Here is a 72,089-nt window from a genome sequence, read left to right on the forward strand (position 1 = left end):
ATTCAGTTTTATTTAATTATCTGTTTGTTTTGCCCTGATACGCATCAGGTGCAGTTTGCCACTGGCCACGCAGCTGGTACATGTGTTTTCTTGTCCTGCCTGACACACTTCAGGTCATTTCATTTTCTGACTCCAGGTGAACGCTCACTTGCCTCATGTATCAGGTACGGTTCGTTTCCTCGACGCCCTCTGGCTTCCAGCTCCCTGATCCACGGCGGGTTCTACGCTGTCTTCAGCATCTCTCAAGCCTCACCCCATGTTTTCCAGGGTCATCCAAGAGGCCTGTCCGGTTCGGGTTTCGTTTAAATGGTTTCCTCCAGGTATTAATCTTAGGTCCCTGGCCATCCTGATCATTCCAGTTCCGCGGTATTATACGCCAAGTCCAGGTAAGTTTCGCGGTTTTCACTACTTCGTCATTTCGGGATCTTTTCCGGAATCCTGTTTGTCGCCTTTCTTTCAGGTTATCTAGGCCAGGTGGGTCAGCCCTCTTGCCCCTCTTTCTTGGTGGCGGCTTTCTCTGTCACGCTTCAGTGTTTTGTGTTCAGAGGGTTCCGCAGGTTCACTCGAGGGCGTCGGGTTGCTCTACCACCCTCCTCAGATCCTATTTTTATTTTACAGCCACGATGTCCCACGCTTCCAATATCGCAGAGACTCGCTCCATTACAGAATCCCCCGGTTCGGCCCATGGAAGTAATCTTTCTTTCAGACAGTGGACCATCCCAAAACGAATGACTGAATAAAATAGGAGAGGCATTCGCTATCCTGCCTCTGCTCGCAAAGCTGATTTGTACAGGCTTTTAGCTGTTGAGCCTACCTTCGCTGCGGAAGATCAAGTGTCCCTGTCCACAATCCAGCCATCACTGGCCCAGCTTCACTCAACCATCAACAGTCTTTCTAGTTCAGTTTCCGACATCCAGACCAGGCTGCTGGCTGTGGAGACCAGGCCATCAATGCCGGATCTACCTACCTCTCCTGTCCCAGGCCCCTCCACAGTTTGTGCTCCAACCCCAGGTAGGGCTCCCAGCTCCTTTACCATTGCCCCGTCACACTTCATTCAAGACAACATCCGGAAGGATATTTTGGCAGGTAAAGACGTAAACCTGGCTTCTATCCTCATTTCCACTCACGACTCCAATGAAAATAAGACCATCGCATGTGCAGACATGTCAGTGGTTCTCAAGTCCAAAGATGCCCGCTTACACAAAAAACTCTCCATTCCAGAATTTGTGCTGGCCTTCAGCTTATTCCAGGACATTTTATGCTCTGCCCAACCACACCGTAGGGAAGAGCTAGATACCTACCTGTACAGAGTAACTGATTTGGGCCACAAGTATGGAGGACATGCCTTTTACGACTATCACCACTCTTTTTCTGCCAAAGCCGCTGCTGCTCTGTCCCAGTTTCAGCACGTCACGGATTGGTCCACACTAGACATGGAGCTTTTCTGCAGGCATTTCGCGGGTCTTAAAGCGCCCACCTGTGCCACCTGCCAATCTATCTCGCATTCCTCCGACTGGTGTCCCAATTCAGGATCTCTGGTTCAAGGTAGGCCCCCTGCCATTCCTTCCGGGTCCTCAAGTTCAGGCCAGAATATTGACAAGTGGGGTAGGCCCATAGTCTTTCTAGGCAGGAGTTAGGTCTGCAATAATTTCAATTGGTCAGACTGCTATTTTTCAAAATGCAAGGCCTTGCACGTTTGCTCCATTTGTTTCAGGGCTCATCCCCAGTCTCCTTCTCCCTCCTTGAATACCAACACCCACACAGACTGTGGCAACAGGATTCTACCCCGACTATCAGTTTATTATAGATATTGGTACCTACTTGCAATATTTTATTCTATTTTATTTATTTTTTTTATTTATTTTTTCCAATTAAGATTTTTATTGAAATTTTTCGGTACAGCCAAAATAAAGACATATGCAAATGTAAAAAGCGTTTAACAATTTAAACATCATGTCCACAAAACTGTGTTGGGTAAATACCCATTATCACATAGTATGGCTCATGGGAGAATATGAGTTAGACATATCTAAATGGACATGTGAAATCTCAGTAACATATAGACAGACAAGACATTGGACAAGGGAGTAGGGGGAACGGGTACAATTCTACTGAAGCGGTTAGACCTGCGCATCACGAAATGCGGTTGAAGAGCGAAAGATTTCCCAGGGGCCCCAAGTCTGCACATATCGTGTGATGTCTGTGGGCGTAATACTAATGAGATCTTCCAAGCTCTGATACAAGGCAATTTCGTCAAACCACTCCTCAGACGAAGGGGGAGAAGGGGATTTCCAATGCCTGGGAATCACCGCCTTTGCTGCCTGAACCATGTATTTTAGGAGGGATTTCTTATATGCTGGGACATTCAGGACACTATCAAAAAGTAGGAGAGCTTCTGGGGAGTTTTGGATAGGGATACCCGTGACCTCTTTAATAATTTTATGAACGAAATTCCAGAAAGGCCTTAAGCCGCTGCAGTTCCACCACACATGAATCATCGTGCCTTCCTCTGTAAGACATCTCCAACAACGGTCCGATACCATCTATGAAGTAGCGCAGGTACCCTGTACCATCTAGATATAATTTTGTAGCTCGTTTCCTGAGCTTTGGCAGAGACCGTAGATTTGTGTGCTAGAAGGAAGCATCTGTTCCACTGGGCTGGGGTATAATGATCCCCCAAATCCCGCTCCCAGGCTTGACAATATGGAGGAAGGCACGAGGATCGCTGATGTATCAGAAGTTTGTATACTGAGGATATGGGGTGTAAGATCGCTGAGGAGGAGATACACATCCTTTCAAACTCAGTGAGTTTCCTGGCCAGAGTGTGAGTTCTACTTATAGAGGTGTGAAAATGTTGGAGCTGCAGGTATTCAAAGGAATTGCGGGTTAGTGGAGCCTCTAAAATCTGGGGCAGGGGTTTTAGTGCAGGGCCAGAGAGAACTTGATAGAACCTGATCGGTCGGGATCTTGAGCTTTGAAGATATTCTATTTTATTTTGAATGTATTTTATATTGTGAATGGTGTGTAATTGATCTACCCTTATGACCATTCAGGTCCTATCCTAAAAATAAAACATTTTATATACCGTATGACCTAGATGTTGTGAGTGCTCACTCTCCCTCTTGTTTCAAATCACTTTGGGTCCAGGCACCCAATTTTGAGTTAGTAGCACCCATCATAGCCACTAGGTGAGAGCCACCCACCTAGATAGATTATATATATATATATATATATATATATATACATATATACATACATACATACATACACACACACACACACACACACACACACACACACACACACACATACACTCATCCCCAGTCTTCTTGTCCGCAAAGATCAACCAAAAATTCATGACTAGCCGGAGTCAATACCGAGTTACTAGCTGCCCTCCTCCAGCATCATCACGACACCAACTTTGTGCAATTTTTGGTGTCTGGATTTTCGCAGGGTTTCCACACAGGGCTGGTTTCCTCCCCGCTGGCCACACGGGAAGGCTCCAATCTACGTTCCGCTTTGGCAGATTCTGAGTCAGTTGACCCTCTCATCCAGTCCGAAATTACCAAAGGGTTTCTCCTATGCCCATTCACTGTCCCGTCCCCGTCCCCCCCCTTGACATCTGGAGGGTCAACCCCATTGGTTTGGTTAAAAAAAAATTCCAATAAAAAAAAGGCAGATTTTTTTACCTCTCCGCTCCTCATGCTTCCAGCACACCCAGTTTAAATTCTTTAATTCCCTCGGAAGACTTTTCCATGCAGTATTCTTCCTTGGACTAAGCCATTCGGTTGATTCTCCAGCTGGGACCAGGTGCTTGGCTTTCCAAGGCAGATATTGCAGATGCTTTCAAATTACTTCCAGTTTCACCTCAATTATGGAAGTTCTATGGCATCAAATGGAGGGACCTGTATTATTTTTCAGATAGATTGACATTCGGATCCAAAAGCAGCCCTTGGCTGTTTGATCAATTCGCCCAAGCTCTACACTGGGTCTTGGTCAATCATGGCGGGTGTTCCAGGGTCATTCACTACCTGGATGACTTCCTGCTGATCGAAGCCTCAGATCAAGCATCCAATCAGCTCCAGGTACTCCTCGGTTTATTTTCAAAATTGAATGTACCGGTTGCCCCGGCAAAAATTGAAGGCCCATCTTTAACCATAACTTTCCTAGGCATCATCTTGGACACTGGTAAGATGGAAGCCAGACTCCCTGACGATAAGCTCAAAAAAATCCAAGATTCCATCAGGAAATCAGTCACGGCCAGGACCCTCGCCAAAGTCGAACTTCAGTCACTTCTGGGAATGTTAAACTTTGCCTCAAAGATCATGCCTCAGGGCCAAGCTTTCATTTCCAGACTGCTGCAACTTTTCCCTGCTGCCTCGGATCAGGATGCCTTGATCCATCTCGACACCGCAGCGACCGCTGACTTACACATGTGGCACCATTTCCTTTCAAACTGGAATGGCATCTCCCTCTTCATCCCTTCTTGGGACCGCAATTCACCCACGGTCTTTTCTGACGCAGCAGCTTCAAAAGGTTTTGCAGCCATTTTTAACAAACACTGGTTCGCAGGTTCTTGGCCGCTTCAGATTTCTTCAGTTTAGAGTTCCATCAAATCCTCTCCACTTTTAGAAATCTATCCTATTGTCGCAGCAGCACAGGTCTGGGGCGAGCTTTGGAGAAACAAGTCAGTCATCTTTGTCACAGATAATCAGGCAGTGGTAGAAATCCTCAACAAAGGCCGTTCCTCTTCTCCGCAAAACATGCCTTTTGCCCGCAGACCAGTGTGTCTTGCATTGCAGTTCAATTTTCATTTCTCGTACAGATTCATACAGGGTTCAGCAAACACGGATGCTGATGTCCTATCTCGTTTCAACTTTCCTGTTTTCTTTCAGGTAATGCCAGACGCAGATCCATCAGGGGTCCCTCCACCCACCCTCGAGACACTGATAATGGACTAAGCAGGCACATCAGAACAGCAAAGTCACTCCATCCATAATTCCTTGTCCTTCAATACAGCCAGGAATTATAAAACAGGGTGGGAAACCTTTAGGCAATTCTCCCTCAGGCATCCACAAGAGGAATTGGATAGAATCACTTACATCATGGCATTCCTGGCTTTCTGTCACACAGAACTTCGGCTATCTTTTAACACCATCAAGTTGTACTTGGCAGGGGTGCAACATTATTTCACGTTGGATCATCCAGGCAGTCAGTCCATATTTTCTTCTCAAGCCATAAAATCCACTCTGAGGAATTCAAAGGAACAGCAATAAGCCAGAGTCCAGCAGAAAGCCGGTCACCGGGGCAATGTTCAGGGCCTTTTCCACCTCCCTAGACAATGATCCTTTCGGGCCATACAAAAGCATAGTGATCAAAGCAGCCATGTACCTCAGTTTTTATGGGTTTTTGCGGCCCGGGGAATTTACCAGCTCTCCGGGACGCGCAGGCCCCACCAAAGATCAGTTAGCCTGGTATCAGACACATTGCACCCTACTCCTTCACTCCACCAAAACCTCTCAGGTGGGACCGCCAGTAAAAATCTTCTATTTCCAGAACTTCAATGATTGGTGCCCAGTTGCCGTGCTCGAACAGTTATTCCACGCATTAAAAAACTCCACGCCAGGCAGCCCTCCTCTTCCTTTCAATTCCAAGCATCTCACAGCATCACAGTTCGTTCGCCACATCAGGATCCTGGCTTCCGGACTGGGTTTTAATTCAAAGGCCATTTCGGGACATTCGTTTCGCATAGGAGCAGCATCCGCAGCGTCAAGTCATGGGGTACTAGCGCACGTTATTAAAAAAATGGGCAGATGGCAATCATCCTGTTTCACGCACTATGTTCCAAATCCGCAGGTTGAAATTGCCAAAGCCTTTACCAGTTTAGCCCTCTGAATCCAGCAATAAAGTTGTTTCCTACAGGATTTATTTTTGCCCCTTCCTTAGCTCGCACACGGCCATGGCTTCCGGCACACCTCAGCCATTGATAGTTGATAGTTCAGGTTACTTGTTCTACCCTGGTTTTATCCACTCTGATTACAACCGTAGCCAGGGCCACAAGTAGATAAGGCTGAAGTTCAGCCTGCGTTTGTGGGAGGGGCGAAGGCCTATTTTACACCTCCCCGCTCACTCTCGTGGACGCCGCACACTCACCCCTCCCGCCCTTCCCCTCTCTACTAGGGCATGCCCCTTACTTAGCTCGCACACGGCCATGGCTTCCGGCACACCTCAGCCATTGATAGTTGATAGTTCAGGTTACTTGTTCTACCCTGGTTTTATCCCCTCGGATTACAACCGTAGCCAGGACCACAATCTCTTTTGGTAAAGATTTTAGATGATGGCATTTGGCTTTAAATTTACAGCTCTGATCCATAATACAGCTGGTAAAATGCAGCCTAAGGGCTCATGCGCGATATGTGGGCACCGGCCGTGTGCACCCTGCATCACGGATGTTGACCCATTCAAGTGAATCCGGAAGGTCGGTGCGGAACGGAGGCATGAAACTCCACGGAAGGACTACAGAGTGCTTCCGTGGTTTTTCTGTCCATGCCTCCGCACTGCAAAACAATAGAACATGTTCCATCGCGGCAGCTGCACAGATGGTGGCCCATTGTTCAGCTGTTCCGTGCATTGGGGGCTTTAATTTGCGGTCCCCAATGCAAAGAACGGCCGAACAACGGGCATGTGAACATAGGCCTAGATTTACTAAGTATGTAAATGGCGCAAGTTTAGAGCGGCTGTCTAGACCTGCTCTAGAATTATCACAGGGGCTCGGGCTGGATGATAAATGTGATGCAGAGACAGACACATTTCTATGACAACTATTGGTTGTCAATAGATTTTTACGCCAGAATTGTGCCAAAATGTTGGTGCAAAATGGCGGATCTTAGGTCTCGCCTCTTTCCTGACGGATCCAGCCCACTTCTGTTAAGTCCCACCCCTTTTTTTTCAAGCATCACAGAAAAAAGTGTAGAAACTTTAGCTATGCCATTTTGTGCTACTTTTTAGACAGCTTTTTGGTGCAGATAGATTAGTAGATCTGGGCCATACTGTGTGGTCCTAATTTATTTATTTTACACACTTATATAATATAGCGCTGACATGTTACGCACTTATATAGCGCTGACATTTACAAACATCATCATCAATCACAATGGGATGAAACCCACGCAAACACTGTGAGAACATACAAACTCCATGCAGATGTAATCACACCAGAACTTACCAACTGCAGAAATATAATATACAAGTCTACATGTCTTCCAGCCCACACTCAGCAAGTCACCAAGATCAAGAAACAAAGCCAAATAATCATCAAAGCATAAAAGTTTTAATTTAACAAAATATTATACAAGACCATTTTAACCCCTCAATCCCGGAGGTCAACCCCTACTGCACATTTCTGATACACATTACCTGTTCCTTCATTGTTTGGAGCTACAAGTAAACACACTGAGAACAAGCTGCATTCTAAGGGATGGGTTTTTTTCTTCTGATTTTTTACAAGGATCTAAAGAGGTACTCAGCCTACACGTATTAATTTTTTGCAGACGAATAGTGCAGTAGAGATAAGGAAGGCCGCCAAGGTACTTTGCCCCTTCTGTGCACTCCGTTAAGGCTCCATTCACACGTTCGCAAATGGGTCCGCATCCGTTCCGCAATGTTGCGGAACGGGTGCGGACCCATTCATTTTCTATGGGGACGGAATGGATGCGGACAGCACACAGTGTGCTGTCAGCATCCGCATTTGCGGAGCGCGGCCCCGATCTTCAGGTCCGCAAAAGATAGAACATGTCCTATTCTTGTCCGCAGCTTGCGGACAATAGGCATTTCTATAGGGGTGCCGGGCGGGTGTGTTGCGGATCTGCAATTTGCGGGTCCGCAACACACCACAGACATGTGAATGGAGCCTTAGTGGCAATTTAGCCTTTAGCAGAAGACCTGAGTAGAGTTGGTTGTAATGCAGTATAAAACCTCATGCACACGACCGTATGTATTTTGCAGTCCGCAAAAAATACGGATGACGTCCGAGTGCATTACGTATTTTGCGGAACGGAACAGCTGGACCCTAATAGAACAGTCCCATCCTTGTCCGTAATGCGGACAATAATAGGACATGTTCTATTTTTTTGCGGAACAGAAACTGAATACACACCTTAGTTTTTTTTTTTTTTTTGCGGAACCATTGAAATGAATGGTTCGCAAAAAAAAACAAAAAAACAAACGGAAACTGATACGTTCGTGTGCATGGGCCCTAATTCCTAGGAACCAGACTGTCAGATGTAACTGCAAAACAAAGCTGGACTGGCAGATTGTGCCGACAGCAAATTAAGGCTACATTAGCACAACCATATTTTTGGCTGATCCCACGCGGACCCATCCATTTCTATGTCCACATCCGTGCAGCTTTGCCGCAAATTACAGAACATGTCCTATTCTTGTCCGTTTTATGGACAAGAACTGCCATTTTTACAATGGGGCCTGCCAAAAGTGCCGGATACGGTTGTGTGAATGTAGCCTTAGGGCTCATGCACACAAACGTGTGCGCCCCACACCCGTGCTGCAGACCGCAAATAGCGATCTGCAATGCACGGGTACCAGCCATGTGCGGACCCATGATTCGCAAGATTCAGTCTGAAATAGAACATGTTCTATTTTTTTGCGGTGCAGAAGCACAGACCGAAATCCCATGAAGGCGCTCTATAGTGCATAGTGCCTGCACTCCGCACTGCTCTGTATCTTGCGGATTACAGACCCATTCAAGTGAATGCGGGCAGCAATATGGGCACGGGCCGCACACATTGGTGTGCATGAGCCCTAACAGAAAGGCAGCTTAGCAGCACTCGGGCTGTTTCAATCCCCAACGTAAATTGATGAGAAAAACCAAGTGGCAATTGGACTCTTGATTGGCAGAAGGTGCACATTCTGTTCTTATTTGTTTCAAAGCACAAAAGAGCAGTAGGAGGAAATGGCTATGAAGTTATAAATGTAGGCAATTTCAACAGGTATAGTTAGTCAAAACTGGTGCACAGAAAATGTGAAGGAGTTGCCCATAGTATCACATTGAGTCTTTCAATTTCAGAAGTGAGATCTGGAATGGGATTGGTTTCTATGGACGACTGCTCCACTTTATATATCCGCCAGGTTTGATAAATCTCCTCCACTGTATACTGCTGCACTCGTTCAGTCATGGAATATAAAGATTAAATGCAAATCCATAGATATGTTCTATACCTCTGATGTAATGGTGCGTTAAATACCTCTAATATATGCTTTTTTATTTAGATGGGTTGTCCGGGACTACAGATATGGATGACCTATTCTCAGCATAGGTCTTCAATATCAGATCAGTGGGGGTCCTTACACCCACCAATCAGCTGTTTCGGGCAGCCATGGTGCAAGAAACTATACAGTGTACGGACGGAAACAGAAGGCGTTGTACATTTTGTCGTTTCAGCCGCCAGCGTGATGCAGCCCAGATCCAATTCACTTAAAAGGGAAAGGAGTTGCCCGAAACAGCTGATCATGGAGGGCCGGACCCCTACCGAAGTGATATTGAGGACCTATCTGAAGGATAGGCAACCAATATCTGTAGCCTCGACAACCCCTTTAACCATTACAGTAACATATAACATTATCCTGAGTTAGACAATGCCTATATACAATTTAACAGCAGCAGCAGATGAAAAACAAGTCAATTATAACTCAGTGTTAAAATTACTTATGTCCCTCAAAACACAATCACTACAGTATAAGGCCTCATGCACACGACCGTTCCGTTTTTTGCGGTCCGCGGAACGGAACGGGCACCGGCAATATAAATGCCTATTCTTGTCCGCAAAGCGCGGACAAGAATAGGACATGTTATATTTTTTTAGCGGAGCCACGGATGCGGACAGCACACATAGTGCTGTCCGCATCTTTTGCGGCCCCATTGAAGCAAATGGGTCCGCATCCGAGCCGCCAAAACGGCGGCTCGGATGCGGACCCAAACAACGGTCGTGTGCATGAGGCCTTAGGATGAGCCTCTGGGCTGAGAGTTATCACACTTTTACAATCAGAAAATATTAAAATATTCTGAAAAAAAAAACTGTTAAATTTGATTGTCCTATAAACCGTTCCTGCTGAAATTTGCTATACAGTGGGATCAATATAGGAATGGCTATCCCAGGTGAAAATAAAAAGACAGAGCAGCCACAAATTGTATCCCTAACATTAAATACTGTTACAATGGAGCTTGGGACGGCTTTCTTACTGGATGTGCCTAAGTTAACAGAACAAAAACAGAAGATAAAAAAAAATAAAAAGTGAGTCAAAACGATAGCTTACAGTAGACATGTCATGGCAAAGATGCCAAACACTTTTACTTGCTTATTATTAGTGTTGAGCGCGAATATTCGAATAGCGAATATTTATCGTGAATATCGCCACTTCGAGAATTCACGAATATTTAGAATATAGTGATATATATTTGTTTTATCGAATATTCGTCATTTTTTCCCATCTGAATACATGATTCCTCCCTTTTTCTTGCTTGTGGGCCAATGAGAAGTAAGCAATGTCAAGTTCACAACAATACTTAGTGCACCAATCTGTAATCTGTAGTCAGACCTGCTAAAATGTGAAGTTGCACGTAGTGCGAAAAAATATTCTAATCACTGCCAATTAGCGCAATCGCGAATATATTGGAGCACTTGACTCTATCTGCATATAAAGCTATTGGAATGTTCTGCCGTGCCAACCATTTTCCCCAGTCTCAGTAAACTTCTAGCAGCTTGGAAAATGTAGCAAAAGTGACCCACGCCTGTATTTCGCGTTACGAATTCGCATTACGCAATTTTTACATCGCCGTTTTTTCGCATTCAATTAAATAATCTCGAATATATGACGAATATTCTACTGAATATTTGTGAAATATCGCGAATTCGAATATAGCCCCTGCCGCTCATCACTGCTTATTATGTATGTAATCGGTTCTTACCGTTTAAGGGTTCTCTAGAAACCCTCAAGTTGAGGTTTTTGTCCAGCAGAATCCTGGAAGGATGTTATATGGTATATTGTGCTACAAAAGTATTTGAGATTTTTCCTATTAGAGGGGTTCTCCAAGAATTTTTTTAAATGGCCGCCAGCAATCTGTCCTAGAATGTGAGCAACTAGTTGCTACAACTTGCAGAGCTGCCTAGGCTAGGGGGTCCTCACTACACTGCTCTACAATAGATGGTAATGATGTAATCCTGCCTACGATATGTCAGGAAAACTCACCAATATGTAGTGTATCCAATGTGTAGTGAAGCCCCCCACAGGCAGCTCTGAAAGTGGTGGCAACCGGTTCTGCTCACATTCTGGGACAGGATGCTGGCAGACATTTTAAATCATTCCTGGAGAACCCCTTTAATGAGGTTTTCTGTTAAGATCTTAGGCCCCTTGCAGTCAAGCGTGAGCGGAATATATCCGGATGCGTTGCAGATGTGTTCAGTGAAAAATGCGCGATTTCGCAAGCAAGTTTATTCAGTTTTGTATGCGATCGAGTTCAGTTTTTATCGCGCGGGTGCAATGCGATTTAATGCGTTTTGCAAGCGCGTGATAAAAAACTGAATGTATACAACCATCCGTGAAAAACGCATCGCATCCGCACTTGCTTGCGGATGGGATTTTCACGCAGCCCCATTCACTTCTATGGGGCCAGCGTTCCGTAAAAATTGCAGAATACAGAACATGCTGCGATTTTTCACGCAACGCACAAGTAAGGCGTGAAAACCAACGCTCATGTACACAGACCCATTGAAATGAATGGGTCCGGATTCTGTGCGGGCGCAATGAGTTCGCATCACGCATTGCACCCGTGCGGAATACTCGCTCGTGTGAAAGAAGCCTTAAAGAGGTTTCTTCAGGATGAGCGTAAAAACAAGATTTTTGTGAACTCACCTGTAAAATCTCTTTCTCGCTTAGCTCATTGGGGGACACAGGACCGTGGGTATAGCTGCTTGCTGCCACTAGGAGGCGACAAAAGGCTGAAAAGTGATAACTTCTCCCCTGCCGGCTATACCCCCTCCAGCCTGGAGAGAGCATATCAGTTTGTGCCCAAGCAATAGGAGAAGAAGAAAAACCATACGGTAAACAACCAATAACTGACAAATGCCAGTCGGACCGAACCAGAACTGAGGACCATACTGTCCCACCAACCGCCATCATTTGCAGCAAACAGAAATCACTGGGTGGAAGCTGTGTCCCCCAATGAACTAAGCGAGAAAGAGATTTTACAGGTGAGTTCACAAAAATCTTGCTTTCTCGCTCGTATCATTGGGGAACACGGGACCGTGGGACATCCTAAAGCAGTCCACGGGGAGGGAAATAAATCACATGCCCATGGAGAAAACGCCCTTGAGGATGCTTAATCCACTGCCGCCTGCAAGACCTTGCTGCCCGGAGCAGCATCCGCCGATGCCTAGGAAGGCACCCAGTAAAAGTTGGTGAACGTGTGCCCGGAAGACCAAGACACTGCCTTCTACAACTGGAAAGCTGATGCATGGAGGAGATGAGCCCAAGAAGCGCCGACCGCTGGTGGGGTGGGCCATAACTCTGCTGGGCGGTGCCTTACCCCGGGAGCGGAATGCCCAAGCAACTGTCAAACAGATATACCTGGAAAACATCCCTTTAGAGGCTGTCAAGCTTTGACAAGGACCTCCAGGAAAAACCAGGTCAAAGTCCGTACGGCGGTAAGCGCTAGTCATGGACAAGCAAACCTCAGAGGCCAAATCACATGGCTGATTGAGAGCTCGCTCTCTATAATGCGAGGGAGAAAGAAGAGAAACCCATGTCTGTGATGACGTGGAAGGCGGCGACTACCTTCTGCAAAGAAAGAAGATACTGGGCGGAGCACTACCTTATGTTCATGACAAAAGAAAAATGTACGTACAAGGCGGCGCTATCAACTCCGAAAAACGCCGGTTGAATGATCCCGCCACCCGGAATGCCGCCTTGCCAGAAATAAAAAGGAGAAGACGTCCCAGAGGGAGGACCTGTTCCTCACTGAAACGCCACCAAACGACTTACAGGTCGTTTGAAAGAAGCTGGCCCCTAGCCGCAACTGTGGAAGCAGAACCAAAAATCCAGGTCCACAGGATCCTCCTCTGGTCAAGAGAACGCCCCCTAGGAAGCGGTAAATTGGTAGACCAATGCCCCTAGAGCCGTAGAGGCTTTTGGCGAGACTTCTAGCGAGAGACGCTGCTTGAGAAACCACAGAGAAAAAAAATAAAAAATAAAAACGCCTGAGCCAGGCATGCCCAACTGCAGGCCAAAGAACCAATACCTCGGAGAAAGGTAGAAGTAAAGCCGATGTGAGCATCACCGGTAATGGGAAGCCCCATCAGTGACCATATATTGACAATGTGGCAACCCTCCCTGGAAGGGCAGATGAGTAGGACCAAGATGAGAGAAATACTATTGCCGGGTGGAGTGCGATTTCGACGTGGTCACCCTGGCCAGGGGAAAAAAATTGAGATGGGATTCCAGAGCCGTACAACCCATGGCTACTGGTCAGCTAGACAGAAGGGGAAGGTGGTCAGCCATCCAGCTCGAGGAGGGACAGAAAAAGAAAAGGGTGTTCCGTTCCAGGAACGAAATCCCTACCAGCGGTGGCAAGGCGTGACAGACACCCGCTCTGCCCGGCGTGGGGAGACTCGTGGTCCACCCCCTAGAATGAGCAGTGAAAGGAATGACCACCATCGGCTTGAGGTGACGTAGATATTACTCATATCTGAAGAGAGGTAGCACCGATGACGTCACGGCATCAACTATTAGCACCCAAGTCCCGCTTATAATGGCAGTCTAGTGGTAGATGAGTGCCACAGGGACTAAGCTACCCAGTAGAGCAAACCCAAAGGTAGGTGCTGATCAACTATGGCAATTACGCCATCGCAAAGCCCAAGTTGACAACAGAAGGACAACAGTTGTCAGAGCAACGGTCAATTATCGGTAGTGTAAACCAGTAAGAGGCCAGGACTAAAACCCATTCTACAGAATCTAGTGGTAATGCAATACTCCACCTGAGGAGGAGGCCATACAAGGGAAGCCACAAGAGTAATGCTAACGCCATACTCCAGCTGAGGAGGAGGCCACACCGTAGAGGCCACCGATTCCAGTGTTAGAAGAATCCTTGACCTGACGAAGGAGCTGTGCAGTAGGAACCCTAGTATGTAGTGGTGACGCAAATACCCCTTGTACAGTAGGAGCTACAGCATGCTCCGCCAGCATAAAACTGAGGGGTAGGCCTGAGAACATCCAGTAGAAGCCATGGCACCATGCTGTCCCAGTTAAATAAAGCTAACTTTCAACACTCCACCTGAAAAGGGCGCTGAAAAGGAGCAACCGCCGAAGCAGTGCCAGGGTAGCCCTAGCGTGAAAACTTCCCCTGCGGAGGAGAACACGCTGTAGTAGCTAATCCAGAGTGCCAGCATAACACCCTTACCTAGATAAGGAGGAGAGGTGGACAAAGAATACAGAGTCAGTGCAACATTCGGCTCGCTCGTAATCACAATATTCTGTGTAATGGCGTGCGCACTACACGTTGTCGAGGACCAATACCATGACCGACCTGAACAGTGGAGGCCCATGGGGATGGGGGGTCTCTAGGACACAAGTATTGCTGGGTGACCCCCCTGAGAGAACAAAGGTCGACATATTTTCACCCCCAACCAGCGCCGGAAGAAAAGAAGGATACAATATGGAAGTAGCCACAGTATTCAGTGGCAGTATCCATATACCACTAGATGAAGAAGTACAAGGCACCAGCGGGTACCGACTGTTGCCATGGCCCACCTGTGAAGGAAGCCAAGGCATCTAGTATTGTGGCGTAGTTGAATTATAGCATGCAAAGATGCTTAGTGATTCCCCCGTTAACGGATCACTTGTGGAAGGGGGTAATGTCATAGAAAGCATGGAGATGGCAAACAACTGATGGAATAGCGTCCAGTGGTAGTGCAATCCTCCGGTTAAGGAAGGGGGTAGCGCGATAGCCAGAACCATATCCAACGGTAGTGTAATTACACCACCTATGGAAGGGGGTAATGCCTACGGTAAGCACTGCAGTCAGTGGCAGTGCAATCACTCCACCTATAAAAGGGGAGAAACATATACGGCAAGTACTGTATCCCGAGGTAGTGCAAGTACACCACCTATGGAAGGGGGTAATGCATATGACGAGTCCTGTACCCGGTGGGAAGTGCAATTCCTCCACCTATGTAAGGGGATAATGCATACGGTAAACACTGCAACCACTGATAATGCCATAACGCCACCTATGAAAGAGGCTAATGCATACGGACAGTACTATGGCTGGCACTGAGACCAATGCCAGTGCGGTTAGTCCACCTATGGAAGGAGGTAATACATAAGGTAAGTACTGTATCCAGTAGTAGTGCAAATGCCGCCTAAGGAAGGGGGTAATGCATACAACCAGTACTGCTGGCTAGCATGGACGCAATCTTGAAAGATTGAACCGGATTCATGTCAGAGTCTGAATAACTGATCCCCCCCCCCTCCTCGGAACTAACCCCTCCAGAGAAAATGGCGTAGGCCTAAGGAACAAGATAGGAGAACCCTTAAAGTTTTACACATAAAGAACACTCACTGTGTTCGCTCCTAAAAACCGTAGTGGAGAGGGGGGTGGGAGGGCTGATACTCACCCAATCCGGACTACTCACCCCATCTTCATCCTTTTCTCTTCACCCCTCCTCAGATTACCAACAGGGTCACCTCTTCAGCAGTTGGCACCCGAAGTGGCAGGAGACTGGAATGGCGGAGGGTCTCGGCGGATGCAGGTGACCCCTTGGTTGGCGGAAAGCAGGGGAGCCGGGCTGCCCTGGTCCACTTTTGCTTCTTGGGGAGATCGAGCGCCTCTGTTTCCCCTACCTAAAAGGGAAAAAGATAAAACAAGAAAGAAAAAAAAAATAAGAAAAGTAATTTGCCCTGCATAAGCAGGGAGGTCTGCCTCCTACAACACTCAGCTAAAAACTGATATGCTCTCTGCAGGCTGGAGGGGGTATAGCCGGCAGGGGAGGAGTTATCACTTTTCAGCCTAGTGTCGCCTCCTAGTGGCAGCAGCAAGCTATACCCACGGTCCTGTGTCCCCCAATGTTATGAGCGAGAAAGATCTGCTTTTTCTCCAGTTATCTATAGGCGGTTTTGGTATTCCTCAGGATAGGCCATCAATATTAGATTGGAGAGAGGCGACACCCCTCACCACTGCCAATCAGCTGTATCAGAGTAGCTCTGGTGGCAGAAGTCTGTGCTGGAACCACATAGAGCTCCGTCCATTGTGCAGTGGATGGAGTAACCAGCTCTCCCCACTATACGAAGGATGGAGCTGTGTAATGGAGTTCCGGTGCCAAACCTACTCAGGAACAGCTGATCAGTGGTGGTACAGGGTGTCGGACACCCACCAATCTATTATTGATGGACTAATGTGAGGATAAGCTATTAATAGCAAAATCCTGCATTACTTCTTTAACTCAAGCTAAATACAAATAAGCCCCGTGGGCTCCTCTCCAGTGAATAACAGGCAGGAATAGAATACCTTCATTCTCAAGACCAGCCCCCCATCCCAATTGCAGCACTCCATTGATCTAAAACCTTATGTCGGAAAACTCCCTCAAGTGCTTTAATTCTGTTATACCTGTATGGTCATATGACTTCTAATGGAGCAAACAGACCAATGCAATGGTTACATAGCAAAGCAGAACAGAAAGACTATAGGAAAAGAAAAGAAAATTGAGAAATCGGCAGCATGTCTGCCCCTGTATTAACTTCCATGTCGATAAGAAAAAAAGAAAAGAAAAAAAAAAAAACGTGTCAGCTCCTTTGCTTTCATGGGGTTTGATATAATTCACAGCAAATTCGATAACATGGCAAAAGGGTAACCAAAGCAAAACCACTGTAGCGTCCAAGTTCCTCTGTGTAAACCTAGAAGAGCTAGGGATTCTTGCACAGCTGTACGCCCCCACATTCTACAGGGAGTCCATTCCCCCCCATAGACTTACACGTACAGCAATGTCACACTCTCTCCAGAAAGATGTCTACATCAGGTATCTTTGGTATGATGGGAAGATTATGTTTATTTTTATTTAAAATAAAAAAAAAAAATCTGTGACGTGTTAAAAGGTACTCGCAAGGGAAAGCTTCTGTGGTCCCCAATGCAACTGGAGAATAAAAATTAAAGAAGACATTTTCATTTGAATGCTGTGTAAAGCCCTTGACAGCTTGGTTCCCGTCAGTGTATAGCAGTCTGACTTGAAACACTAGACACTTCATAGTTTGAAGAAAGTTGTGCGCCTAATGTCTTTACCCCAGACGACACATTTAGAGTTTGGACTCATCTCTGTACGGGGCGCCTCATTTTTTTCTTTCGCTTTGACTTTGTTTCGCTTTTAGATGCAGTGTCAGGTTTAGATGGTGCGGGAGGAGACTGAGCTCCCTGTGGTGGCGGCGGCTGCTGGGGCGGTGTGAAGATGTTCCCATTGGGCATCTGACCAGGAGAGCCTTGAAATATTCTGTTCAAAAGATTCTGTACATCAGCCATAGAGGGCGGAGTGCTTTCTGATGGAGCTCTAGAGTGAAAGACAGAAAGTTCATAAATGGCAGCTGTATTCCAACATAAAAAAAGAAGGTGAGCGCTGTTTGGTGGATCGAATGATAAGCATCTTAGCAATTAAATTGTGACCATTTTGATTATGAATCTATGGGACTTCTGGAAATATCCAAGCGTTGTATTCAGCCATCTCCGGCAGTCCCATAAAGAATGAATGGAGCAGCAGGACACATGGTCAACCCCCAGCGATCAGATAGTTATCCCCTATCCTGTGGATTGGGGACAACTTTAATACCTGGCACTAGGGATCGACCGATATAGATTTTTTAGGACCGATACCGATAATTTGTGAACTTTCAGGCCGATAGCCGATAATTTATACCGATATTCTGGTAATTTTCCATTTTTGAAAAAAATTCCTACACAAATCTGCTAAAAATTAATATGTTTATTGTTAACGTGTATTTTTTTAAAAAATCTTTCTTTCATTTATACTTATTTTTTTTTTTTTACTAACTTTTAGACCCCTTAGGGACTAGAACCCTTGTCCTATTCACCCTGATAGATCTCTATCAGGGTGAATAGGAGCTCACACTGTCCCTGCTGCTCTGTGCTCTGTGCACACAGCAGCATGGAGCTGAACATGGCAGCCAGGGCTTCAATAGCGTCCTGGCTGCCATGGTAACCGATCGGAGCCCCAGGATTACACTGCTGGGGCTCCGATCAGAGGAGCAGGGGAGAGGGGATCCTGTGGCCACTGCCACCAATGATTAATACTGGGGGGGGGCGCACTGCGCCACCAATGTTTTTAATACAGGAGTGGGGGTGGGGGGGCGCACTGCGCCACCAATGATTAATACTTTGGGGCTTGGGGGGGGCACACTGCGCCACCAATGAAGAGAAATCTCTCATTAATTCATATACAGGAGGCGGGAGCTGGCTGCAGAATCACATAGCCGGCTCCCGACCTCTATGAGCAATAGCTGCGATCCGCGGCACCTGGGGGGTTAACTACCGCAGATCGCAGCTACCGCTCATAGAGGTCGGGAGCCGGCTATGTGATTCTGCAGCCAGCTCCCGCCTCCTGTATATGAATGAATGAGAAATTTCTCTTCATTGGTGGCGCAGCGGCCACAGCCCCGCCCCTTCTCTTGTCTTCCTTCCTCTCACTGGCTGCAGCGGCAGCAGCACAGGGGGGAGGGAGACACTGCTTCCTTCTCCCCTGTGCTGCTGAGGGAACACAGAGCGCTGTCAGCAGCGCGATCTGTGCTCCCCATACGTTATCGGAATATCGGCAAAATAGATGCCGATAACGGTCAAAATACTGAATATCGGCCGATAATATCGGTAAACCGATAATCGGTCGATCCCTACCTGGCACAACCCCTTTAACCCCTTAAGGACTTGGCCATTTTTTGCAAATCTGACCAGTGTCACTTTAAGTGCTGATAACTTTAAAACGCTTTGACTTATCCAGGCAGTTCTGAGATTGTTTTTTCGTCACATATTGTACTTTATGACACTGCTAAAATTGGGTCAAAAAAGTAAATTTTTTTGCATAAAAAAAATACCAAAAATTTGGAAAAATTAGCAAATTTCCAAGTTTCAATTTCTCTACTTCTATAATACATAGTAATACCTCCAAAAATAGTTATTACTTTACATTCCCCATATGTCTACTTCATGTTTGGATCATTTTGGGAATGATATTTTATTTTTTGGGGATGTTACAAGGCTTAGAAGTTTAGAAGCAAATCTTGAAATTTTTCAGAAATTTTCAAAAACCCAATTTTTAGGGACATGTTCAGGTCTGAAGTCACTACAGAAAGAAACCACCCACACAATAGAAACCACCCAAAAATGACCCCATCTAAGAAACTACACCCCTTAAGGTATTCAAAACTGATTTTACAAACGTCGTTAACCCTTTAGGTGTTCCACAAGAATTTATGGAAAATAGAGATACAATTTCAAAATTTCACTTTTTTGCCAGATTTTCCATTTTTATAATTTTTTTCCGGTTACAAAGCAAGGGTTAACAGCCAAACCAAACTCAATGTTTATGGCCCTGATGCTATAGTTTACAGAAACACCCGATATGTGGTCGTAAACCGCTGTACGGGCACACAGCAGGGCGCAGAAGGAAAAGAATGCCATACGGTTTTTGGAAGGCAGGTTTTGCTGGACTGTTTTTTTTGACACCATGTCCCATTTGAAGCCCCCCTGATGCACCCCTAGAGTAGAAACTCCAAAAAAGTGGCCCCATTTTAGAAACTACGGGATAGGGTGGCAGCATTGTTGGTACTAGTTTAGGGTACATATGATTTTTGGTTGCTCTATATTACACTTTTTGTGAGGCAAGATAACAAAAAAAAAAAAAAACTGTGCCAAAACAGCTATTTCTTGTTATTTACAACATTCATCTGACAGGTTAGATCATGTGATATTTTCATAGACCAGGTTGTGACGGATGCGGCGATACCTAATATGTATACTTTTTTTTTATTTATGTAAGTTTTACACAATGATTTCATTTTCGAAGCAAAAAAAAATCATGTTTTAGTGTTTCCATAGTCTGAGAGCCATAATTTTTTTAGTTTTTGGGCGATTACCTTGGGTAGGGTATAATTTTTCCGGGATGAGATGACGGTTTGATTGGCACTATTTTGGGGTGCATATGACTTTTTGATCGCTTGCTATTACACTTTTTGTGATGTAAGGTGACAAAAAAAGGTTTATTTAGCACAGTTTTTATTTTTTACGGTGTTCATCTGAGGGGTTAGGTCATGTGATATGTTTATAGAGCCGTTCGATACGGACTCGGCGATACCTAATATGTATACTTTTTTTTTTCCCCTATTTTTTTTAACTTTATTTGGGGAAAATTACGTTTTGGTTTATTTTTACTTGAAATGTAATTTTTTGGGGGGAAAACCTTAATTTTTTAAACTTTTTTTTCACTTTATTTTTAAACTTTTTTTTTCACTTTATTTTTTAAACTTTTTTTTTCACTTTATTTTTTGTCCCACTTTGGGACTTGAACTTTGGGGGGTGTTTTCCTTTACAATGCATTCCAATATTTCTGTATTGGAATGCATTGACTGTATGAGTAATACTGTGTGTATTACTCATACAGCTTCCGGGGGCCTGTGAGATCCAGGGGGCTGGATCTCACAGGCTCTTCACCGGAAGGCAGCGCGATGCCTTCCTTAGACATTGCGCTGCCTTCCATGCCATCGGGTCCCCCCTACAGCCGCATGGGGACCCGATGGCACCGCCGCCGCAAGTAAAGCCGCAAACCGCAGGTCTGAATTGACCTAAATTGACCCCCCCCCCCCCGGCTTTGTGACAGGATGCCAGCTGAATGATTTCAGCGGGCATCCTGTTCCGATTAACCCCCGCCGCAATCGCGGTTTAAACCCATGAAGTACCGGTACGTCATGGGTCCTTAAGAACTCGGGAAACATGCCGTACCGGTACATCATGCGTCCCTAAGGGGTTAAAGTGAACCTATCTAATGATATATATTGCGCTATATGACAGCAGCATATAATTAGAGGGCTGCCCAAATTTTTATTTAAAGGGGATTTTCTCACTTCAGCATAACCCCTTTAAGGCTACATTCACACTTGCATAGTTAATTCCAGTATTGAGATGCGGCAGACGATCTCTATGACGGAATTAAACAGATCCGTTTTGACTTTGCACATCAGGATGCATCCGTTCCGTTAGGATGCGGTTGGGTGAAATCAAAATGGAAAAAAAAAACGGATCCGTCACTAAATACATTGAAAGTCAATGGGTGATGGATTTGGTTTTTTTAGGCTCCTAAAAGTAGCCCAAGTATATTAAACATTTACTCTGAAATCCCAGAAACCCCCTCATTATAAAAACACTACTAAAACAGGTTATTATGACCTGATTAAATAAATGTCTTTTTTGGTGGTGGAAACTCCCTGTGCACACAGTCAAGCTTTTTACACTGAAGAGAACTATACGCAGTTGATGCCGTTTTGAATGTAGATTATCTAGGGCAAAACTCCCATTTTCCGCTGGCGAATCAGCGGCAGATTCTGCACACAGACTTAAAGGAAATCTGTCACATGGATTATCACTAATAAAGTAAAATTATTGCCATGTAGAGCAAAACACCTCCTCCGCTGATGTACCTTCCATTCGGCAATTCTTATTTTCTATTTTGCCGAAAAAAATTATCTTTGTATGATATGCAAATTAGGCAGTAAGGTACCCAGAGGGGCGTTATTTTTTGTTTCTGAGAAGCCGAAGGCAATTGTGGGCGGCGTTACCTCTCGTCAGTGACGTACCGGGGAAGGGGGGTGCGTCAACAGTGTTGATAGAGGCGTGGAGTCTCAGCCCAGGAAAGGCCTGCTTGGGCTCTGCTGGAGGGCGGGCCTGGCCACTCGAATGGGGCGTTCCTGGGTACCGTTGAAAGAAAATAACGCCCCTCTGGGCACCTTACTGCCTAATTTGCAATTCATACAAAGATTATTTTTTCCCCGCAAAATAGAAAATAAGAATTGCCGAATGGAAGGTACATCAGAGGAGGAGGTGTTTTGTTCTACATGGGAATTGTTTTACCTTATTAGTGATAATCCATGTGACAGATTTCCTTTAAAACCAGCTACTGGATGTTTTAGCTGCTCTCCATAACTCTAAAACCTTATTCATACGTCAGCGTTTTGGTCAGTGATTTCCATCAGTGATTGTGAGCCGAAACAAGGATTGGAGTCTCCACAGACATAAGAGATAAGGGAAAGGTCTGCCCCTGTTCTGTGCTTAGATCCGCACCTGGATTTGGCTCACAATCACTGATGGAAATCACTGACCGAACACGGACTGTGTGAATAAGGCATAAAAAATATATAGATATATGTAGTCCAAACCTTTGTCGTCCTGTGGTTGGAGGATTTCTTGAACCAAATGAAATGTGATATGGAACCCGATGAGTGTCTGGCGAGATTCCCACACGTTGGCATCCCGCCCACTCTAAATGAGGAGAAAAGGAGTGATGTTAACAGCTGTACTGTAATCGGCCTAGGACAGCTATTGCCTTCACCACAGTGGCTGCTTGTGACTTACAGAATGAGAAAAGGGACTGATAAACCAGTTTGACACCAGTTATGCGAAAGTTAATAATCTGAAATATATGTCAATGGCATCACCATTCTCTCCATTTCATTACCCGTTATATCAAACACTTTGCCCTGCATCATCGCAAAATAGGTGATCTTGAGTCCCAGCATACTTGATTCTGCCCAGAAATCTCCCTCTTCTGCAGGATGCATTTTTCCACATTCAGCACAGTAACGGGCATTGGCAGCATCCCGGTCCATTTCAAATCTCCTGCATCAGAAAGATACATGAAGTGGGAATTTAAATAATTTCCAGTCCATCTTAAAAACCCTGATCAGCTCCGTCCTCAAGGACAAAGCGCTTTTACATATAGCACATCTTTATGAGACATTTTCATGTTACGGCAAGGACTTTAAAGGGGTTTTGCCAACCCAGACAATGGGGGCATATCGCTAGGATATGCCCCCATTGTCTGATAGGTGCGGGTCCCACCTCTGGAACCCACACCTACACGGAGAACGAAGCGGGGAAAGTTGTGGAGGGCACACTGCGCATTCGCAGCCGACCTCCATTCATTTCAATGGGGCCGCCGAAAATAGCCAAGCACTGGCTCGGCTATTTCCGTAGGCCCCATAAAAAATGAATGGCAGCGGATGTGCGGTGCGCTCCAATTCACTTGTATAGGAGCAGTGCTTGGTGGTGGCCGGACCACGGGAAAACCGGGGTTCTCCAGCCACAACTCTCTCCGCTCCGTTGTAGGTGCAAGTCTCAGAGGTGGGACCCGAACCTATCAGACAATGGGGGCATATCCTAGCAATATGTCCCCATTGTCTGTGATGGGATTACCCCTTTCACTCTGACACATTAAAAGTGGAAAAACACTCCCAAAAATGTCACTTTTATTGTAGATTTTGAATTTATGTCTGAAGTAAATCTAGTTAGTGCACAGCTCAGGAGACACAAGTGTATTTTTAACCACTTACTGACATAACTAATTCTTAGGACCAGTAATATTTTCTGTGTTCCAGCAGTCATAACTTTTTTTTATTTAATTCCTCAATTTAGTATGGAGATCTTGAATTTTGCGGGATGAGTTGTCGTTTTTTTTTTAGGAACCATTTTCAGGTGTATACAATTTTTAGGGATAAAGATAAAAACAGCAATTTTAAGATGATTTTGTTGGATTTATTTTTACGGTGTTCACTGTGTTCTAAATAACTCGATAACTTTATTCGGTTGGTCACTATGACTATGCAAAATGTATCCTTTTTTAAAATATTTTTTCTTTCCTTCTGCAGGCTGTCAGTTCCCCAACTGCCCTCCTGTCGGCCAGGATGGCTGAAATCACAGCAAGCTGAAGGGGGAGGGCTGCTTTAATGCTCTATTTCTCAGGCTGGGTAGCAGCTAGAGATATGGCCCTGGCCTTGTTTGAAAGCTGACAATGTCAGTTTTATATTTTCCTCTATAAATATTTGAGAAAGGCTTTAGATTTTAGTCTTCTGTTACTCTTTAGGAAGATCCTAACAACTCTGCATTTTTTTTATGTACTTCGTGAACTGAAGAAAACATTCCTTGCAGCTACTTAAAGGCACATTCACACTCACTACACTACTGCTTTTTCAGCATTTTTAAAAATGAGCAAAAAAAATGTGACTCAAATATTTTTTTTTTACAACAGCCACTGTTGGTGGCTTTTATTTTCTAACACTTATAGCATGGGTTTTCTTTTCTGCCATTTTTAAGCCCCATGGGGAAAAAAAATGCAATAATCCTACAAGCCAAATGCGTTTTAAAGAGGACCTTTCACTTGTAAAAACTATGTGAACTAAGTATGCTGCCATGTAGAGCGGCGCCCGGGGATCTCACTGCACTTACTATTATCCCCGGGCGCCGCTCCATTCTCCCGTTATGTCCTCCGGTACCTTTGCTCCTTAAGTTATAGTAGGCGGGTCTTTCCTTGTCCTGTGGGAGTCTCCTTCTCCTAGGCTGGAGTGCTGGCCAATCGCTGCGCACAGCTCACAGCCTGGGAGAAAAAAACCTCCCAGGCTGTGAGCTGTGCGCTGCGATTGGCCAGCGCTGCAGCCTAGGAGAAGGAGATGCCCACAGGACAAGGGAAGACCCGCCTACTATAACTTAAGGAGCAAAGGTACCGGAGGGCATAACGGGAGAACGGAGCGGCACCCGGGGATAATAGTAAGTGCAGTGAGATCCCCGGGCGCCGCTCTACATGGCAGCATACTTAGTTCACATAGTTTTTACAAGTGAAAGGTCCTCTTTAAGTAGCATTTCCTGGAATGTATCTTGACTGCATGGTACCTGTGCTTCCCCTGACACTTGCTGCACATCATACTGTTCATTGCCTCTTTTAGATCGTCTTGCAGCTTGGTAAGAAATTCATTCATTGACTTGGCCAACTCTGTTTCTGACATTCGCTTCCTGGAAAGAAATATAAGAAATAAAGATAAACCCTTTCATAGCCCGGTGTCAGATTTAGGGGAAATCTTTCCATTAGCTGAATTACGTTGGGTTCTTGGAGTACAGCTAAATACAGTAGGTTTTCTTTGCTTACAATATAGGTACATATATACATCAAATTGAATTGTGTAATAAGAATAGATCATCCGTATATACAGTACAGACCAAAGGTTTGGACACACCTTCTCATTCAAATAGTTTTCTTTATTTTCATGACTATGAAGGCATCAAAACTATGAATTAACACATGTTGAATTATATACATAACAAACAAGTGTGAAACAACTGAAAATATGTTATATTCTAGGTTCTTCAAAGTAGCCACCTTTTGCTTTGATTACTGCTTTGCACACTCTTGGCATTCTCTTGATGAGCTTCAAGAGGTAGTCCCCTAAAATAGTTTTCACTTCACAGGTGTGCCCTGTCAGGTTTAATAAGTGGGATTTCTTGCCTTATAAATGGGGTTGGGACCATCAGTGGCGTTGAGGAGAAGTCAGGTGGATACACAGCTGATAGTCCTACTGAATAGTAACATAGTACATAAGGCCGAAAAAAGACATTTGTCCATCCAGTTCGGCCTGTTATCCTGCAAGTTGATCCAGAGGAAGGCAAAAAAACCCTGTGAGGTAGAAGCCAATTTTCCTCACTTTAGGGGAATAAAAAATTCCTTCCCGACTCCAATCAGGCAATCAGAATAACTCCCTGGATCAACGACCCCTCTCTAGTAGCTATAGCCTGTAATATTATTACACTCCAGAAATACATCCAGGCCCCTCTTGAATTCCTTTATTGTACTCCCCATCACCACCTCCTCAGGCAGAGAGTTCCATAGTCTCACTGCTCTTACCGTAGAGAATCCTTTTCTATGTTTGTGTACAAACCTTCTTTCCTCCAAACGCAGAGGATGTCCCCTCGTCACAGTCACGGGGATAAATAGATGATGGGATAGATCTCTGTACTGCCGCCTGATATATTTATACATAGTAATTAGATCTCCCCTCAGTCGTCTTTTTTCTAACGTGAATAACCCTAATTTTGATAATCCTTCAGGGTACCGTAGTTGCCCCATTCCAGTTATTACTTTAGTTGCCCTCCTCTGGACCCTCTCTAGCTCTGCTATGTCTGCCTTGTTCACTGGAGCCCAGAACTGTACACAGTACTCCATGTGTGGTCTGACTAGTGATTTGTAAAGTAGTAGGAATAGACTGTTAGAATTTGTATTATGGCAAGAAAAAAGCAGCTAAGTAAAGAAAAACGAGTGGCCATCATTACTTTAAGAAATGAAGGTCAGTCAGTCAGCCGAAAAATTGGGAAAACTTTGAAAGTAAGGAGAGTAATGAAGGAGAGTAATGGGGTGGGGGGAGTAATGGGGTGCTGCGCCAGATGACCTGGCCTCCACAGTCACCGGACCTGAACCCAATCGAGATGGTTTGGGGCGAGCTGGACCGCAGAGTGAAGGCAAAAGGGCCAACAAGTGCTAAGCATCTCTGGGAACTCCTTCAAGACTGTTGGAAGACCATTTCAGGTGACTACCTCTTAAAGCTCATCAAGAGAATGCCAAGAGTGTGCAAAGCAGTAATCAAAGCAAAAGGTGGCTACTTTGAAGAACCTAGAATATGACATATTTTCAGTTGTTTCACACTTGTTTGTTATGAATATAATTCCACATGTGTTAATTCATAGTTTTGATGCCTTCATAGTCATGAAAATAAAGAAAACTCTTTGAATGAGAAGGTGTGTCCAAACTTTTGGTCTGTACTGTAATATATATACATATATACACACACACACACACACACACACACACACCGTATATATAATATTATAGAGCGAGAGAGAAACTGCAGTTCAAATGTAAAATAACGCACTTGGGGAGAAAGAACCCTCTATCTGACTTATCATTTTGGCAGGACTTCAGAAGAGAAGGAACTAGAAATGGTTGATGGTCTGTGTTGTACTTTAAGAACCGATTGGTTCAGTCCCCTTTTATATTAACTTTTACTATATGAAATGATAGATAGCATACCCAACCCCCATTGTGCTAGGCCAGATTCCTGAGTGGTTATCTCAGAGACATGCATGCTGCACACTGGACTTTGGGAGGAAGGGCTGAAAGGATATAAACTTGCCTGCACACAGACAGGTACCCGGCACTCCATTGAAGAAATCATCCAGGTAGGATGAATTGATATCCTTATCTATAACACCCTGGGGTATCGGCCACGTGCTACAACATGGCAGACTCAGAGTTTCCCAATATTGTATGTGTATGCCACTGATGATTATTACATTTTTACTACTCTGTATGCGATTTGTCTGTTTTACCTTATATTTAAATCACACTTAATAAATATATTCATTCACTTAGCCTGCGTAATCTTATTCCTTCTCAAATTATCGAATTCACCTTAAAAAAAAGAATCTTAAAGGGGTTGTCTCATCATGGACGATGGGGGCATATCGCTAGGATATGCCCCCATTGTCTTATAGGTGTGAGTCCCACCACTGGGACCCACACCTATATCGAGACCGGAGCCCCGCGTGTGAAGGTCGGCAGTTGCACATGCTGCCCTCCATTCACTTTCGATGGGGCCAGCGAAAATAGTCGAGCGCTGGCGCGGCTATTTCCGTCGGCCCCATAGAAATGAATGTGAGCAGGGGTTGCGCATGCGCGGTACACTCCTATTCACTTCTATAGGGGGCCGGCTTGGTGGTGGCCGGACCGGAGGCCTCCGGCCACCACTTTGCGGGGCTCCGTTCTCGATATAGGTGAGGGTCCCCAACGGTGGGACCTGCACCTATAAGACAATGGGGGCCTATCCTAACGATATGCCCCCATTGTCCATGATGAGACAACCCCTTTAAGCATAAAACATACAATGATAGACTTAAAGAACTTAATATGTATAGCTTTGAGGAAACAGGGGAAAGGGGGACATGACTGACACCTTTAAATATGTGAAAGGTATAAATTAGATTTAGGAGGGAAGGGTAGTTCCAGGGATAAAACACGTCTATACTAAGATAAGAAATAATATAAGGGCAAACTAGATGGACCAGGGGGTCTTTTTGTGCCATCAATCTTCTACACTTATATGCACGTGACATCACTGCCCTAGGAAGAGTCTGTGGTGAGGGGGCCAGGAATTCGACCCCCTAGAAATCAAATAATGATGACCTGTGCGAGGATAGGTTATCAATATTTTACTCCTGGAAGCCTCTTTATAAGCAATATTTTGCTTATGTCCCACTCCCCTGATGATGCCGCAGAACCTGCGAAACACGTTGAGGAGGGGAGCACTACACAATACAGCATTAGCATCTTAACAACATTGCTAGTATGTGTATGAATACATTTAGGGCAGGTTTCTAGAAACCAGTCCCTCAATACAGTACTGGATACACATGGACTTCTGATCAAGGTCAAATACAAGTCACACATTGCTTTTTTAAATCCCCACTTACAATACAGATTGTACGGCATACCGATAAAAGTCCGTTTTATTGAGTCTGTTAGCAGGAGGTAGGTCTCTTTTGGTGCTGAAAGCACCCAGCCTCCCACTAACAGACTAATACCGTAATGCAGTGGTAGCACATTATTATAAAGGTCTTGTAAGAGTTTATCACTTACAGTTCATATTCTTTTCTTTTATCCGGGTTACTGACAGTATCCCACGCAGCACGTAAAACCTTAAAAGCTTCTTCTGCACGAGGGTGATCGTTCTTGTCTGGATGAACCTGTCAAGGAAAAAAAAAAAAAAAACACCCATTGATACATGAAAGGAGATTTCATACTAGTGAAGTACACGTACAATTACAATATTTAGACCTTAATTAATACCATAACAAAAACGTCCCAATTTCTACAAGTGCTGTCCATGAGGGCTGTGGTTCAGATCACAAGATAGTTAAAGAATTCACCCTGGGACCACCATGATCACTAAAATGGAGGTCCCAAGCCGTTCCTCCTCCTCACAGAACACACTGGCTAGGAGTCTGAATGAAATTGTGGTCGAGCAACAGCCTGCAGCTCCATTCATTGTCTATGGGTAGACAAACAGTCAGACCTATGGACACTGAATGGAGAGGCTGTGACTACTACTCCATTTAAACTCCTTAGGTTTAGTTTACACTTCACAGATTTGGTCTCGGCGATTTTCATCAATGATTTTTAGCCAAAACCAGGAATGGAGCCCACACAGAGAAAGTGTAATGGCAAAATTTGCACCTGTTCTGTGTTCTTGACCCACTCCTGCTTTTGGCTCCCAATCACTGATCAAATACTGAACTAGTCCTTAATGTGGTTGTACTATGAGGAGGAACAGAACATTTATCCCCTAACCTAAGGATAGGTAACAAATAACTATCCCCAATCCCGGTTCTGACATCCATGAACAAGCTCCAGCATAGTCTCTGCTACTGAAGGGAAGCCGAGCACGCCCCCTGGAAGAAGCCGTCGGGGAGTTGCTGGAGGTCACACTATACAGCGGTCTGTATCATTTCATGTTTCTATGTTTGTTCCACTTCTTATCTTTGAGTTTAGCTGTGTGCCTCATCTATCTTAGGGTACATTCACACGACCGTGGTGTGTTGCGAACCCGCAAATTGCGAATCCGCAACACACCCGCCCGGCACCCCTATAGAAATGCCTGCGGACAAGAATAGGACATGTTCTATCTTTTGCGGAGCTGCGGACCGGAAGATCGGGTCCGCGCTCCGCAAATGCGGATGCGGACAGCACACTGTGTGCTGTCCGCATCCATTGAAAATGAATGGGTCTGCACCCGTTCCGCAAAATTGCGGAACGGATGCCGACCCATTTGCGGTCGTGTGAATGGAGCCTTATATTGTGGTTTATACAGTTGGGTTGGTTATCCACCATGCACTAACATGATATGGCCATTGGGCCTGCCTGCTTTGTAGGTTAGCTAGGGAACGGTTTACCTTAGCTATACATCATCCTGACTTTCAGGATTAGTGCACTGGTGGATATGGGCCCTTCTGATTAGTAGACTTTTACAGGTGTTCTTTGATCAGCACAGATCGCTGTATGTTTTATGTGTGACTTGCCACATGCTGCTATATGGGATCTGTTTTTAACCGTATCTCTGTGATTGTATTATTATACTTATTATTATTATATGGAATTTAATAAATATTATAATTTACATTTTTGTAATGTGGCTTTTTGGGTGTTTTCTGTTCAGATGGCTACACATATGGTTTAGAATCATTGGTGTTTTGAAGGGAAGCAGTAGTCAAAACTCACAGTGGCATCAGTCTCACGACCTCTTCACCAGTGGAAGCTGTGCCCGCAGTTGAAGAAGCGCCCACCTGCCTGCAAATTTCGTGCCTGCGCCACTGCTCCAAAATGCAGAGCAAGGGCCGAGGCTCTGGTTCAGAGCAGCATCTGCGCAGGCACCATCGTAGCTCCAAAGCAGAGGATCTACCCTTGTTCTGCTAATCGGAGCATTGGCACACGCAGAGAATTATCAGGACCGGGCTACATGTCCAGCTCTGTCAATCTAGCGGGAGGTGGGCACTCCTTCACCTAGGGGCCAGCTTCCACATATGAAGATGTCCTGCTGATGAGAAGAATTTAGTCATTAGAATCAATTCACTCATCTCTACAATAAGGCATCATCATTGTTGGGGGCCTGATTTCTAGGACCCCCAACTAGCACCTGAACAAACAGCACTGGCCCCTAATTTATCTCTGCACAGCAGCACTCCTGCCCCCTACTGTACTGGGAACTGAACAGCAACATTTAAAGGAGTTTTTCAGGAGTTCAATATTAATGGCCTATTTTCAGGATAGGACATTCGTATCCGATTGTTGGCGGCCAAACTCGTGGCACCCCCAACAATCAGCTGCTTGAAAAGGCAGCAGCAATCCGGTGAGCACCGTTGTCTCTTCCTAGGCCAGGGACGTCACGTGCTTCGGTTACATGGTCTATGTTTAGCTCAGTCCCATTCAAGCAAATGGACTTGGGTTCCAATACAAAGCACATCCAATATACAATATACCTTGCTGTGAGGAGGGTACAATGCCCACCAGCTGAACAGTGGGGGTGCTGGGTTTCAGACCCCTACCAATCAGATATTAATGATCTATCCTGAGGATAGACCATCAATACTGAACTCCTGAAAATCCCTTTAAGCGAATGAGGCCAAGTTGTCATTTCCTTCACAGCAGGACAGGAGCACCGATGTGCAGAGAAAATCTATAGAATCATTCAAAGGGCTGGAAGGGACCCCGGCCTGGATCTGCATCTCCTAGCAATATGCTAACACTTTTAATGGTGGAAAACCCCTTTAAATATGGTCTGTCTATTTCAGGCATCCTCAAACTGCGTCCCTCCAGCTGTTGCAAAACTACAACTCCCAGCATGTCCGAACAGCCTACAGGTATCAGCCTACAGCAGGGCATTGTGGGAGTTGCAGTTTTACAACAGCTGGAGGGCCGCAGTTTGAGGATGCCTGGTCTATTTACACATTCGTGATCTGACAAGTCATTGCTGAACCATTGTAAACACAGACACCAGTAAGGGACCACAAGATGATCTGTGAGATTTTCGGGTACATCCATGCTGCAGATTTGGGTTCATGGATTTGCGGGTGGTAAATCAGCAGGGCACTACAGTACCAACAAAGTAGATTAAATTTTAGCAAATCTCATCCACACAGCGATGAAAAATCTGCAGCGTAAATTGACCTGTGGTGTGAATTTTACATGCACAGCATGTGAATTTGTACTGCAGATTTCACCCTTTGCAACGTAAAATCCACGGCAAACCCGCAGTGTCCGCATGCCATACTCTAAAGGTGAGTAAGGGCATGTTTGTAATGTCAAAATTGGAGCCAGATTCTTTAAAGGGCATCTGTCAGCAGATTTGTACTTCTGAAACTGGCTGATCTGTTACATGTGCACTTAGCAGCCGAGCGCATATATGTAGGTGCCATGTTCATATGTGTCCACATTGCTGAGAAAAATGATGTTTTACTATATGCAGATGAGCCTCTAAGAGCAATTGGGGCGTTGCCATTACTCCTAGAGGCTCTGCTCTCTCTGCAACTGCCACACCCTCTCCATTTTGATTGATAGGGTTAGGCGTGATTACTTTTTCACAGCCTGGCCCTGTCAATCCAAGTAGAGTGCGCGCGTCAGTTGCAGAGAGAGCGGAGCCCCTTGGAGTAAAGGCAACGCCCTCACTGCTCCTAGAGGCTCATTTGTATATATTAATACTTCATTTTTCTCAGCAATGCGGCACATATGCACATGGGACCAACACAGATGCCTTCAGCTGCCAAGTGCACATGTAACAGATCAGCCAGTTTCATAGATACAAATCTGCTGACTGATGCCCTTTAAAGCTAAAATATCTCTAACAAAAGTTATGACTGTCTTCACACATTAAAGGGATTCTGTCACCTCGTTTTCAGTTATAGAGCTGCGGACATGCACGGCTAGATCGCCGCTAGCATGTCCGCAATATATCGGTCCTATAGGGCTGTGTCCTTTTATTTTGTTTAAAAAATGATTTTAGAGATATGGAAATGAGCCTTGTCAGGAGCCTAAGGGGCTGTACTAACCACCTTCGTGCCCAGCCACGCCCCCCTGTGAAGGAGCCCAGCACCGCCTATGTCCTCCGAATCTCCTCCTTTCGTCACAGTTAGATTGCCGTAATCTCGCAATGAGCGAGCTTATGCGCAGTGCCGGTATAGTGTTCCTTCCCTGTGCTGGCATCAGCCTCAGGGAAGTAACTGTGCATTCACGAGCTCGCGCATCACGAGATTACGGCGATCTAACTGACGAAAGGAGGAGATTCGGAGGACATAGGCGGGCGTGGCTGGGCACCAGGAAGGTTAGTACAACCCCTTGGGCACCTTACAAGGCTCATTTACATATCTCTAAAATCTTTTTCAAACAAAATAAAAAGGACACAGCCCTATAGGACCGGTATATTGCGGACATGCTAGAGGCGATCTAGCCGTGCATGTCCGCAGCTCTATAACCAAAAACGAGGTGACAGAATCCCTTTAAGGAATCTACAGCAAAGGTAAGTACTCACCAATACAGCCAACTGCCGGTAAGCTTTCTTAAGCTCTACATCACTAGCGCCCATGTCCACTCCCAAAACTTGAAATGGATTTAAATCCTCCTCTGGAATATCAACCATAGAAAGCAATCGCTCCACTTCATGCCTAGGCTGGAAGCGGCCTCCTGTACTAGGTGATCCCGCGGAGGCCCATGTAGACTCTTTTTGTGTAGCTAACCTGGAAGGCCATAACTTTCCTGTCCATCTTCTGAGCAGACTGACTAAACGTTTACAGGTCCTGTTTTGTGTTACTAAGGCCCAGATTGTATGCAGGTTAGTAGAAATCCAAGAACTCCAATTGCTATCTTTGTCAACTCTGTCCACCGTTTTCTTAATATACTGCCAGCAAAGTCGAGCCCAGCGCACTGAAACCATAAGCAGCAGGAAGAGCAGAGCACACAACATCTTAAGCACACGGAAAATCCATGCTCCACTATAGCAAACAAGGACCCAAACATCTTTAGTGCGGTGTTTTACCCAGATTCCAAAGGCCAAGAATTGACTTTTTAAATTGCCTACGTCATGGGCAGGTTGCCAAACTCTGATATACAAGAGCATGCCAAGCGACTCCACGCATTCACCAATCAACAGCACCAAATCGATGAGCACGTGAATACAATAGTTTGAAAACTGAAGCAATGGCTGAGGAATGAGGGATCTCAGCTGGTGTCTCCCATCCACATGATTTTTCTTGCGATTGACTTTGTGCTTGCCGCTAAAAGGAGCTTGTCGACCATCCTTTTTAGAATTATCCCTTGAACTGTTCTGGGTTTTTCCTCTACGACCTCTTCTTCCACCTACTCCTTTGCAAGGATCATCCTCTGCTAGTCTCCCAGAATATTCATCTTCGCCTCCTTCCTCATTCAAAGACTGCTGCTGGTAACAAGAAAAATGGTGGCAGTTCTGACTCCAGGTACGGTCACCAATATCGGAGTATGTACCACCAACAGATCCAGTACTATTACTAATACACTCACCACTAGAGGTGGCAACTTGTGGTGATTTTTGACCTTCACATAAGTCTTCACTTATATTGTATCCAGATGCTTCAACAGAGAAAAATTCTTTAGTCCATACCTCTCCAGTCGCTTCACTATGTTGTGGAGCTCCATCAGAACCATGGAAGCAACCAGGCTTAGGCACAACAAACTGATGGTTTCTAAACACCCCTGATACGTTGCCTGGTGAGCCATCACCAGTGTGTTTACCTGCATGTCTTACATTTCCAGAAGCAGAAAGGCCACAGTTGTTTCCTGGTTTGGATAGGTGTGCGCCATCCCTTTCATGCGATTTATTGCAATGAGTGTGTCCTGGGGTGGAAAGTCCATGACTCTCTGATCTTATTTGACTCTCCATCTTTTTATTTATGTCCCATCAATGGGGCACAAAGGATGCTAGGTTACTGCAGTCATTGTTCTCCTTTTATCCTGCCTGACAAACAAGAATCAGAAAGTTATTATCAGAAAGATACTTGACTGGGAAAAAAAAAAAAAAAAAAAAAAAAAAAAAAAAATCACACTGACATCTTCTAAAAGGCATAACTTTTTTATTTTATACTCGACGAAGCTGTATGAGGGCTTTTGGTTTTGCAAGACCAGTTGCTTTACTATCTCCATGAATGGTGAGATGTTGCATACTGAAAGGGAACATGCACACTTGCCTAAGCAAGGCAGGGCTCCAGATGGCGACCAAAATGGTCACAAATGCGACCTAGAATTGCTAAATGGCGACAAGACTTTGTAGTCTTGTCGCCATTTGCGCCTAGACCCTGCGCTGCTCTGCCGCTCTCCCAAACTGACATGGCACGCGCTGCTCTCAGCGCGTGCCATGTTCTCAACAACACAGGGGAGAAGGAGGAAGTCCCTCCCCCTGTACTGCTGCTGCCACCAATGGGCTGATAGCAGGGAGGAGGAGGGGAGGGGCTATGGCCACTGCACCACCAATGAATTAAGTTTATGCTTAATACAAACGCAGGCTGCGGGTGCCGGACATATCCCATACCCGGCACCCAGCCTCTATGTCTGCGTGCTGCGATCCGCCGCTATTAACCCCTCAGGTGCGGCACCTGAGGGGTTAATAGCAGCAGATCGCAGCGCGCAGTCAAACGATATTCAGCCCCCCCCCCAACCCCAGTATTATAAATTAGAATCATTGGTGGTGCAGTGCGCCCCCAAAGTATTGTAATCATTGGTGGTGCAGTGCGCCCCCAACCCCCAAGTATTATCATTGGTGGCAGTTCCGATCAGAGCCCCAGCAGTGTAAGCCTCGGGCTCCGATCGGTTACCATGGCAGCCAGGACGCTATTGAAGCCCTGGCTGCCATAGTCAGCTCCCTGCTGTTGTGTGCACAAAGCACAGGGCAGCAGGGAGAGTGTGAAGTCCTATTCACCCTAATAGAGATATATCAGGGTGAATAGGACAAGGAATGAAAGATCCCAGGTTCTAGCCCCTAAGGGGGTAAATAGGTATTAAATAAACAGTAAAAAATAAAAAAATAAAGTAAAAAAATAAAAAACAAACACCAAAATATTAAGTTTAAATCACTCCCTTGCCCAATTTTACATATAAAATATATAAAACAATAAAAAAAATTACATATCGCCACGCCCGAAAAAGTGCAAACTATTAAAATATCTCCTATGCGGTGAATACAGCGACAGAAAAAAAAAAAAAGTGCAATAGGTTTCTAAATTTTTCAGGTTAGGAGCCAATGGCTCCTTGATATTTTTTTTAGTCTGGAGCCCTGCAAGGTGCTCAGGATAAAGATATACTAGTGGTGTCCCCCCACTGTCCACCACTCTCTGGCTGTGTTTCAGAGATCTTAGTAAGAACACTACACAGCTTACACTGGAGATTTAGTCCACAACGACATAAATGCTAACCAGAAATAGAGCAGAAGCTCTTTAACGTCTGGCCACCCAGCATTCCTTTAGTCCTGATGCTTTTATATTTTTTTTTAAGTATTTTTTTGTTGTTTTACTGACAGCCTTGCAGACGTTTAGATCTATTCAAGACGCCTTTACAAGTTAGCGAGACCAATTTAGAGTCAGTTTGGGTTACGTTGCAGCTTGATAATCATAAGGTAACTCGTGTTGGTGTGATATATAGAGCACCTAGCCAAGTCAAAGAATTAGATGATCTACTAGTTGAGGAAATAGCTAAAATGACATTGAAGGGGGAAGTTATCATTATGGGAGACTTCAATCTTCCAGATGTAAACTGGAAAACCAAAATAGCTACCGGTAGTTCTGCTAGGAGTACAGATATTCTAAATTCCCTACTGGGATTATCTTTATAGCAAGTAGTGTAGGAGCCAAACTGGAAGGAGGCCATTTTAGATTTAGTATTCACAAATGGGAATTTGGTATCTGATATTACTGTAGGGGAATACTTGGGATCTAGTGGTCACCAGTCAGTGTGGTTTACTATAAGTACAGTGACTGAGTCACACCACACAAAAACAAAAGTTTTAGATTTTAGGAAAACTGACTTTTCTAAAATTAGATTAGAGGTATACGAGTCCTTATCAGATTGGAACAGTTTCATTGGAGTCCAGGAGAAATGGGACTACTTAAAAGTGGCACTATTGAAGGCAACAGATAATTGCATTAGGCTTGTCAGTAAAAGCAAAAAAAGGAAGAGACCACTGTGGTTAAAATCATTAAAAACAAAAAGATAGCATTTAGTAATTATAGAAAAACAAAAAACGAGGATGACAGGCAAATTTATAAGATTAGGAGAGAGGCGCCAAGCAAGTTATAAGAGCTTCTAAAGCACAGGCAGAAGAGAAATTAGCTCAGTCGGTGAAAAAAGGCGATAAGACATTCTTCAGATACATAAATGAAAAAAGGAAACTAAAACAAGGAATTACCAAATAAAAAACAAAAAGGAAGGTAGGTATATGGAAGAAGATAAAGAACTAGCTGACTGCCTCAATGAATACTTCTGTTCAGTTTTTACAAAGGAAAATGAAGGAAAAGGACCTCAGTTAGGAAGGAAGACTAATGAATATTTTGATGCATGTGTCTTTACAGAGGAAGAGGTTCTAAGTCAGCGATGCGCTAATGTCAGCACTACATAACAGTATGTTTCTAACATTAGTCCCTGCAGCCGTTTTTGTAAAAAAAGCACTTTTATTATATGCTAATGAGCCTCTAGGTGCTATGTGGGCGTAAAATCAGCACCTAGAGCAGGGGTGCACAACGTTTCCTGGTTGGGGGCCACATTGCCAGACGGAACCAATAACGAGGGCCGAAATTAAAATTTAAAGGTGCATTAACAACTGAAATATTGTACTTATGGCATATTGAATACACATTATATACCATTAATGTCTAGTTACACTTCCAGGACTCCCATCTAATGGGAGTAATACATGAAAAATACATATGAGCAGCCACAAGACATAGGCATACATGTCTGTTACCAGATGGTTAGGGGCCGCACAGAATAGTATCAAGGGCCGCATGTGGCCCCCGGGCCGCAGGTTGTGCACCCCTGACCTAGAGGCTTCGTCCACTCACGCTTTATCCCGCCCAGGTCCAGTGTTCTGCCCACCCAGCTCCTCTTGATTGATGCCACTGTTCCCTGCGTCGTTGGCGAAATCCCGCGCCTGCGCCATTCACTTCTGTCTTCGGCGCAGGCGCAGTGAGTGAATGATGCGATCCTGGTGCCGGATTCCTCACTTCGCTTGCGCCGACTACGTCACAGTGAGGAAGCCGGCATCAGGAGAGCGGCCTTCACTCACTGCGCCGAAGACCGAAGTGAACGGCGCAGGCGCGGGATTTCGCCAACGATGCAGGGAACAGTGGCATCAATCAAGAGGAGCGGGGCGGGCAGAACACTGGACCTGGGCGGCATAAAGCGTGAGTGGACGGAGCCTCTAGGTGCTGATTTTACGCCCACATAGCACCTAGAGGCTCATTAGCATATAATAAAAGTGCTTTTTTTTATATCATTGGTGGCCAGTGTGCGGCCCCCCCCCCTCCCTCTATTGTATTATCATTGGTGGCCAGTGTGCGGCCTCCCCCGGCCCCCCCCTCCCTCTATTGTAATATCATTGGTGGCCAGTGTGCGGCCTCCCCCCCTTTATTGTATTATCATTGCTGGCCAGTGTGCGGCCTCCCCCGGCCCCCCCTCCCTCCCTCTATTGTATTATCATTGCTGGCCAGTGTGCGGCCTCCCCCGGCCCCCCCTCCCTCCCTCTATTGTAATATCATTGGTGGCCAGTGTACGGCCTTCCCCCCTCCCCCCCTCGATCATTGGTGGCAGCGGAGAGTTTCCGATCGGAGTCCCAGTTTAATCGCTGGGGCTCCGATCGGTAACCATGGCAACTAGGACGCTACTGCAGGCCTGGTTGCCATGGTTACTTAGCAATATTACAATATTAGAAGCATCACACTTATCTGCTGCGCTGTCTGTGACCGGCCGGGAGCTCCTCCTACTGGTAAGTGACAGGTCTGTGCGGCGCATTGCTTAATGATCTGTCACTTACCAGTAGGAGGAGCTCCCGGCCGCTCACAGACAGCGCAGCAGGTAAATCGACGATATGCTGTGGGTGTGGCAGGGGGACGCAGAGAGGATAGCTGACTGTATAGAATATCTCAACAATTGCACTGCATCAATAAAATTCACTTTTTCCAGCGATCCAGAGAGAATTGTTTTTCTGGATTTATGCCTGGAAGGTGTCAAAGATACCAGCAGGGTGGTCACATACACCCATAGAAAATCTACAGCTGGTAATACCATTCTCTCTGCCTCCTCCTGCCTTCCACCACACGTCATAAAAAACATCCCTAAGGGAGAAATGATTAGGGCAAAGAGAAATTGCTCCACCCCAGAGCTCTTTGAAAAAGAAGCAAAAAACATTGCAGACAGACTTAAAGTGAGGGGCTACACCCAAACTAATATTGAGAGAGGAATTAATTTTGCCAGATCTAAAGATAGAGAAACCCTTATTTTTCCAAAAAATCATAAAAATAAGAACATAGATAATGAGAATAAAAATTCTGAGCAGGACATTAATGATAAGGGACATGAAAATAAAAATAAAAATAAAAATAAAAACAAGAATAGTAATAAAAATATCATGACTAAGGACACCACTATTAAAAAAGAAGAACCCATCACCTTTATCACTAACTATAGTAGAGACTATTTTAAGGTTTGCAAAATTATACGTAAACATCTCCATATTTTGAACTATAATGAAGAATGGAAAAATGTAGTTTCAACAGGGATTAGATGTGTAGCAAAAAAAGCCCCCACAGTAGGGCAAAAAATCAGCCCCAGTCTATATAGGGAAAATTTCCCCAAAACGACTAGCTGGCCCAAAACAAACGGTAATTACAAATGTGGCAGCAATAAATGTATATGCTGTCGACATATGCTTATTTCAAAAGAGGTCACATCTGTGGCCAATAATAAACAACACGTGCTTAAGCAATATATAAATTGTAAAACAGATCATGTAGTTTATGTTATAACATGCAAAATATGTAACCTTCAATACGTGGGCTGCACCACTAATGAACTTAAGGTGCGTATAAGAAAACACCTGAGTGATGTCCCCCATTTTATGTCCCGTAATGTCTCAGCGGCTACCAGACATTTTGCCACTGTTCACAAAGGCGATGTTTCTGCGTTTTCTGTACAGGGAGTGGAAGTGGTTTCCACACCTGTCAGGGGGGGCGATCGCAAACAGAAGCTTCTAAGTAGGGAAACATATTGGATGTTCATTCTAGATACTTGCATACCAAAAGGTCTGAACAAGAAACATGATTTAACTCTGCAATATATGTAGTGCATCAATATGTTTATATGTTTATATGTGGTCTCTGAGCGGTTAATACTGTGAAGCACTGCGTCCCCACCCACATGCTCCAGGGAGGATCCACTAATCCAGGAGCACCTGGGTCTGGGACACAGTCTCCAATTAACTAAGAAGGAGGAGTTACCCATTTGTGTGGTATATAAAGTTTGTGTTTTTAGTACACCTTTGTATTGTCTTGAAGAAGGGCTCAATACCACAGCCCGAAACGCGTCACAATTTTGTGTCTCTCCATGTGACATCTTTGTTGGATTTTATTACAAGCCGAATAAAGAAAACTTTTTATATGCTGAAGCTGGAATCAACCTTTCTCTTTGTTCTTGGACTTATCAAGTGTGGCTAGGTTCAAGCCACTTTCCTTTTCCGTGCTTCAGGCAGGTGACCAGAGGTGAGAGCTGCTAAAATCCTTTCCCTTATCATAAGCGCAGCAGGTAAGTATGATGCTTCTAATATTGTAATATTGCTACGTAACCATGGCAACCAGGCCTGCAGTAGCGTCCTGGTTGCCATGGTTACCGATCGGAGCCCCAGCGATTAAACTGGGATTCCGATCGGAACTCTCCGCTGTCACCAATGATCGGGGGCGGGGGGGGGAGAGGGGAGGCCGCACACTGGCCACCAATGATATTACAATAGAGGGAGGGAGGGGGGGCCGCACACTGGCCACCAATGATAATACAATAGAGGGAGGGGGGGGGGGAGGCCGCACACTGGCCACCAATGATATTACAATAGAGGGAGGGGGGGCCGCACTGGCCACCAATGAAATTAAAACTGGGGAGGGAGGGGGGTCTGCCCCCTGCTGCCTGGCAGCCCCTGATCTCTTATAGGGGCTATGATATGCACAATTAACCCCTCAGGTGCAGCACCTGAGGGGTTAATTGTGCGGATCACAACCCCCTGTAAGAGATCGGGTGCTGCCAGGCAGCAGGGGGCAGTCATGTACACAGTTCGTAGTATATTCTAACTAGAAGCGTCCCCATCACTATGGGAACGCCTCTGTGTTAGAATATACTGTCGGATATGAGTTTTCACAAAGTAAAAACTCATCTCTGAAAAAGCTTTTATGCAGACGGATCTTCGGATCCGTCTGTATGAAAGTAACCTACGGCCACTGATCACGGCCGCGGATGCCAATCTTGTGTGCATCCGTGTTCTTTCACGGACCCATTGACTTGAATGGGTCCGTGAACCGTTGTCCGTCCAAAAAATAGGACAGGTCCTATTTTTTTGACGGACGGGAAACACGGATCACGGATGCGGCTGCAAAATGGTGCATTTTCCGATTTTTCCACGGACCCATTGAAAGTCAATGGGTCCGCGAAAAAAAACGTCACAACGGCCACGGATGCACACAACGGTCGTGTGCATGAGGCCTAACATGTATAGCTTGGAAGAAAGACGAGACAGAGGGGATATGAAAGAAACTTTTAAATACATAAAAGGGAATCAACAAGGTAAAAGAGGAGAGAATATTTAAAAGAAGAAAAACTGCTACAAGAGGACATAGTTTTAAATTAGAGGGGCAAAGGTTTAAAAGTAATATCAGGAAGTATTAGGGTCCATTCACACGTCCGTTGTTTCTTTCCTGATCTGTTCCGTTTTTTGCGGAACAGATCTGGACCCATTCATTTTGAATGGGTCCTGAAAAAAAACGGACAGCTCAATGTCTGATTTTTTTTCAGGACCCATTGAAAATGAATGGGTCCAGATCTGTTCCGCAAAAAACGGAACAGATCAGAAAAGAAACAACGGACGTGTGAATGGACCCTTACTTTACTGAGAGAGTAGTGGATGCATGGAATAGCCTTCCTGCAGAAGTGGTAGCTGCAAATACAGTGGAGGAGTTTAAGCATGCATGGGATAGGCATAAGGCCATCCTTCATATAAGATAGGGCCAGGGTCTATTCATAGTATTCAGATATATTGGGCAGACTAGATGGGCCAAATGGTTCTTATCTGCCGACACATTCTACGTTTCTATGAAAACACTACATTTATATTAAAAGGGCAACAGATTTAGGCCTCATGCACACGACCGTTGTTGTGCTCCGTTCCGCAAAATGGATTCCGTTGTTCCGTGATCCGTTTCTGTTTCCGTGTGTCTTCCTTTATTTTTGGAGGATCACCAGACATGAAGGAAAGTAAAAAAAAAAAATCTAAGACAGGTTTGCCATGCAAAGGATAGGAAAAAACGGACGTGGACGACAATCTTGTGTGCCTCCGTGTTTTTTAGCGGTCCCATTGACTTGAATGGGTCCGCAAACCGTTTTCCGCAAAAATAATAGGACAGGTTATATTTTTTTGACAGACTGGAACCACGGATGCAGATGACAAACGGTGCATTAGCCGAGTTTTTAACGGACCCATTGAAAGTCAATGGGTCCGCAGAAAATCACGAAAAATGGCACAACGGACACGGAATAAAACAACGGTCGTGTGCATGAGGCCTTAGGCTAATGCTAGTACTTCTATTTGCAGAAAAGTCGCGCAACATTTTTTTAATAATGACAGTCAATTGTGTCGCATTGCAACATGCTGCCACTGTGACACAACAGTTGCAAAAAATCCAAAATTGGATTTTTGTACGACCGTCATGTTGCACGCCGCAGTGGGAACCCATTGACTATCATTATAAAAAAATGTCACGCGACATTTAACAGTGTGTGTATGCCCCTTTTTGCCTAGTGACACTAGCCTTATTCTGCATTGACTTCACTAACTGCACAACTTCCTATACAGACAGAAGGTGTAACCCTAGCTGTGCAGGTCACAATATACTGTCACCATCACACCGACCTAACGCAATCTACAGCAAATAGCACGTGTATTCCACTAATGGTGTTTGCAGAGCATTGTGGGAAATTTCAAATCAACCCCCAGGTTTCTCTCTACTGCAACAGCAACATTTTCCTATACCAGAGCAGTAGTCCACCCACATAGGCCAATGGAGGCTACATGGCAGCCCCTACTGACTTATGAGGCTGGGAATTATGGCTCCAGGACGGAATTTACTCAGATCTCTGCATTTCCCAAAATAGGCAATAAATGGCTACATGTAGAGATATCAGCCACATTTTGTTTTATAATCTGCATAACGATGCACGAATCTAGCTTATAGGTTAAAAAAAAAAAAGGCAGAATAAGCGCAAGCTGTTTTTGTCACGTATAGATCATACGAGTGTATTACTGTACTGCAGCGGCGGCATGAAGCGCACGGCGTCATCGCAACCGATGACGCCGTGCGCTCCTGCTGTCAGCAGGATGCCAGGCCGGAATACCACTGACCGATCACGTCGTGTTCCACGGCCGTGTGCATTCGGCCTTTCTGGGATGTTTTTCACACGGTGTGTCTCACCCCTAGTGTCTCCTTCATGGAGTAATTCCTGTGTATAATGCCAAGAGCTAAAGCAGGCTATGTCTTTGACAAAAAGAGGCCATCTAATGATCAAAGACACCACTAAAAACCTACAAGTGAACGAAGCCTAAGGCCTCATGCACACGACCGTTGTGTGCTTTGCGGTCCGCAAATTGTAGATCCGCAAAATAGGGATGGCGTCTGTGTGCATTTCGCAATTTGCGGAACGGCGTGGACAGCCATTAATATAACTGCCTATTCTTGTCCGCAAAACAGACAAGAGTAGGACAGGTTATATATTTTTTACGGAGCAACGGATGCGGACAGCACACAGAGTGCTGTCCGCATCTTTTGTGGCCCCATTGAAGTGAATGGGTCTGCGTCCAAGCCGCAAATACTGCGGCTCGGATGCGGACCACAACGGTCGTGTGCATGAGGCCTAAAAGAGCAAGGACTGCTTTCCCTCATGATCACAATGGCAGCATAACGCAGAAATACAGATAGGACAACATTCAGTTTGCCATCTTGCCATGTGTCTTTACTTCACAATGCATTGCACACTAGCAGTCACTGATCAGGAATGAAGGAGTTTGCTCCTGATTAGGGATGAGCGAATCGACTTCAGATGAAACATCCGATTCGCATAAAACTTTGTTCTAATACTGTACGGAGCAGGAGCTCAGTACATTATTAGAATGTATTGGCTCAGATGAGCCAAAGTTATTGCTTCGCGAAGTCTCGAAGTACTACGCGCAATAACTTCATAAATTAATTTGTATAATGTAAAAAAACAATTCATGAACCTTTTTACAGTACAAATTAATGAAGTTATTGCGCAAGGTCTCGCAAGACTTCACGAAGCAATAACTTCAGCTCATCTGAGCCAATACATTCTAATACTGTACGGAGCTCCTGCTCCGTACAGTATTAGAACGAGGTTTTACGCGAATCGACTTCGGATGTTTCATCCGAAGTCGATTTGCTAATCCCTATTCCTGATCATTGCCGCCTGTTCAGCTTTAATTAACCATCCCCTCTGTATGGGCATGAATGATCGCTATTGTGATTCTTCGTTTCCATACAGTTCCATGTTTACACCGTGTGATGTGCTGTTGACAAACGATAATCTTAACCCCTTCAACCGCGGGCCGGTTTGCACCTTCCTGCCCAGGCCATTTTTTGCAAATCTGACATGTGTCACTTTATGTGGCGATAACTTTAAAACGCTTTTACTCATACAGGCCATTCTGAGACTGTTTTCTCGTCACATATTGTACTTCATGACAGTGGTAAAAATAAGTTAAAAAAAAACAAAAACATTTTTATTCATAAAAAAATACAAAATTTACCAAAAATGTTAAAAAATTAGCAAATTTCAATTTCTCTACTTTTATAATACCTTCAAAAATAGTAATCACTTTACATTCTCCATATGTCTACCTTATGTTTGGATCATTTTGAAAATGACATTTTATTTTTTGGGGACGTTAGAAGGCTTGGAAGTATGGAAGCAAATCTTAAAAATTTTTGGAAAGTTTCCAAAACCCACTTTTTAACCACTTCCCATCTGGGCCATTTGCCCCCTTCCTGACCAGGCCAAATTTTGCAAAACTGACATATCTCACTTTATGTGGTAATAACTTTGGAACGCCTTTACTTATCCAAGTCATTCAGAGATTGTTTTCTCGTGACACATTGTACTTCATGATAGTCATAAATTTGAGTCAAAATATTTCATTTTTATTTATGAAAAAATCCCAAATTTACCCAAAAATTTGAAAAATTCGCAATTTTCTAAATTTCAATTTCTCTGCTTTTAAAACAGAAAGTGATACCTCATAAAATATTTATTATTTAACATTCCCCATATGTCTACTTTATGTTGGCATCATTTTGGAAATGTCATTTTATTTTTTTTAGGACGTTAGAAGGCTTAGAAGTTTAGAAGCAATTCTTCAAATTTTTAAGAAAATTGCCAAAACCCACTTTTTAAGGACCAGTTCAGGTATGAAGTCACTTTGTGGGGCCTACATAGTGGATACCCCCATAAATGACCCCATTGTAGAAACTACACCCCTCAAGGTATTCAAAACCGATTTTACAAACTTTGTTAACCCTTTAGGCGTTCCACAAGAATTAAAGGAAAATGGAGATCAAATTTTTAAATTTCACTTTTTTGGCAGATTTTCCATTTTAATCAATTTTTTTCTTTAACACATCGATGGTTAACAGCCAAACAAAACTCAATATTTATTACCCAGATTCTGCGGTTTACAGAAACACCCCACATGTGGTCGTAAACTGCTGTATGGGCACACGGCAGGGCGCAGAAGAAAAGGAACTCCACATGGTTTTTAGATGCCATGTCCCATTTGAAGCCCCCTGATGCACCCTTACAGTAGAAACTCCCAAGAAGTGACCCCATTTTGGAAACTAGGGGATAAGGTGCCAGTTTTATTAGTACTATTTTTGGGTACATATGATTTTTTGATCATTCATTATAACACTTTATGGGGCAAGGTGACCAAAAAATTGGTTGTTTTAGCACAGTTTCTATTTATTTATTTTTACAGCGTTCACCTGAGGGGTTCAGTCAAGTGACATTTTTATAGAGCAGATTGTTACGGACGTGGCGATACCTAATATGTATACTTTTTCTCATTTATTAAAGTTTTACACAATAATAGCATTTTTGAAACAAAAAAAATATGTTTTAATGTGTCCATGTTCTGAGAGCTATAGTTTTTTTATTTTTTGAGAGATTTTCTTATGTAGGGGATCATTTTTTGCGGGATGAGGTGACGGTTTTATTGGTACTATTTTGTGGGACATACGCGTTTTTGATCACTTGGTGTTGCACCTTTTGTGATGCAAGGTGACAAAAATTGCTTGTTTTGACACAGTTTTTTTTTTTTTACGGTGTTCACCCAAGGGGTTAGGTCATGTGATATTTTTATAGAGCTGGTTTTTACGGACGCGGCAATACCTAATATGTATACTTTTTTTTATTTGTTTCACTTTAACACAATACATTTTTGAAACCAAAAAAATGATGTTTTAGTGTCTCCATGTTCTAAGAGCTATAGTTTTTTTTATTTTTTGAGAGATTTTCTTATGTAGGGGCTCATTTTTAGCGGGATGAGGTGACGGTTTTATTGGTACTATTTTGTGGGACATATGCATTTTTGATCACTTGGTGTTGCACCTTTTGTGATGCAAGGTGACAAAAATTGCTTGTTTTGACACAGTTTTTTTTTTTTTTTTTTTTTACGGTGTTCACCCGAGGGGTTAGGTCATGTGATATTTTTATAGAGCTGGTTTTTACGGACGCGGCAATACCAAATATGTCTATTTTATTTTATTTTTTCTATTTTTTTATTTTTATTTTTTATTCCTTACTTGGGAACTTTTTTTTTTTTTTTTACATGTGAAACTTTATTTTATTTTTTCAACCCTTTATTTTTTTTATTTTATTTTACACTTTTCGTCCCCCATAAGGTCATACAAGACCTCTGGGGGACATTTACTTCACTTTTTTTTTTTTTTTCACTGTTGATTTCTCCTGTAACTGGGGCTGACATAGTAGCCCCAGTTACAGGACAAATGCACCCCTAGAGAGGCTGTACAGCAGCAATCCAGCGCTGTGCAGCCTCAGAGCAGGGCTGATCGAGGTCTCTGAGAGACCTCACACAGCTCCTGCACGCTCCGGTCCCGGCGGTCACATGACCGCCGGGCCGGAACAGGAAGCGCATAGCGCTTCCTGCTCTGCATACACAGCCCTCGGTGAGCGCTGTGTCTGCAGCGATCGTGAAGGCAGGGACACCTGGGCACTGTCCCTGCCTCCTCTCTGGGTTGCCCTGCTGTCACTGACAGCGGGCAACCCGATCAGCAGCTGCACGATTAGCGTGCAGCTGCGATTTCTGAACGGACGTTTTAAAACGTGCGTTCAGAAATAGACGTCCACCCATAGGACGTTTATATCCTATGGGCGGACGTAAAGCGCTTAAAGAGGACCTTTCACCGATTCTTAACCTATGAACTAACTATACAGATATGTAGAGCGGCGCCCGGGGATCTCACTGCACTTACTATTATCCCCGGGCGCCGCTCCGTTCTCCCGTTATGCCCTCCGGTATCTCCGCTCACTAAGTTATAGTAGGCGGAGATACCAGTCCCTAAGTTATGGTAGGCGGAGTCTGCCCTAGCGCTGGCCAATCGCAGCGCAGAGCTCACAGCCTGGGAGGTTATTTTCTACCAGGCTGTGAGCTCTGCAATGCGATTGGCCAGCGTTAGGGCAGACTCCGCCTACCATAACTTAGGGAACGGAGATACCGGAGGACATAGCAGGAGAACGGAGCGGCGCCCGGGGATAATAGTAAGTGCAGAGAGATCCCCGGGCGCCGCTCCACATGTATGTATACTTAGTTCATAGGGTAAGAATCGGTGAAAGGTCCTCTTTAAGGACCAGTTCAGGTCTGAAGTCACTTTGTGAGGCTTACATAATAGAAACCACTCAAAAATGACCCCATTTTAGAAACTACACCCCTCAAGGTATACAAAACTGATTTTACAAACTTTCTTAACCCTTTGGGTGTTCCACAAGAATTGATGGAAAATGGAGGTGAAATTTCAGAATTTCACTTTTTTGGCAGATTTTACATTTTAACCAATTTTTTCCAGTAGCAAAGCAAGGGTTAACAGCCAAATAAAACTCAATATTTATAACCCTGATTCTGCGATTTACAGAAACACCCCACATGTGATCGTAAACTGCTGTATGGGCACACGGCAGGGCGCAGAAGGAAAGGAACGCCATATGGTTTTTGTAAGGCAAATTTAGCTGAACTGGTTTTTAGATGCCATGTCCCATTTAATGCCCCCCTGATGCACCCCTACAGTAGAAACTCAAAAAAGTGACCACATTTTGGAAACTACGGGATAAGGTGCCAGTTTTATTGGTACTATTTTGGGGTACATATGTTTTTTTTTATTGCTCTATATTACGCTTTTTGTGAGGCAAGGTAACAAAAAAAATGGATGTTTTGGCACCATTTTTATTTTTAGAGTTTCACCGAGGGATTAGGTCATGTGACTTTTTTATAGAGCAGATGGTTATGCACGTGGCAATACCTAATATGTCTACTTTTTCTTATTTATTTAAGTTTTACACAATAATAGCATTTTTGAAACCGAAATAATGATACTTTAGTGTCTCAGTCCGAGAGCCATAGCTTTTTTTATTTTTTGACTGATTCTCTCAGGTAAGGTCTCATTTTTTTGCGGGATGAGGTGACGGTCTGATTGGTACTATTTTGGGGGGCATACGCCTTTTTGATCACTTGCTGTTGCAACTTTTTTGATGTAATGTGACAAAAATGTTTTTTTTTTATTTTACAGTGTTCACCTGAGTGGTTAGGTCATGTGATATTTTTATAGAGCTGTTTGTTACGGACGTGGCGATACCTAATATGTATACTTTTTTTATTTTATTTTTCACTTTAGCACAATAATAGCAGTTTAGACACAAAAAAAAAATTATGTTTTAGTGTCTCCATGTTCTGAGAGCTATAGTTTTTTATATTTTTGGGGCGATTGTCTTAGGTAAGGGCTCATTTTTTGCGGGATGAAGTGACGGTTTTATTGATACCATTTTGGGGGGCAAACGCCTTTTTGATCGCTTTGTGTTGCACTTTTTGTGATGTAAGGTGACAAAAATGGCTTTTTTTTTTACACTGTTTCTATTTTTTATTTTTTGATGGTGTTTATCGGACAGGGTGGATCATGTGATATATTTATAGCCGGTCATTACGGACGCGGCGATACCTAATATGTGTGGGTTTTGTTTTGTTTTTTCTGTTTATTATAAAATAAGGGGAAAGGGGCGTTTTTTTTCACTTTATTAATTTTATAACTTTATTAATTTTATTAAAAACACTTTTTTTTACTTTATTTATGACATTCACTTTTGGGGGTCTGATCCCCTCTGCAATGCATTACAATACATCTGTATTGTAATGCATTGCCTGTTAGTGTATGACACTGAGTCATACACTAACAGGTTGCCTAGGAGACCCAGCCTGAGGCTGGATCTCCTCGGCTCCCGTAGAAGGCAGTTCCCGATGCCGTGCAAGACATCGGCCGGCCTTGTGTCGCATCGGGTCCCCGCCACAGCAGCGCGGGGACTCAATGCGATCGTTCACCCGACACAAACCTCTTCTATGTCGCGGTCAGCACAGACCACGGCATAGAAGGGGCTAATCCGCCTGCATCGGCTTTTACAGCGATGCCGGCGGATACAGCAGGGGCCCGGCTACCACGGACTGCCGGGCACCTGCAGTGATCGCGTGCGAACCGCTCCGGTGCCCGCCCGATCACTATGACGTACTATTACGTCAAACTGCGGGAACTCAGTGGTTCCCATGACGTAACAATACGTCAAAGGTCGGGAAGGGGTTAAAGTGGATTTAGACAGGGCAAACGTTCCTGCAAACGCTCGTTCCCGACAACCTGTCCGTGAAAACTGTCTAAAAAAAAAAAAACTTTCTTGCCCATAGCAACCAATGATGACGCAGCTCCTATACAATAACAAATGAAAGCAGTGCTGGGATTAGTTGCTATTGGCAACAGACAGTTTTTCTTTAAACATAACTCTTCCCCTATAGTTTTTTTTGGAGCCAAAACTGGGAAATGGCCTTCAAGTGTAGCCTTACATGTCATCCACGTCACTGCTACAGTCACATGGCGGCAGCAGCAGGCGGGAGATTATTGGTTATAATTGGAGGCGACGCAGGAACAACTCTGTTATATCATATAGGTTATCATACTGTGAGGACATAACACCCTATAAGGGCTCATGCACACGAACATACTTTCTTTCCGCTTCCGCTCTTTTTGCAGACCGTATGCGGAACCATTCACTACAAGGTGTCTGCGAAAACAACGGAAGGTACTCCATGTGCATTCCGTTTCCGCTCCGCAAAAAAGGAGTACATGTCCTTTTATTGTCCGCAAATCAAGGTCCGAGGCCCCATTCAAGTCAATGGGTCCGCAAAAAATACGGAACGCACACGGAACACATCCGTATTTTTTGGATCCATACTGTAGAAATGCTATGCCCAGCCCATATTGCTTATGTGTTTGGTTATTAATAAGTTACTGTTTCCATTTCTGATCCGCAAAAAACGGATCGCATACGGAAACCATACGGATATGTTTCGTGGAATAATGGAACGGAAGAGGACTTAAATCAGAGGAAAAAAAACCCTCAGATACGGAATAACGGATCCATGAAAAAAGGACCGCAAAACAACAACGGTCGTGTGCATGAGCCCTTATAGTGATGGTGAACCTTTTACAGACCGAGTGCCCAAAACCCACTTATTTATCGCAAAGTGCCAACACGGCAATGTAACCTGAATACCACAGTCCAGTATTGTATATCCTCCATGTAGTAGCTATAATCACCTGCATTCAGTGCGCTGCCTGCGCTGTTCACAGTGCGCCCTGCGCTGATGAATGGCAGGAGAAGTCTAAGGGATATTGGTACACCATAGACTTTATCCAGGGTACGGGTGCCCACAGAGAGGGCCCTGAGTGCTGCCCCTGGCACCCGTGCCATAGGTTCACCACCACTGCCCTATAACAATATAATATAATAACATGCTATAACAGCCGGCCATGATGCCCAGGACAGTTCATCAAATGTCACTTCTGAACCACAAGAACAATAAGACAGCGCCTGCTAAGGGGAACCTTCTGACTGAGGCAGCACAATACCCATCAAGCATGTGAAACTACAACTCCCAGCATGCATACTTCCTTTGCTCTTCTCAGAATTCTCATACAAATAAATGGAGCATGCTGGAAGTTGTAGTTTCACAACAGCCGGAGCGCCAAAGGTTGCTGACCCCTGTGTTAGAGCAAGAGATCAGCAACTTCCAGAATCCTACTTCTATAGGAGTTACAGGAACAGCCAGGTAAAAGTGCATGCTGGGAGTTGCAGTTCCACAGCAGCTGCAGAGCTGAAGGGTGCCCTAGAGCCTGAAGCTACCATGTGACTGGCTGCCCTGGCATCACCTCCACAGGTTGGGATCTGGCCCCTATATCTGTGGCATTATAGCGCAGGCCCCGGTCATGAGATCCCGGTTTCCTATGACTCATACATGAGAAGGCAGGGACTGTCATCAGCCATGGTGTCAGCACAAGCTCCATGTAACGTACGACGGTGGCCCGGTGTACATCACATTTGGGTGGGTCACCCTTACCCAGCCAGGCGGCTCCGAAGTGAGGGCGAGGGTCACCGATAACAGCCGGCCCGTTCCCCCCGGTCACTGCGAGCTGCTGTTAACCAGACACACTCTGCTGCCCGACATCACTTCCGGGACCGACGTAAGTAAAACGGCAACGTCACGAGTGACGTCATCACGTCTGTAACTGACTTTTGCTCCGTGGAGATGCGGGACGGCTGGAGCGGAGGTTGCTCAGCTGATATCTGTGTGGTAGCGGAGAGCCATGTCATACAGGGCCATAACCACAAGTGCAGTGTGTTCATTATATAGTGACCGGCTGTGTCTCACCCTTCTAAAGAGCTCTGCTTGCTGTCAGTAAAATGGAATCTCAGAGGCAAAAAACCTGTTCCAGGTGACATGGGTGCAGGGCTTGTAAGGAGGGAGAAAACTGATAGACTGGGTGATATTACCATAATGGTATGACCACAGGGTGCAGTTGTGACACAGCCGTAAGGGCCGCAGTGGGCACTACTTAAAGGGGTTATCGACTTGCCTCCATTTTCACTTCGGCAGCCCCCCTGACATGAGCATCGGAGCAGTTCATGCTCCGATGCTCTCCTTTTCCCTGCGCTAAGTCGCGCAGGGAAAAGGCATTTTCTTTTTAGATCCGGTGATGTACCGGGGCTCTCCATGGGGCTGCCAGGAAGCCTGGTGACGTCACCGGCACTGATGGGCGGGATTTAGCGCTGCCCTAGCCAGTAAAACGGCTAGGGCATCGCTAAGGCCCGCCCCTCAGAGCCGGCGACGTCACCAAACACACTGCCGGGCGGAAGTTTCCGCCGGCAGTGTGTTATTGAAAACAAAAGAGCCCGTGCCCTGCGCGATTTAGCGCGGGGCAAGGGAGAGTATCGGAGCATGAGATGCTCCGATGCTAGCATCAGGGGGGCTGTCTGGGTGAAAATAAGGGTAGGTCCTGGTTCAGCTCTGAACCCGGACAACCCCTTTAAGGAGGTTGTCTCATTTCAGTAAATTGCTAAATGCACACGATCAGGATTGCGTGCGGAAAATCCACACTGTAGGGCATGTACATTTTATTCTATGAAAATTTGAAATTCTCAGTGCACACGATGCGGATTTTGACCTGCGGTGCGGATTTAAAAATCCGCAGCATGTCAATTTATTTTATTTTTCCTGACCGGATTTTCTTCATTCACTTAGTAAAATCCGCACCGAAACCGCACCAAATTCGCATGAAAATCTGCACCAATTGATGCGGATTGACCGCACAGATTTGCCTGCGAACACATGCGGGTTTCAGTGCGGATGCTCCGCACATGAATCCTGAACGTGTGCATGTACCCTTATAGTGTGCAAGCACGACCACCACTGATGGATTGCAGGGTGGTCTGTAACCATGGATACAAGCAGTGTATAATGTGATAGAAAAAAAGAATCCAGCCAGCAAAGGAAGCAATATGGACAATCACAATACATTAGTAATTGCCTTGTATTAACTTTCTCTACATGATAAATGCCACTTGCTGAATTGAGACAACCCCTTTAACCCTTAGGATACCGGAGGTTTTTTTAGTTTTCATTTTTCTTCCCTATTTTCCTTGAGCCATAACTTTTTTATTTTTCTTCACATAGCTGTATGAGGGCTTATTTTTTGCAGAACAAGTTGTACTTTCTAATACCACCATTTATTATGGCGTACAATGTAGTGGGAAGAAAAATTTCCAAATGGGATGGAATTGGAAAAAAAAACTTAATTCTTCCACCGTTTTACGGGTTTTGTTCCCACGGTGTTCCGTTTGCGGCAAAACTGATGTGCCCTTCATTCTCTGGGTCAGTATGATTAGAACTAGGGATGAGCGAATTGACTTCGGATGAAACATCCAAAGTCGATTCGCATAATACTTCTTTCAAATACTGTATGGATCGAGCGCTCCGTAAAATATTAGAATGTATTGGCTCAAATGAGCCGAAGTTATTACTTTTGGGAATTCTCGTGAGACTTCGCATAATAACTTCATAAATTAATGTCTACGGTAAAAAACATTTCCCGAACTCAGGTTCCTTGGTGGTACCTACTACCTTGGAACCGAACCCGAGTTCGGGAAATGTTTTTTTACAGTAGAAATTGATTTATGAAGTTATTATGCGAAGTTTAACGAGAATTCCCAAAAGTAAAAGCTTCGGCTCATCTGAGCCAATGCATTCTAATACTGTACTGAGTATTATGCGAATCGACTTCAGATGTTTCATCTGAAGTCGATTCGCTCATCCCCAATTACAACGATTAGGGAGGAGCGAATTTCATATTTTGAAGTTCAAGTGCGGGTTCATGTTGTAATATTTACTGAATTGCGCTATGGATTGCGTTAACAATTAGATGCATTCCCTTATTCATTCCGTCATAATAGAAGTCTATGGCCTGCTTAACGGATCTGTCCAGTTTATGTTATGCAGGAGAGGACTCCCCTGCATAACGTAAACTGGACAGATCCGTTATTCGCTCATCCCTAGCAACGATACCACATATGTATAGGATTTTATGTCTAAGTAGTGTAAAATAAATGTAAATTTTTAGAAAAAAATATTTTTTTTACATCATCAAATTCTGACCCCCATAACCTTTAATAGTCATATCTAATGAGCTGTGTGGGTGTTCATTTTTTGCAGGACAATCTGTAGTTTTTATTGATACCATTTTGGAGTGTGTGACTTTTTATCACATTTTATTACATTTTTTGGGGTAAGAAGAAGCTATGAATAAATGGAAAATTGGCCATTTTGACCCATTTTTCCGTTATGCTATCCGCCATATTGGAAAAATATTTTTATATTTGAATAGTACGGTTATTTGCGGTCGCGGTGATACACATGATGTTTATATTTTATGTTATTTATGTATTTATTTTTTTCATTCTACAAAAAGGGCGGTGATTTTAACTTTTATATTATTTAAATTTTTTATATATTTTTTTAAGTTTTTTTAACTTTTTATATTATTTTAAAGCTCGTATTTGAGCCTACAAAATCCATATATTTTTTTTTTCATTCTAAACAATCATGGATTTTTTATATCCAATAATTGTTCAGAATTGCTCATTTCTTATATTGGCCTGCCACCTGCTGGCCAAAATAAGAATTGCGGTTTAAATGCCCTGGGTCTCTTCAGCGAGACCCAGCGCATTGAAATAATTAGAAGTCTGGAAGCGAGGGCTTCTGGATTTTTCACCCTTTAGATGACGTGATCTCACTTATCACGGCATCTAAAGGCTTTAATGACCGCAATCGGCATTATTACCGATCGCAGTCATTAGCCGCGGGTGTCTGCTGTTTGAAACAGTGGGTGCCATGTTTGTAAAAAGGGTTTTCTGAGATTTAAATACTGATGACCTATCCTTTGTATCTGATTGGTGGGGGGATCTCACACCCGGGGCCCCGCCAATCAGTTGTTTGAGAAGGCACCGACACTCCTGTGAGCACCACGGCCTTCTCTCTGCTTACCAAGCACTGCACCGTACATTGTATTGCGGCTGTGCTTGGTATCGCGCTCAGCCCCATTCACTTTATTGAAGCTGATCTGCTCCTAGGCCACGTGACCGATGAATGTGATGTCACTTGGCCTAGGAAAAGCTGAGAGAAGGCTATGGCACTTCTGTGAGCGACTCTGCCATCTCAAACAGCTGATCGGTGGGGATTCCAGTTGTTGAACTCCTACCAATCAGGTACTGATGACCGGTCCAGAGGATTGGTCATCAGTATTTAAAGTCTCGAAAAATCCCTTTACACCAATTAGGACTGCACTAAACAGTGCAGCCCTCATTAGTTTATTTAGAACCCGCTGAAGGTTGTACAGCCACATTATAACCACAGGACGACCACGCAGCGTGGTTGTACCCTGACAGTAGCAAATAAAAAAACGGCAGCAGTTTGTAATGTGCTAAGGGACTAAAGGCGCAGGGAGGTTGTGGAGCAGGGGAGTCAATGGCTGCCATGTAGGCCCAACCCACTAGGGTCAATTTCGTAAGAAGGCAATTAGCATACTTTTGGAGGTATGGGGAAACCCACACAAACATAGAAACCTCATGACAATGTTGCCCTTAGTCGGATTTGAACCCAGGATCCCAGTGCTGGAAGGCATCGGTGCTAACCACTGAGTATCTACTTGTCCTACACTGATGACTTCACGTAAATTGTTAAACCTACAACAACCCACAATTACAACGCATCAATCCTCAGAAAAAAACATGAATAAACACCAAAAACGAGGATGCTATTTGTAAAAAAATAATACATTTTATTAAATTACATAGAACAATAAATATCAGTGTTAGTCAAAAGGGATAGGACGTGAAGAAACGAGCCTCTAGAATAGGGCTCAACAATGCGGAGAATCGCACTTGAGGGAAATTGCACCCTGAGCAGCCACAGTTGCAAAAGTGTTAAAGAGTCGGATGACAATAGAATGAGTAATAGGTAGTGATGACAATACCATATCCCCACAAACATGTTACATGACCATCCAAACTATCCTGGCATCCTCCTCATTGAAACCCAGGTTAATAGTAAGACTGCGGCTGTATAATGATATAGCTGGTGGCTAATGACTACTAAATGATAACTAACTAATACCGCCAGTCCAACCAACACTGAGTCTCACATTACATACCCATATTGCTGCTGCTCATGGTGTCGATGGATCCCCAAATGCCTCAACCTCGACACGTGTTTCGCCACGTAGGACCAGTTCGGGTTGGAAGTCACTTTGTGAGGCTTACATAATAGAGACCACCCAAAAATTACCTCATTCTAGAAACGACACCCCTCAAGGTATTCAAAACTGATTTTAAAAACGTTGTTAACGCTTTAGGTGTTCCACAAGAATTAATGGAAAATAGAGATACAATTTAAAAATTTCACTTTTTTGGCAGATTTTCCATTTTTATAATTTTTTTCCAGTTACAAAGCAAGGGTTAACAGCCAATCAAAACTCAATATTTATGGCCTTGATTCTGTAGTTTACAGAAACACCCCATATGTGGTCGTAAACCGCTGTACGGGCACACGGCAGAACGAAAAGAACGCCATACGGTTTTTGGAAGGCAGATTTTGCTGGACTGGTTTTTTGACACCGTCCCATTTGAAGCCCCCCTTATGCACCCCTAGAGTAAAGCTCCAAAAAAGTAACCCCATTTTAGAAACTACGGGATAGGGTGGCAGTTTTTTTGGTACTAGTTTAGGGTACATATGATTTTTGGTTGCTCTATATTACACTTTTTGTGAGGCAAGGTAACAAGAAATAGATGTTTTGGCACCGTTTTTTATTTTTTGTTATTTACAACATTCATCTGACAGGTTAGGTCATGTGATATTTTTATAGAGCAGGTTATTATGGACGCGGCGATACCTAATATGTATACTTTCTTTAATTTATGTAAGTTTTACACAATGATTTCATTTTTGAAACAAAAAAAATCATGTTTTAGTGTCTCCAAATTCTGAGAACCATAGTTTTTTCAGTTTTTGGGCGATTATCTTAGGTAGGGTCTAATTTTTTGTGGGATGAGATGACGGTTTGATTGGCACTATTTTGGGGTGCATATGACTTTTTGATCGCTTGCTATTACACCTTTTGTGATGTAAGATGACAAAAAATGCCTTTTTTTTTACACCTGGTTTACAGCTTTTACATGCGGCAGCAGTGCCATCGGGTTCCCGTGGGGCTGTAGGGGGGACCTGATGGCATGGAAGGCAGCGCGATTCCTTCCTGAGGCATCGGCGCTGCCTTCCGGTGAAGAGCCTGTGAGATCCAGCCCCCTGGATCTCACAGTCCGGAAGCTGTATGATTAATACAGACTGTATTACTCATACAGCCAATGCATTTCAATACAGAAGTATTGGAATGCATTGTAAAGGATTAGACCCCCAAAAGTTAAAGTCCCAAAGTGGGACAAAAAATAAAGTGAAAAAAAAGTTTAAAAAATAAAGTTTTCCCCTCAAAAAATTAAAAGTTTAAGTATAAATAAACAAAAACGTCATTTTCCCCAAATAAAGTTAAAAAAAATTGGTAAAAAATAGGGGGGGAGTTAACATATTAGGTATCGCCGCGTCCGTATTGACCGTCTCTATAAATATATCACATGATCTAACCCCTCAGATGAACACCATAAAAAATAAAAACTGCTAAATAAACCATTTTTTTGTCACCTTACACCACAAAAAGTACAACAGCAAGCGATCAAAAAGGTGTTTGCCCACCAAAATAGTACCAATCTAACCGTCACCTCATCCCGCAAAAATGAGCCCCTACCTGAGACAATCGCCCAAAAAAAAAAAAAAACTATGGCTCAGAATATGGAGACACTAAAACATAATTTTTTTTGTTTGAAAAAAGCTGTTATTGTGTAAAACTTACATTAAAAAAATAAGTATACATATTTGGTATCGCCACGTTCGTATCGACTCTATAAAAATATCGGTTCGTATCGGCTCTATAAAAATATCACATGACCTAACCCCTCAGATGAACACCATAAAAAATAAAAACTGTGCTAAATAAACCATTTTTTGTCACCTTACATCACAAAAAGTGTAATAGCAAGCGATCAAAAAGTCATATGCACCCCAAAATAGTGCCAATAAAACCATCATCTCATCCCGCAAAAAATGAGACCCTACCTAAGATAATCGCCCAAAAACTGAAAAAACTATGGCGCTCAGAATATGGAGACACTAAAACATGATATTTTTTTTTGTTTCAAAAATTATATTATTGTGTAAAACTTGCATAAATAAAAAAAAAAGTATACATATTAGGTATCGCCGCGCCCGTATCGACCGGCTCTATAAAAATATCACATGACCTAACCCCTTAGATGAACACCGTAAAAAATGTAAAATAAAAACTGTGATAAATAAACAATTTTTTGTCACCTTACATTACAAAAAGTGTAATAGCAAGCGATCAAAAAGTCACACGCACCCCAAAATAGTGCCAATAAAACCGTCATCTCATCCTGCAAAAATCGTATCCTACCCAAGGTAATCGCCCAAAAACTGAAATAATTATGGCTCTCAGACTATGGAAACACTAAAACATGATTTTTTTTTTTGCTTCAAAAATGAAATCATTGTGTATAACTTACATAAATAAATAAAAAAGTATACATATTAGGTATCGCCGCGTCCGTGAAAACCTGGTCTATAAAAATACCACATGATCTAACCTGTTAGATGAATGTTGTAAATAACAAAAAAAAAAAATGGTGCCAAAACAGCTATTTCTTGTTACCTTGCCTCACAAAAAGTGAAATATAGAGTAGGGGTGGGCGATATGGCCTAAAATTTATATTGCGATATAATTTTAAGCATGTGCGATATGCGATATATATTGCGATATATTGTTTTCTATATTGGGGGGGTGTTTAAACTTTTTTTTAACTTTTTATTTAATAACTATTAGCCTCCTTAAGGGCTAGAACCCTTGTCATATTCACCCTAATAGAGCTCTATTAGGGTGAATAGGACTTTACACTCTCCCTGCTGCCCTGTGCTTTGTGCACACAACAGCAGGGAGCTGACCATGGCAGCCAGCCTCTCATGTGCCCCCCCCAGCTTCTCATGTGCCCCCCCAGCTTCTCATGTGCCCCACCAGCCTCTCATGTGCCCCACCAGCCTCTCATGTGCCCCACCAGCCTCTCATGTGCCCCCCCAGCCTCTCATGTGCCCCCCCAGCCTCTCATGTGCCCCCCCAGCCTCTCATGTGCCCCCCAGCCTCTCATGTGCCCCCCCCCAGCCTCTGATCTGCTCTCCCAGCCTCTGATCTGCTCCCCCCCAGCCTCTGATCTGCTCCCCCCCATCCTCTGATCTGCTCCCCCCCATCCTCTGATCTGCTCCCCCCAGCCTCTGATCTGCTCCCCCCAGCCTCTGATCTGCTCCCCCCAGCCTCTGATCTGCTCCCCCCAGCCTCTGATCTGCTCCCCCCAGCCTCTGATCTGCTCCCCCCCAGCCTCTGATCTGCTCCCCCCCAGCCTCTAATCTGCTCCCCCCCAGCCTCTGATCTGCTCCCCCCCAGCCTCTGATCTGCTCCCCCCCCAGCCTCTGATCTGCTCCCCCCAGCCTCTGATATGCTCCCCCCCAGCCTCTGATATGCTCCCCCCATCCTCTTATCTGCTCCCCCCCATCCTCTTATCTGCTCCCCCCCATCCTCTTATCTGCTCCCCCCCATCCTCTTATCTGCTCCCCCCCATCCTCTTATCTGCTCCCCCCCATCCTCTTATCTGCTCCCCCCCAGCCTCTTATCTGCCCCCCCAGCCTCTTATCTGCCCCCCCCAGCCTCTTATCTGCCCCCCTATGGTAACTCAAACCCACCCCCCCTCCCTCCCTCCCCAGTATTAATCATTGGTGGCAGTGGCCACAGGGTCCCCCTCCTCCCCCCATCATTGGTGGCAGTGGGCAGTTCCGATCGGAGTCCCAGCAGTGTAATGCTGGGGCTCCGATCAGTTACCATGGCAGCTAGGACGCTACGGCGCACGTGAGTATAATGCTGCTCACTAACATACCATCGCAGACAGGACTTCAGTAGCGTGACTCCTGGCTGCCATGGTAACCGATCGGAACTGCCCACTGCCACCAATGATGGGGGGGAGGAGGGGGACCCTGTGGGATATGGCCTGCACATTCATTGGCCACAGTCCCACAATCGCCCAAAAAATAAAAAAAACTATGGCTCAGAATATGGAGACACTAAAACATAATTTTTTTTGTTTGAAAAAAGCTGTTATTGTGTAAAACTTACATTAAAAAAATAAGTATACATATTTGGTATCGCCACGTTCGTATCGACTCTATAAAAATATCGGTTCGTATCGGCTCTATAAAAATATCACATGACCTAACCTCTCAGATGAACACCATAAAAAATAAAAACTGTGCTAAATAAACCATTATTTGTCACCTTACATCACAAAAAGTGTAATAGCAAGCGATCAAAAGGTCATATGCACCCCAAAATAGTGCCAATAAAACCATCATTTCATCCCGCAAAAAATGAGACCCTACCTAAGATAATCGCCCAAAAACTCCTACTCTGTCCTCATTGGTGTTCAGCGGCAGCCGCGCACAGTGGGGAGGGAGGGAGTCCCTCCTTCTCCCTCCACTGTGCCGGCTGGCGGGCTCAGGAGAAAATGGTGCGCGCAGAGAGCGCGATCATATCGCGGTCCGGCGATATGGCGAAAATCCATATCGTGGCCCAAATTTATATCGCATATCGCCTATACCGCCCACCCCTAATATAGAGCAACCAAAAATCATATGTACCCTAAAATAGTACCAACAAAACTTCCACCCTATCCCGTAGTTTCTAAAATGGGGTCACTTTTTTGGAGTTTCTACTCTAGGGGTGCATCAGGGGGGCTTCAAATGGGACATGGTGTCACAAAAACCAGTCCAGCAAAATCTGCCTTCCAAAATCCGTATGGCATTCCTTTCCTTCTGCGCCCTGCCGTGTGCCCGTACAGCAGTTTACGACCACATATGGGGTGTTTCTGTAAACTACAGAATCAGGGCCATAAATATTGAGTTTGGTTTGGCTGTTAACCCTTGCTTTGTAACCGGAAAAAAATTATTAAAATGGAAAATCTTCCAAAAAAGTGAAATTTTGAAATTATATCTCTATTTTCCATTAATTCTTGTGGAACACCTAAAGGGTTAACGACGTTTGTAAAATCTGTTTTGAATACCTTGAGGGGTGTGGTTTCTTAGATGGGGTCACTTTTATGGAGTTTCTACTCTAGGGGTGCATCAGGGGGCTTCAAATGGGACATGGTGTCAAAAAAACCAGTACAGCAAAACCTGCCTTCCAAAAACCGTATGGCATTCCTTTCCTTCTGCGCCCTGCCGTGTGAGTTTGGTTTGGCTGTTAACCCTTGCTTTGTAACTGGAAAAAAATTATTAAAATGGAAAATCGGCCAAAAAAGTAAAATTTTGAAATTGTAGCTCTATTTTCCATTAATTCTTGTGGAACACCTAAAGGGTTAACAAAGTTAGTAAAATCAGTTTTGAATACCTTGAGGGGTGTAGTTTATAGAATGGGGTCATTTTTGGGTGGTTTCTATTATGTAAGCCTCGCAAAGTGACTTCAGACCCTAAAAATTGGGTTTTTGAACATTTCTGAAAAATTTCAAGATTTGCTTCTAAACTTCTAAGCCTTGTAACATCCCCAAAAAATTAAATATCATTCCCAAAATGATCCACACATGAAGTAGACATATGGGGAATGTAAAGTAATAACTATTTTTGGAGCTATTACTATGTATTATAGAAGTAGAGAAATTGAAACTTGGAAATTTGCAATTTTTTTATAAATAAAAATGATTTTTTTTTACTTCATTTTACCAGTGTCATGAAGTACAATATGTGACGAAAAAAACAATGTCAGAATGGCCTGGATAAGTCAAAGCGTTTTAAAGTTATCAGCACTTAAAGTGACACTGGTCAGATTTGCAAAAAATGGCCAAGTCCTTAAGGTGAAATAGGGCTGAGTCCTTAAGGGGTTAAAAAACTCTTTGGTTGCTTTTGCAGTATGCTTTGGGTTATTGTCCATCTGCACTGTGAAGCGCCGTCCAATGAGTTCTGAAGCATTTGGCTGAATATGAGCAGATAATATTGCCCGAAACACTTCAGTATTCATCCTGCTGCTTTTGTCAGCAGTCACATCATCAATATAAATGCAAGAGAACCAGTTCCATTGGCAGCCATACATGCCCACGCCATGACACTACCACCACCATGCTTCACTGATTAGGTGGTATGCTTAGGATCATGAGCAGTTCCTTTCCTTCTCCATACTCTTTTCTTCCCATCACTCTGGTACAAGTTGATCTTGGTCTTATCTGTCCATAGGATGTTGTTCCAGAACTGTGATAGCTTTTTTAGATGTCATTTGGCAAACTCTAATCTGGCCTTCCTGTTTTTGAGGCTCACCAATGCTTTACATCTTGTGGTGAACCCTCTATATTCACTCTAGTGAAGTCTTCTCTTGATTGTTGACTTTGACACGCATACACCTACCTCCTGGGGAGTGTTCTTGATCTGGCCAACTGTTGTGACGGGTGTTTTCTTCACCAGGGAAAGAATTCTTCGGTCATCCACCACAGTTTTTTCCGTGGTCTTCTGGGTCTTTTGGTGTTGCTGAGCTCACCGGTGCGTTCCTTCTTTTTAAAAAATGTTCCAAACAGTTGTTTTGGCCACGCCTAATGTTTTTGCTATCTCTCTGATCGGTTTGTTTTGTCTTTTCAGCCTAATGATGGCTTGCTTCACTGATAGTGACAGCTCTTTGGATCTCATCTTGAGAGTTGACAGCAACAGATTCCAAATGCAAATAGCACACTTGAAATGAACTCTGGACCTTTTATCTGCTCATTGTAATTGGGATAATGAGGGAATAACACACACCTAGCCTCGGAACAGCTGAGAAGCCAATTGTCCCATTACTTTTAGTCCCTTAACAAGTGGGAGGCACATATGCAAACTGTTGTAATTCCTACACCGTTCACCCGATTTTGATGTAAATACCTAAAATTAAAGCTGACAGTCTGCGGTTAAAGCACATCTTGTTCGTTTTATTTCAAATCCATTGTGGTGGTTTATAGAGCCAAAAATGTTTAAATTGTGTCGATGTCCCAATATTTATGGACCTGACTACTTTGATGCTGTTATGTTACCTGTGTGTAGGACCTGTGGTCACATGACTAGATCAGCAGGTCCTTAGGGTACAACTACACGGCAGGATTGCAGAGTATCGATGATCCCGTGGAAATGAATGGGACTGCCGTGCCAGTCACAAGAAATACCACACTGATGGATTTCTTGTGACTGGCGCGGCAAACTCATTAATTTCTATAGGATCATTAGTGAAGTATGTGTCTTACTTTCACATGTAGGGAGGAGCTGATTTTGTAGATAGCAGTGTTTTGGCATCACAGAGCAGAGCCATGTTGGGTGTGCACCTGCTGCGTGTGCAGTTTCTGATGCCAGGACATAAGCAAGAGAGTGAGGGCTGTGAGGAGTCTGCAGCTGACACCGAAGGACAGCAGTAAAAGAGAGCACCGCTTCTTTGCCGGGAAGAGGGTGCTGTAAAGTGCAAGACAGTTGCACACGGGGCTGACACTAGCTGTGAACAGAGATCTATTGCAGGGCGTTGGGCTCTGTTTGGTCGCAGACCATTTCCAGTCTGAACTTGAACTGGACTGCTGATGTTAATTGGGTCTGCCATCCTGAGAGTGTTATCAGAGACCGAGAGAGTGCCAAGCATGAGGCCTTATGTGAACTGTTCCTGAGACTCACTCTGTAAGCTTAATAGAGACTGTAATCACCAAGTCATGTGCCCATTACTGACCTTAAACCACCAAGCGCAGTTGTAGCCATTAACCTGATGGGCACGCTGTGTTTCAGAGGCGGAGGTATGGTTATGTTGTAGATGCATGTCTCTCCATTTGAAGCAACATCATGGACAGGAACATCATCCAAAGGGTACAATAGGCTTGTAGAACAGGAGGGGAGGGTGGTTCCATTATCATAAAAGCAGCGCCAAAGTTATTATTGAGACGTATGAGCAAGTAGAATGTCAAGCAAAATAACAAAAACAAATACAATGGAGGATGCCTGCAGCGGACCACAAGTACCACAATGGACATCCTACACAGGATAGCAATTGTGTGGATGTGATAGACAGTCAAAATAACATAACAAAAACAAATACAGGTGCACTCTGCGGTCTTACTAACCCTCATACTGGTGTAAAATTTAGAATTAGCCAACATATCCTGCTTGGAGGAAATGTCTGAGCCCGAGCACCGCGCCAAGGTTTCTCAAGTAGCTCGGGAACCTAACGCTAAACCTACCTGGGCCGTATGGGCAATACCGGGAGCCAGTGGGCGAATTACAGGTGCGCAAGGTCCGACTCAAAGCAATCTCCCAGTAACCTCCAGCATGTGACCATGCATACAATGGGAGGAGGCAGAGAGCTCTGAGCCCCACCCAAGACTGGCTGATATAGCCCGGGCCTCACATGTGCACCAGAATGCTGCCTGTGGATGGAAATAAAGGCACATTCAGACTAGGAGTTTCTACACCTCCAAAAATACAAACTACAAATTGGCGTGGTATTAAAAAGCAGGAAGTGCTCAACCCCGTATGCAGTGGTGCATCTATAGCGGGGGGGCAGATCCTGCACCCCCCGGTGTCAAGCAACATAAGATTGCCGAGTTAATTAAACCGCCAACTATCCCTCTTCACTTCCCCATAATGCATAGTGGCATACTTGGATGAATACTGTATTTCACAGAATTTCCCACATGCCACTAAATGTTATCATATGAAAAAATTATCATATACTCACCAGTTCCTCTTAAATCATCATATTTTCATCTGTTCCTTCCCCAATGTTCTCAGGGTAGCAGCTTTGGTCCTCCTCCTGGTGTTTGCATGCAAAGCTGCAACGCTGACATAGAGGTACACAGCATGTGACCGCTGCAGCCAATCACTGTCCTCAGTGGTATATGGCATAAGACAGCTGAGGCCAGTGATTAACTGCAGCATCAACTGAAGCATACTTTTATGTCACTGCTGCAACCTTGTATACAAACAGGAGGGGGATCGGAGCTGCAGTGCAGAAAACAGTGGAGGAGGAACAGATGAGTATACAGTATTATTATTTATTTAGCATTTTGCTACGGGCAAATTTTTATTTAACCTGGACAACCCCTTTAATATTCGTAATACTTTTATGTCTATGGGGATGTATTAACTCTTGCCATGCCATCTTTTCCAGATTTCCTGCCTGGAAATGATTATACCGTTAAAGTGCCTTCACCACTGGACTTGTGCACTGCGGTCTAAATGTTCAGCGTGCCAACATGCACAAGTGCAATTGTAGTCTAGACCACAACTCCCAAGTCACTGAGGTACAAGCTGCGTAAATGCTGCAGCTTGTACCTCCATGACAGATTCTCTTTCTATAAAAATTCTTTATTAGTTGCTCACATGTAATAGATTTTACCAGTAGAGGGAGCCATATAATATATTATAGTTGAATTCAAAATTAGTTTCTAACGAATAAGTTTCTATCACTCCACTCAAATGCAAAATCTGTAACAGACCCCTACCTAAGGCTTGCCATTTATAATATTGGTGTCTTCTTATAGTTGACGTACTGGATAGTAGTGTGTCATATATCTTCTATATAAAAAGAATCTTCATATAAAAGAGAGGATAAAAAAAAAAAAAAAATTATATTATACTTCAGGCGGACATAATCGCCTCTAAGTTCTTTTTATCAAGTATCTTAATTTGATTCGTGCAAGCAGTGAAACAAAGGGACAATTGTATATGCAAAAATTATATAATCGTTTATTATAAAAACAAAGAATATAAAAATCAATACAATTTGAAAACAAATGATGAAGTTACAAAATAATGCCCAAAATGTACCACACGGTGGTGATAACACACCCCTATCTGATCAGCACAGTATGATTTAGTGATTTATGACAACCAGTGTCATACTTTTAAGGCTACTTTCACACTAGCGTTCGGGGCTCCGCTTGTGAGTTCCGTTTGAAGGCTCTCACAAGCGGCCCCGAACGGATCCGTCCAGCCCTAATGCATTCTGAGTGGATGCGGATCCGCTCAGAATGCATCAGTCTGGCACCGTTTGTCCTCCGCTCCGCTCAGCAGGCGGACACCTGAACGCAGCTTGCAGCGTTCGGGTGTCCGCCTGGCCGTGCGGAGGCAAACGGATCCATCCAGACTTTATATGTAAGTCAATGGGGACGGATCCGTTTGAAGTTGACACAGTATGGCTCAATTTTCAAGCGGATCCGTCCCCCATTGACTTTCAATGTAAAGTCAAAACGGATCCGTTTGCATTATCATGAACAAAAAAAAAAATTTTTTTTTTTTTTTTTTTTTTTTTTTTTTTTTGTTCATGGTAATGCAAACGGATCCGTTCTGAACGGATCTAAGCGTTTGCATTATAGGTGTGGATCCGTCTGTGCAGATACCAGACGGATCCGCACCTAACGCAGGTGTGAAAGTAGCCTAACAAACAGACTCGTATACCAAGAGAAACTTAGGATCTTCTGTTTATCAAACAGGCTATAGCAATAAAACACGGATATACAGGAAAATAACCTTGATATTAATATGATAAAATATTCAGCTCGGCAATCAGACTATGGAAAATAACTTTCCAAGGGTTTAGTCCTCTTTTCAAATAATGTCAGATCTTCCATTAACAATATGCATCTTTGCTAAGGGAATAATCAGCATTATGGAGGCACCTAACACTATATATTCCCACAGTATGGGAACTCTTGGCTATATACCGAGAGAAATATCTTATTAATATCACGAGTAGTAAACAAAATATACGTTACCGGGTCAAAGGTAGACAGAGTTCAGATGGGACCAGTTCTGAAGAACTTTACTAGTAATCCAAAAAAATAATCCAAGTTTCTTCTGGTAAAGTTTTCTTTTTGATTGAATGAATAAATGGATGGATCTATGGCTTAATATGGATCCATGGATCTATATGGATCTCCCTTGCTACTCCGCACACGAGTAATTATTCCCCCCCCCCTTATCTAAGAATCATCCCCTTTAGATTAGGGATTCCCAATCAGGTAAGGTGGGTGTATTCGCATGCTAATAACACCATGATGTCATATTAACTCCTAATATGGTATAGAACAAATAATGAAATAATATAATATTGTCCATCTGCCTCCACTTGGCACTGCGGTACTGCAGATGAACATCACAACTTTTAAGCATTAAAATTAAATATCTAATAATACGTTCACATGACCTCGTTGACCTTCTTAATATAAATCATTGAGGAAGGTCTTTTCCTGACACTTTTAATTACCTATATCCTGGACTTGTTGGAGTTGGCTGTCTTCTCCTATCTTTTTGAAATATAGGTTGACTTGATCAAAATTTTATATAACGGCTTTGATGCTTGTCATCGGAATTTGTACATTTCACTTATCTACATCCATGAATAACTATTGTTTTGAAATTACATTTACTCTTCTCAGAAATCCAATTAACATAAACTTACTTCAATGTTTCTGTACCTTCTACAATACCTTCTAAATGATAAATACATGGTATAACATATATCTAAATCGATACATTGTTACACATAGATAACACATTATATTAATTATTGATTAACATATGTTGTAAACTAAATATACCATACAGAGATATATATATAATATTATTATGAATATATAAATTGAACCTCATACAGCAGGTGTGCCTCAAGGATATGAATCCTTATCAAGTCATTGCTTATCCATGAAATAACCTTGTTCCCTCCAGACAGACATGTCTTAGGCCCCTTTCACACGGGCGAGTATTCCGCGCGGATGCGATGCGTGAGGTGAACGCATTGCACCCGCACTGAATACCGACCCATTCATTTCTATGGGGCTGTTCAGATGAGCAGTGATTTTCACGCATCACTTATGCGTTGCGTGAAAATCGCAGCATGCTCTATATTCTGCGTTTTTCACGCAACGCAGGCCCCATAGAAGTGAATGGAGTTGCGTGAAAATCCCTTATAATATGGTTATAATGTCATTAGATAATATTGTATACGTATGAAAATGCACAAGTGGCAGTGGACCTCAACTTCACAATCTGATTGGCACTGGCTAAACTGAGGTGTGGAGTCTAAGGGATTCCCTGGTATTCATCCTTTAACCCTGGTATAGGGATTGCTGTAAAGAATCACCAGGTCACAGACTGTGGAGTAGTCTCAGATTATTCATTATGGTTCTGAGACAGTAGTGAGGTCAGGAACTAGCGCTGGTTTGTAAACAGGAAGGTGGGAAGGGGTTGTCAGGCCTAGGGATAATCCTGAAACATTGTCACAGGTAAGCCAGGGGTTAGGGCTGGATGAGCACAACAGTGCCAGGCGAGGTAAAATAGGAGCAAAGTCAGGGAGCACAAGAAGTACTGGGTAGAATAAACAGGCGTTTAGGAGACAATATCAGTATAATGCACAATAGCAAATGGATAGGAGCCAGTAAGGGGTTGTACCTTGAAAACTAGGCAATGGCTATGAGACTCTGAGCTGAGTTTAAATAGCCTTAAAAAATACCTTTCACCGGTCTTGATGTTCCAAAATTACTACCTGGCAGTGTAGGGCATGATTAGTAGATGTCAAGGTGTTTTTTTTTGTTTTGTTTTTTCAGAACGGCTGCTCCGTTCCCCCGCTGTGCCCCCCATTAACTTTTGCCACCCTGTATGCTAATGTCACGGTCCCTCCTATTACAGAGGTTAGAAGATCTGAGAGACTGGCAGCACGTGAGGTTATCTGACAGTCTCTCTGTTTTCACTTGTTGCAGTGTTGTTAGTAATGACCACACCTCTTGTCCCAGGTGCAGCTTGTGGTCATTACTGCTACCCTATTTAGTCTGGACTCACACTTCATACCATGCAGTTGATATTATCTGCCTGGAGTTGGAAGAGCTGGTGTGTTGTTCTCATCTGAGTTCCTGCTTATCCATTTTCTATTTTAGATAATTGTACTTTGCTTGTATTTTGTTGTTCTCTATTGCTCGTTGTTTACTAGGCCTCAGGGAGATGCTGGTTCATTCATCTGGGAAGGAACCAGTAGTCTCAAACCCTGTCACTGCTCCTAGGGATTTTCAGGGTTACTAGGGCCTAGGTTTCCGGTGTATGAATATTCCCACCTTCAGGGTCTATTCATACTGACAAAAGTCAGGGCTAGGTCTAGGGTTTCTTAGTTGGTTTCTCGTTCCCTTACATTAGCCTTGAGGCCTAGTTCCTGGTCATTTTCCTTCTGTTGTTTATCCCCTCCCCCTACTTTGTGACATTATCAACCGCCGTAAAACGGTCATTTTGTTTGTGTCAGTGCAGCGATGGATACTATTTCTGCACTGGTCGGACAACTGCAGGGACTGTCTTTGGAGGTAACTGACCTCCGCACGACCGTCTCACAGATTGAGAGACCACAGGTGGCGGGAACCAGGCCTGTCCTGAACCTAAGGTAGATTTTCTGGGGGAAGTGACAACTTTATTCGGTTCAGGGAGTCGTGCAAATTATATTTTAACCTACGTCCTAACTCTTCTGGGAACGAGAGGCAAAGAGTGGGTCATTTGGTTACTTAAAGGTGACGCTCAGTCTTGGGCGTTTTCATTGCCGACCAGATCACAGTCCCTCCGGTCGGTAGATTAATTTTTTTGAGTTCTAGGTCCTATCTACAATGACCCAGATCGGATATCCCTGGCTGAGACTAAGTTGCGTGGCTTACGGCTGGGAGAGCCTTTTGCAGAGACCTTTTGCTCTGAATTTAGGAGATGGGCTGCGGATACGGAGTGGAATGACCCAGCCTGAAGGACGCATTGGCGTTTCACGAATATCCTGAGTCATTGGAACCGGCCATGTCTCTTACTGTACGTATTGATAGATGCCTGAGAGACAGATCTAAGGTACCTCACACTCAGGAGTCACGTACTATCATATGGGGTAGCATCCTCCTCCGACACTTTGGATAGAGATACACTTGAGCACATGTCTGTTGATAAGCCAATGCAGCTGGAGGGAGCTACCCCTGGACCTGGTGATAAGAACTTTAGGCTTAAGAAGAGACTCTGCTTTTTCCGTGGAAAAGGGGGACATTTTGTTAACATATGTCCATATGTTAAGCGTCAAGGTGAAAAAAAAAAAAAGTGTTTAGTCCTCATCTCACTCTTGGTGGTGTGGGTGGCGAATCTGAGAATGTACTTTTTTCATTTGCCGGTAGTACCCGATTTATCCTTCCTGCCAAGGTAGCGCCAGACTCCAATACTGTGGGAATTGAAGTATTTATTGACAGTGGGGCAGGGGTTAACCTAGTTGGTCAGTTCGTTCGTATGCATTGGTTGACAAGTGCTTTAGACAAAAATATTTCGGTATTTGCAATTGATTCCACTCCACTCCCACAGTCGATTTGCATAATACTTCTTTTGAATACTGTATGTATCGAGCGCTCCGTACAGTATTAGAATGTATTGGCTCAAATGAGCCGAAGTTATTACTTTTGGGAATTCTCGCGAGACTTCGCATTGTCGGGGATATAAAGCAAATGCTTTATATAAAAAAAAACTAATGAATCAAAATAAAAATTATTCAAATGATAATGATCCGCGAGGTGGACATAAACACCTCAAAGAGTTCAATCGAGAACCTAATTATTTTGTGCAATCAGTAAGAACAGGGTACAAGCGTCTATGCAAATATATAAATGATTTATTATACAATAATTTAAAATACAATAAAAAAACTATGTAAATTTCAATGATACACAATGATATGTGGTACCCAGAATTCGCCATCAAAACACTATTCAACCAACACAAGAATATCATGCAATACTGCTTTCAATTATGAGCGCTATACCAATCAATTGATTATGCACAGAAATTCAATCAAGAAAATGACAGATACGAGCCCTTGCTCTGCCAAAACTATGACCAAGCTCGGATTGTATTGGTAGTATTGCAATAAAGCTTATAAATTTATTGTCTTGATATCAAACTAGGGCATATAAAGATTCCCAACAGAGAAGTTTTCTCCAAATTCAAAATTAGATCCTTTATTCAGTTATATGCATCGTAACTGAACAGCGTCAATATTGATGTAGCACCTTAACACTATATCCATACAAAATGGGGATTTTGGCTAGATATCAAGCGAATCAATTTATTAAAGGGGTTGTCCGAGTTATGAAAAAAAATAATATAGCACTGAAAATCTGATATATAACTGAGCTAAGCAAGTTTTATGCAAAAAAAAATATATATATACTTCCTCATTTCCCTGGTTCTTTTCTGGCCCTTTGTTTACATGCAATAAAAACAATCTGTGCCCCTCCCCCTGCACTGCTAAGGGAGTGAATACAAGTGCTGCCCTGAGTGACATGTCTGCCTGCTGGGAGACTCTGCAGCATGTTATATGTGTAGGACTACAGGTCCAAGCTGTATAATGACACTGCTAAGGGAGTGGATACAAGAGCTGCCCTGAGTGACTTGTCTGCCTGCTGGGAGACTCTGCAGCATGTTATATGTGTAGGACTACAGGTCCAAGCTGTATAATGACACTGCTAAGGGAGTGGATACAAGAGCTGCCCTGAGTGCTGGGAGAATCAACAGCAACTTGTAAGTGTAGAACTACATGTCCCACCTGTATAATGACACTGCTAATACACACAGGATCTTCCCCCTACCTTCTTGTGCACTGCTCTCTCTAGTATGTCAGCTCCAGTGCCCAGCATTGTCTCCTCACTGCCTGCAGAGCTGTGCAGCTGAAGGGGTTAAGAATCCTAGCAGAGAGT

The 72,089-nt window shown here is 44.0% G+C and overlaps 1 protein-coding gene across 1 annotated transcript; it reads right to left on the minus strand.

The window, feature by feature from the left end:
- Positions 1 to 16,157: 16,157 nt before the first annotated feature.
- DNAJC14 (DnaJ heat shock protein family (Hsp40) member C14) lies at positions 16,158 to 51,818 on the minus strand. Its single transcript, XM_040425602.1, has 7 exons — positions 51,703 to 51,818; positions 33,226 to 34,683; positions 28,785 to 28,891; positions 24,995 to 25,114; positions 22,788 to 22,948; positions 22,489 to 22,591; positions 16,158 to 17,603 (listed from the first exon to the last, which is right to left on the minus strand). Exons 2-7 carry the CDS (start codon positions 34,606 to 34,608, stop codon positions 17,369 to 17,371), a joined length of 2,109 nt encoding a protein of 702 aa, XP_040281536.1. The 5' UTR covers positions 34,609 to 34,683; positions 51,703 to 51,818; the 3' UTR covers positions 16,158 to 17,368.
- Between the last annotated feature and the right edge of the window lie 20,271 nt (positions 51,819 to 72,089).

Source organism: Bufo bufo, chromosome 3 (assembly GCF_905171765.1).
Source record: "Bufo bufo chromosome 3, aBufBuf1.1, whole genome shotgun sequence".
In the NCBI taxonomy this organism is placed as follows: Eukaryota; Metazoa; Chordata; class Amphibia; order Anura; family Bufonidae; genus Bufo; species Bufo bufo.

Bases quoted from the DNA above. Each gene is read 5' to 3' on its own strand.
- DNAJC14 (XM_040425602.1), bottom strand. From the start codon at position 34,608: ATGGAGAGTCAAATAAGATCAGAGAGTCATGGACTTTCCACCCCAGGA. The intron at 22,949-24,994 runs GTACCATGCAGT...TTTCTGATGCAG, and splicing joins AAGTGTCAGGGGAAGCACAG to GAGATTTGAAATGGACCGGG. The intron at 22,592-22,787 runs GTAATGAAATGG...CTCCTCATTTAG, and splicing joins CAAAGTGTTTGATATAACGG to AGTGGGCGGGATGCCAACGT.